Raw genomic sequence first — 72,089 nt, forward strand, 5'->3', positions numbered from 1 at the left:
AATTTATATGAACTGTTATTCGAACAATTTATTCGAGATGTTACTCGAGTAAAATTTTGTTTGAAAAATGTATTCCAATAAAATTTTTATTCCAATAAAATATGCCCATTTATGAGCGCTATAACCGAGCGCTACTACATAGCTGATACTGTATCATTTTTTACACGTTACAGATAAGAATACAATGAATGATTGGTAACTTTCAATACTTGGTGTTATCTGATCGCGGTGCTATAATAAAAAGAGATGCCGTAAGGAACCTACTATTCGTGTTGAACATTGACTGTATACCAAGAAAGTAGACCTCAAGCACCCCGCTTTCACATGTAATTTTCTTCTCTAGTTATAATATTTCTCTTTCGTTCTGTGGTTAAGTCAAGTGTTTTACGCTATGATTTAACAACTATTTTGGTGTAATAAAAAATAGCTAACACAGTTTTATTTGAGATCTTTCAGATATAAATTCGTTTAAATTAAATTAAAATTTATGTTGTCATACAGATTGTTACTGAACTTGTGGTACAAGCGAAATGAGAGTGAATCTACATGAAAAAGTAAGTCGAAAATGTGGAGTGACATTTTTTCGTACGAATCATCTTTTTTGAATAAATCGATGTTAGATGTTCGTTGAATACTTGCATATGATCTCGCTTACGCATACGTCTGAAGATATTAAGGGATAAACATTGAAATGATACTTTTTGATGAAGAGGTTTTTTATTAATTCGAAAATCGTTGGAAACGTTTACCGTTCCTTTGCTAACATAATAGTAGCCTGTATATTAGATTTCTGTGTACGTTCCCAAATATTTTATTCATTGTAAGAAATACTTCAGATAATATTTCAAATAGCATTTTATTTGATAAACAATCAAATAAATGGTAAAATATAATTATTTTGATAATCTAAAACGAACAAAGTATTTTTCCTCTGCATTATCAACGTACATAAAATATGCACTTTGCAAAGATGACAATAAATTTCATTTGCGAACATGATTTCTTATGATCTCTCGTTTTACGTTCCGTTAATTATCTTCACAATTTATTTTCAGTATTCTATCTTATGTTTTATGTTATTAAAATAAAAACTATTTTATTTTGTATTTTAGATTATTAAAATAAAATATTTAATTTCATGCTATAGCCTCAGATACCAAGATAAACTATTTTATTTTACGTTTCACATTATCAAAATGAAATATTTATTTCATGCATTATATCTCTGGATAATCGAAATCAATATATTTTATTTACTGAAATTTTATGTCCTACTTGAAGTACTATTCTATTTAAATTGTGAAGAATGTGTTATTTAAAATAGTATTTCAAATATTTTTTCTCTATAAATATTACCCAGTTCTGTTTATAACATAGTCAAGTTTACGCGTATTCTACGAATAATTAACATCGATTTATTCGAAAATGAAGTTCCGAACGAAAAAATGTCACTCTACATTTTCGAATTATTTTTTCATGTAGATTCGCCACCTTTCCACCTTTGTATCACCAGTTCGATAACACTCTGTATATAACAGAAACTATAATAAAAATATTCATTTCGGCTTGCAGTACTATTTCGAATTTTGCATTCACTCAACATCTTATTTTTCTTATGCACGATCTCTAGATTGAAAAGTTGTGAGTCGAAGTGTTGACGACACTTGTGTAGGATCACAAGTTTTTCGAGCTGATGCAGACAGCCAATAGTGGAAGCACGCGGGGATTCGCAATTGACGTGGCGTGAAGATTTTAAGTAAGTTCGGTTTTATATCAACAATGTGAAAACTTTTATTTTATTTTATTTTAATTAAAATTCCCTTCGCATTAACAAATACTGTCTAATATAAGCAACAGTATTTTTACAGTGAACCGATGCAAAATGATCGCTCGTTTTATATTGCACTGCATTATATAATCATATATAATTTAAAAATCAATTATTATTCAAATATGATACAATTTTGTTTTTGTTGTTTCGAGTTGTTCATCTAACGTTATCTAGTACGAACTTAAAAATTTTGAATAGTTATGAAAAAGTAGAAGAAGTTTTAATAATTAAGGTTATTAGTATTGTATAGCAATAGCAACACCATTGTATACTTTTGTATACTTGGTCCGGTGCGCGATCCATCTCCATGTCGACTATATCGACTGACGTTTCATCGGATATCTCCTTCGCTGTCCTTCAGTCTACTGAATAATTACCGTTATTTTCAATGCTGTTAGTTAAAAATAAAAATAATATCGATCCATTTGAAATAATAACAATTACAAATAATGAATTATTTTGACATTGCTTTGTTTCAAATATGACAAAAGAAATAATGCTTTAAATAACATGCAACGAAAAGATCTCTGATTTGAAAAACTTTTTACATCAATTTGCTTTAAACGAAAGTCTTCCTTAGTAAAGGTATAATCTTCTTAATAATAAGCGATAAAAATATTTTATATTAAAAAATCTGTACAGCAATTTGCTATTAGGAACACTCTTTTCTCAAGAAGTTCATTTTTAAAAGTTTTGTATGAGGCTATTATCTGATATTGTTGGGAAAGGAAATAATCGTTCCACTGATGTGGAAGATGGAAGGGGAATGTTAATCTTCAGGAAATTGTTTTCTCTTATCGAGCCATCATTTTATAAAGTTAAATCGGTACTTTTATCTTGTTGAAATGTCAATGAGGATATCAGTATGATCCAAATTTAGAGAATTACGTAATTATCTCAATTAATTATTTGAAATAATTGTAAGTTAAGGTAACATATTTCAAAAAATATTCCAGAAATAGCATTTCAAATTGCATCACTTCACTTCTATAGTATAGTCTAAGCAAATTCCTTACCAATTGAAGATTGAAGTAAAGCAAATAGCATGTACGTGTACATAGGTGTGTGTGTGCGCGCGCGCGCGTGTATGCGTGTGTAAATTTTGAAAAGATGTATTTTCTATAGTATTTTCTTACACAGAATCGAATTATATAAAAATTAGTTTTACGACTTCATTTGTGAGTAACAAAAAAAGTTTTTTGTGAAAAAATTATTGGATTGCAAAATCCATACACATTTTTCTTCAATATAACGCACACAAATCATAGTAAAAGTTTCAGCTTAAGGACTTCATGTATGTTCGAATTATTTTGATTGTTGCAGTAATTAACTGCACTATAGCTGTATATATGGTGTCCCTTTCATCCTGCATATTCACAAATTTTCGTTAATTTTGTTTATATGAAAAAATGTGTCGTAACAAATCTATTTGGTATTAAGAGACGAATGAAAATGAAAAAATGAAAAAAAGATTGAAATTAAAAACTTCTACTCTTTGTTTTCAACTTATTTTTGCATGTAGAATCATTACCCGGCCGCAACACGATTTTGGATTATTGTGACATATAATTTCTATGTAAAATTGATTTGAGACCCATGGATCCTTTGACACTTATTATCCCTATAATGTGTAGAATAAAATGTAATAGAAAAAAGTTTCATCTTGAAAATCATGCTGAAGGTCACTTTTACGGGAAGTATTTTTAACAGATCTCCATCGATCCGAGGATATAGAGTTCACAATATGTTGGTCACGACAAAACCTTTTTTGACACACTGTAACTAAGTTTTTTTATAATAAATGATATTATATTGTAGAATAAAATAATGTCTCTATCATTATTCGAAAAATGGTATTACAAAATAAAAGATACATAAAGATAAGTATCAAACACACAATATTTGAAACTGTTATTCGTCAAGTTCTAAAAAGAATGCTATCACTATAAAGCCTGTAAATTTATTAACGTTGAAAATACGTGCCAGCAAGAAAAAATGTATAAAAATAATATAACATCCCTAATTATATAGTTATTAGAAGTAATAATTCAACTATTCATACAAATAACTACACTTTATATTATATCTCTCCAGTACATGTTTCATAAATACGATTTCCACCATTTAAATGTTCGCGCCGAATACAAATATTATTGTCTCCATATAATATATTCAGCTTTCGTAGTATAAATGAAATATGTAGGATATTCGATTCATACTAACGTGCCTAAATTCATGAACTATCGGTAATACTGAGCATGGCACCGAAATGGTAAGGGGATCTTAGAACCCTCCAAACCTCAGACAGAAGAGCCAGTATTCGCGAGATTTATTGTAGTAGTACTAGAAATTCTCCATTAATATCTTGAATACTCTCAAGTCCCCGAAACAAAATTTTTATATATCGAATCCTCTTCTCTTATACCTCCTCCTTTCGTCTGGAGCGGTAGTATGTTGCTTTTGGATATTTATCTTTTTTTTGAGCAAGTGAAGCAAACAAGGTTATGACGATTCTCGCATTCAACAATATTAAATATCTCGAAAACATCAAACTCTCCACTTTCTACATGCACAAAAGATACCTTTTTTACAAGTCACCCGTTGTATAGGTCGCTTGCCAGCCGTAAAAAAAGTGCAAATCCCATTCCTCATTATTAGACTGTGGATCTTTATACAAGATAAAAATTTTCGAAGATAATTGTAAGAAACAGAAATTAAATTAAAAATAAATTATTTCTTTTAATTATTTTGATAAGTTGCGAATAGCGTAAATGCATAAAATCCATAGTCTACTATTTATAGTAGTAACAAACATTTTCTCCAAGAGAATGAAATATAAGGATATGAAAATTTGACCATAGAAATCGTGACCAAGGACACTTGTGAGAGAACATTCTTACATAGATGTTTACCGTTCCGAATGTATCGAATACGATACGATAGCCGAGATCAAACATTTCTTAACGAACTGTACACACATTTGTCGCAGGAAGTATATTGACAGCTTTTCAAACGGAAGAACTTTTTTAAGATTAGTCCAAATGACATGAATTTATCTTAGATGACAAAGGAACTAGTTTACTAGAAAATGACTATACTACTTTTTTTGTATTTTGCTATTACTTGGGATGACAAAAAAAGAAAAACTCATGATTTTTTAACTTGTTTATCTGAGCCTATAACGAAAATTTTTAAAATACGTTTTATAGATCCTGGTAACTTATATGCTTACTGAAAATTTCATCGAAATTGCTTAACGCAAAGTTAAGCTGCAAGTGTTCAGAGATTTAAAAAACTGCATATTTCTAACAGTTATTGATCGAAAGTGTCCAAAATTTGGATTCGCTATTCTCGCGATCTTTAATTGTTCACAGCTTATTTCACCGATTTCAATGAAATTTTATAAGTAACAGGGATCTACAAATAAACATGAATTCTTTTCTTTTGTTGTCATTCCAAGTAATAGCAAAATTAAAAAATGTAGTATAGTTATTATCTAGGAAACTGGCTAGTTTCTAGGAAATTGGCCCCTCTATCTAAAAAGTAATTTAAATCATTTGGTATTCAAAGTATTTATTATAAGACATGGAAAAAAAAAATTTAAGGTATTTTTCAAATATTTCTCCTTCCACACTTGATGTTAGACTATTTGATCTTTCAAACCACAGGGTTTATTGAATTATGTTAAAAGGCGTACACACATATAAATTATATGTGTTAGTATCTGTTCTTCTTATCCTTCTTGTACATATTTTGTCATGTTCGTTTTCGAGCCATTCTATAAAAGTCTCTGCTGCGATATTGAAACTTGTACGATATCAATCATCTGTTACTCAAATGACATGCTCTTTCTGTGAAAACCTATCAGTTGACTGATTGTTTGTGAATAATTAGTAAATCTCGTATTTTTCAGTAAATTAATTGAGATAAATTGATTTCATGTAACAGGTTTTTTATTAACATAACGTGCAGTATATATCATAAATATGCCAATCTCCCAGAATTTTAATAATTCCATTTTTTTTAACATAAATTTTATCACAATAAATGTTCGTAATATGAACCGCACCCTTGCCAAATCAAAACTTCCCAAAAAAGAGCAGAGAAGAGTGACAGAATAGTATCTACATGAAATATTGTTTCTTAAATTACCCTTAAGAAGTATAAAGTAAAAAGTATAAACTAAACATTATAGAGTGATAGAGTAGTACTGAAGAAGTATAAAGTCAATTAAACATTATAGAATATTCTATTATAATGTAAGTTTAATGTAATGACACGTATTATATGATAATGTATAAATGTGATCTGTCTAATATATAGTAGTAGGCATGTATATCTGGACATATTCTAAAACAGAATAACATTTATAAAATTGGACTAAACCAGTTGAATCTTTTTGAGATGTTAGAAGGAGCAGCTAGCTGGGCAAAGTGTTACAATTTTTTGCAAAAATGGCAATTGAGAGAAATAACAAGAAAAATTAAAAAGTCACGTTTTCCGTAACTTACACAAATGCTGAAAATTTCATCGAAATCCGTTGATGTAGAGACAACTAATAACTGGAACATGCTAGCATTGTTGGCCGAATGAAAAACTTAGATTTCCACAAACTGTAATTTGTAGGTAATTTGTGATAATTTGTACCACAACTGTATCTCGTGGCAATGTTAATCAATTTCGACGAAATAAAAGAAAATGCATCGGATAGATGTTTGTTATAGGCACACAGAGATGAGAAAAGTTTAAAAACATGATTTTTTAATTTTTGTTATCATTCCACCCAACTGCAGTGTTTGCAAAATTGTTTACGCATTGTCTGGTAAATTAACTCTTTTACTTTCTCGATTGGAAATTTGTTCAACTAAAATTACATGGTTTAAGCAGAATTTTAAGATGATTGTACCAAATTTTTTGTCAACCCTTTCTTTCCGGAGTTGTTAAAATTTTTGTGTAGATAACCTACAACTGTTTTTACATTCGCAAAATACTGTATGTTATGATGCTTGTCGAATTGGTCTTAGCATCCCCTAAAAAATGTGTACAAAAAAATCCTTAAGTATGTTAGTTTAACTAAAAAATTTCTAATCGAACCACTAGCAGCAGAATGAATTAAGCTTATCACGTTCCATGCTCCACCCCCTGTATATTTGTCCACGTTCGTATATATGTACGGGGTGGTCCACCGAAACGTTTCGATATACATAAGTATCTTCTCTAACAGTGATGTCGCTAAAAATTTTCTTACGTGGAATTTCACTGCTATTAGGAGACGAATATCACGCAAAAGTACTTCTTTAATTCAATAATTGACATACTTATCCTTCATATTTTTCGGTGTTCCGAACAGGGAAAAGGATAGCGATTGAGAAAGAAAGAAGGACTACGGGTCTAGGCGTTCGGAAGATATTAAAGAATTCATGTGAGCTCAGCCCTTCAAATTTAAAATTCAATATACCTTATTTTTGGCTTTTCGTCGACGAAACATTTAGCACTGTATTCCTCTCGTTTGCTGATTAAAATATGATTAAACATGAATAATACAAATTACTCTACAGTAACGTAAAAATTGGTATTTTAAAGACCGAACAGTTCTAAATAGAGCTTTTAGGAAACACACAATTGACCATTCTCGAACTATAACACATCACTCAATAAGACTTCGGTCTAGCTAAGAAAAACAAATTTTTTTATAGAAATTCGACTTTATTCGTCAACGTACTCTTCTTCAAAAGTGATACATTCATTCCAACGCTCTTCCAACTTTTCGATGCCTTTTTTGTAGAACGATTTGTCTTTGTTCTCAAAATAGGCCTCCGTTTCGGCAATCACTTCAACATTTCAGCCAAATTATTTTCCCTGGAGCTTCTTTATAATGTTTGCGAAAAGCCAGTAGTCGCAGTAGTCACAGCCAGTAGTTACATTGCGATACTCATGGGTCAAAACGAAATATCTGGAATTCTTACAAGTTCCTTGAAATATGTACATATACATATACATATATTCTTTCCAGGTGTGTGTACTAGGATCCCAGTTGCAATAAGCCTCAATCTTAAGAATGAACTTTCTGAAGAAAGAGTTTCGTCCGAAGCAAATACTTGTAAAGATTTCATAGAATAAAATGTTTTATTACATATTATTTCAAGGATTATATCTTGGTACAGACAGACAGACAGACAGACAGAGAGAGAGAGAGAGAGAGAGAGAGAGAGAGAGAGAGAGAGAGAGAGAGAGAAAGTTTTGCTTAAAGCAAATCGATGTAATGACTTTCGAAAATAAAATATATTTGCTGCATGTTATTTTGGGGATTATTTAATTCGTCACATTCGAAATAAAAGTATAACGAAATAATGAATTATTTGAAATTGCTACTACTTCAAATTGAGCTATGTTACTTTCATTTCCAAATAACAGCACTAAAAGCAGCATTTCAAATAAAATTTTCCCAGGTCTCGCATGGACAAAATTGGAATTATAATTGTTCACGTTATTCTTTGATGATCACTCATCCACTGTTCAAATCGGATGATAGACAGATTGAGACCTTTTAAGCGACTATAGCATATACCTTCTAAAGATTAAAAATAATTTTACAAAAATTTCTAAGTGATAATTGTTAATATCTTCCGGTTTGTTTATACTTGTACACTTTATTCTTCAAATTCTACAAGTTTTCTATACAAAAACGAGTATAAATTAGCTCATTTAACAAATATAAAGATGTGAATCAAAAATGCTTCTAAAATTGTAATGAATTAACACGTATATGCAAATAAATTAAACACATACATTAAAACAAAAAATGTGCCATTAACGTAAGCGTGAAGTGTTGGCCAAATAAAACGTCAAGAAACTAAATAGAAATTAAGTAGAAATATGATGAAATGTTTGTTTATTCCTGAAGCATTCGTAAATATTATTTTTAGGAAGCCTACGATCATGGCTGATTATCTCCAAATACTCAGCGCCATTGCGTTGGTGTTCGTTGCTGTATATTATTACTTAACATCAACCTTCGATTTTTGGAGAAGGAAAGGTGTACCTGGACCTGATCCAATACCTGTATTTGGCACTATTAAAGATGTTCTCTTGAAAAAAGCAACAATTGGCGTTCATATAAGGCAGCTGTATGAAAAATACAAAAATGAGCCCCTTATTGGAATCTTTATAAGCGGAACTCCTAATGCTGTCGTATGTGATATGGATCTCATTAAGGATGTTCTCATCAAAGATTTTTCTGTTTTCGATAATCGTGGAATCGTTTTTAATGAGAAGGTAGGCATAACAAATGTATTTACGCATATTTTCCTTTGATATAAGATCAAAGAATTGTATTAGAAACGTTTAACTTTTTACTAGAAAATATAGAAGAACAGGTTAAATAACTCGCAACCGTTCCATATTTGAAAAAACATTATTAGTCAAAGAGAAGAAAATTGCATTTGGTGTGTAATAGTTGTCAAGATTTTTCATTGCTGGTTAAATTACCTGCAACGTTAAGAGCAGGAGAGAGAGATTCTTATTTTTTTTTAATGTAAGCAATGAAAATAATATACGTCTGAAATTGTTGGATGTCGAATTCCTATGTAAAAATTGTCACTCTGAAATTATCTTTGGCCCATAAATCACCTTGTCGCTTTGCCTTGTAAAAATGCCCGGAACGGTCAATTACTTCAGAAACTAAGAATTTTTGAGAAGTGTGGACGTATGAAACGTAATATTTAATGTTCACAAATGTTATCACTTTGAATGAACGGAGCAAAGTATAAAAATTAAAGTATAATTATTAATATTAAAGTACACTTATATACAATTTAATTATATAAGTAGATTTAAATGATAAGGAGTCCTCTCCAAAACATCAGTTGTTTATGTTTTTTCTTAAGTTGTCTGAATTATGAGCTTCGAAACATGGGATCCCCAAAGTCTTCAAATGGTCGATTGTTTCAGAATACCAAAACGTTTCTGAGGATACTGCTTAAAAGTTAAAACATTCTATTGAATGGATTTCATGTGGGTGGCTCAATGTCACATCAAGCTCGAAGTTACTCTGAGTTGGAGCAACTAAATTTTTACTATGCCAGTTTTATCTATGCCATATACAGCTGACAGTGAGTCCTTTAAGAAATTCTAGTTCACGGCCTTTTTTCTATGAAAACTGTTTATTATGATTTTTGAAAGATATAGATAAGCTTGACGCGACCTTGATTTACTCACTCAAATCCATTTGATCATGGAATAAAACTATTCAAACTTATGTTGACCATTGAATAAAACGATTCAAACATTTTTGTTCAAAGCATTCATTTCAAAAATACTTTTCTTCTGAAATAATCGGCTGTTCCGAGACTTTTAGAGACGCGCTTTTCAAAGGTCATAACTCAGACAATTTTCATAGAAGAAACATAAATCCATTTAAAAGGATCATATTGAATTTGATATGACTTTGACCATTAAATAGAATGCAATTTAATGCATCCACATCCTTGTCTTGTGAATTTTTATATATACATATAATATACATACAGGCTTTCTTCTTAAAATAGCTGATCATTCCGGGAGTTTTGAGGGACCATGTACACTGCCCTACGCGACAAAAAGGCAGCTTTGTGTTTACATGCACCTCTGCCGATAGTGGTCTTCGTCACCGTTATCGGATGGGAACGGTGCGGCAGTAGGACAGCTCGTAAGAGAGGGAATGTAAACAGAAAGTCTTCTTGTCGCGTAAGAACTCTACAGACAACATTTATAAAAAATGAAAAATCTCATTATTGTCATGGCTATAGGTGGAACCATTAACCAACCACATCTTCAATTTAGAAGTAAAGAGATGGCGGCCACTACGAACAAGGCTCACGCCAGTTTTTACATCTGGAAAACTCAAGGAAATGTTTCACTTGATAATGGAATGCTCGGAGCACTTAGAGAAATATTTGGTAAAACTAGAACAAGAAGGGGAGCCGATAGAGTTTCGCGAAGTAGCAGCAAAATTCACGACTGACGTCATCGGCAGTTGTGTTTTTGGGATTAACATGAATGCATTATCCAGTAAAGAAAGTGAATTTCGGCGAATGGGAAAGAAGGTTTTCTCAACTTCGCTATGGGATACCTTAAAGTTTACATTCCGAGAATTTCTGCCGAAATTATACTTCTTTATTATGTCTCTACAACCGTATTCGAATGGTACTAAATTTTTCATACGAGTTGTATCGGACACTATCAAGTATAGAGAAGAAAATAACGTGATTAGGCCAGATTTCATGAACATGCTGAAAGAGTTAAAGAATCACCCAGAGAAGTTACAAGATATCGGTAAGTTTTTATTTTCTTTACAACTGTTATACGGGGTGTCCCAAAATTATCGTATTCCCGGGAAATGGGGCGATTCCTGAGGTCATTTGAAATAACTCTTTCTTTGACGAAAATGCAATCTGCGGTTTTGTTTACCAGTTATTAACGAAAAACACAGTGGCCAATTAGAGGCGAGCGCGTGAACGGCTACGTAGTCGATCGAGTCAGTGTCTCGCGGCTTCGGCCGGGGGCATGAAGGCTTCGAGCTGCGTTCGAAGCAATGGACAAGTCAGGGAGCGTGAACTTTCCGATTTTTTTTTTACTACATTACGGTGACAATTCTATAAAAAACGCAGTTAATCCTTATTTTAGAATGTCTGAAGAATATTTACTAATTTTTCAGAGCAGAAATAATTACTAGTTTAACCGTGATAGCCGTTTTAGATATTAATTAAGCCGATTATTGTGAAGATTAACAATAAAAAATCCCGTCAAACTTACGCAAAAGATATTTTCGTTTCAATAATTCCGTATCCAAACAGAATTCAACGAACGAAAGATATGTTTGTTTAAGAATTGTGAAGAATGTATTTAGCAATAAACTCACCTATTCAGTTGAGGACTCATTTGTTGCTTGTGAATGTGAGTTACGATTCACGATGTCGGTGCACTGACCTCGTTCAAAATTCAGTCGATCTCATTTCGATGGCTATACCGAGGAAGAGATATGGTCGGAGGCACTTTAGGTAGGAACGGTATCATAAACACGGATTTCACTTTCACAGCATTGTCACCAAACACTGACCACTTAATGAATCCTCGATAATGAAGGAAGGTCGGTCGAACTCCTCTCTTTGATTCATTTTGATTAAAGAAGTTCACAGAGTTTACTTTCACATCACTGTTTCCAAATACTGGTCACTCAATTAACCCTCGGCAGTTGGGGAAGGTATGCAGATATCCTTTGGATTCCTCTCGTTGATTTCTGTATTAACTGACCGCGTTTGCAATATTCTGCCGCAACCTCCGCACTGTTTCATTCACATTTCCACGACACCCCACAAATATATATATATATATATATATATATATATATATATATATATATATATATATATATATATTGCGACGTTAGCTCGATGAAGACTCGAGAATGACTAAAAACCGCAGCCATGCCCCTGGAAACCCTGTTAAAGAATTTTACAACTTTCACCTGGAGACACATCTGTTGTGCGTGGAACTATACGTATAAGCCACAATTTTAAAAAAACGCAGTTTAAATCTTGACCGGGAAGGAAAATTATTCATGAGATTAAGATAACCCACAAAGTTGAGGAGTATACAAAGTATTTAGATTTAGTCATCTTAATACCTACCGGTTGTTGTTGTTGTTGCATACGGGTCCAATTTTGAACTAAAATTGTCTGATGTCATCATTCAGTAGACTGCTTAAACAGAATCCTCAGCCCTACAGCCAAGTTTCAAATCGTTTCCAGCACAAAAATAATTACAGGGTTAGATCGAAGTAACAGATTATGCTCTATGTTTTCTATTCTGCAGAACGAAAAGTTATGAAAAAATCAATAGGCCTTCTGTGGGGCACAACACTAAGAATGTTTTCAGAATTTTTCATTTCAAAATTAATTTTCTAAAAGATTGGCAAACTTAAAAATACTGATTTTATTATACATTAAAGTTACCACGGCCCCACATTTGTATTTTTTCAATGGTAATGTCTAATTATAGTTATTAACGTATAGCTTTTTAAACATTTTGAACGAGACGCACTTGATTAAAAACCCCAAATAGTTGCGAGATTGGTTATGGTTAAATGCTTGTGGGTGTTGTGTGAGCTGACCGTGAAACCAGTCCGATTGTGTATACACTGTCGGACAAGAAGATAGCGCACTTTTAAATTAACATAATTTTTATTTATTTAATATTACAATCGAGGTTTTGTTTTCATACAAATTTTCAAAATACCACTATAAACATACAAAAATGAAATAGTATTGAATTTCACCAGTCTGAACAATTTTATTTGAAAGGAAACAAATTTGTATAGGAATACAGTGATACAAAATGATGGCACATTTGTAGCAATAAATCAAGGAATGATATTTGATGCTTAATATTTTGAGACTCCTTTATATTTATTAACAGTCATCGTTATCTTTGACAAAGATTTATAGAGTTTTTTAATAGTTTTTTGCTTCAATTGCTCCCTCCTATCTTGAATACATTTTTTCATTCGGCAATGTTTTAAAATTGTCTGGCATTTGCTTAGGCAGCTCGGTTATGACTTTCACAACAATTTTTAACAATATGACCTTGCTGTCAAAATTACGAATTCGCTCTCACTTATGGACTATATAGTAGAATGTAGAAATGTACTTTCCATTTTACTAACATAATCATGTGTTTGTAGAGAAATAAATTTATTACGTAAATTACCTACAAATTTGTTCACTAATGAAATTATTGAAAATAACACGAACTGATACCCATAAGTGTGATTATTATAAAGTAAATGTCACTGGCTAAATGTAAATTACTAAAATTCTTCTGAGTATATAAATGATATCATTCGGAAGGTTACCCGAGTAGTAAATAATAAATGATTGAATAGTTTCATTCGAATTCAATTAAATAGTCGATAATCAATTTCAGAATTGACGGACAACTTGCTGGCTGCGCAAGCGATGGTCTTCTTCGCAGCTGGCTTCGAAACATCATCGACTACTATCTGTCACGCTCTTTATGAGATGGCGCTGAATCCACAGATGCAAGAAAAATTGCGTGCAGAAATTAAAGAGTTTAGTATAAAAAACAATGGCTCCATCAAGTATGATGATATAAAAGAAATGAAATATTTAGACAAAGTTTTTAAAGGTACGTATACACATATATTCGTTGATAATTGTTGCATAATTTTGGTTGTGTTTTTTGGATGAACTACTAGAACTTTGCAAAACCATTCACTTATTTATGGATAAACTGATTGTTATCTCTAACCATCATTCCCCAAATAGTTTCGAAAGTCCCGCTTGAATTAAATTAACGGCAACTGCGAAACGTAGGGGAATTTGGTACAAAATACGACAGCAATAATGCAGCAATCGGTTAAATTTACAAGACCCAGCTCCAGTCTTCTTAAAAGCCTGGGACTTTTTAATACAGTGAAAAGAAAGGGAAGAGACGTACATCATTTGACTGATACAGTAAATATGCAAAGAAAATTTTTATTTTCAGTCATCTTCGCCTTAATTTTGTAATTATAACACCAAGCTATGGCTGAAATTCTTCTGATTAGAATGAGTCCAAACATGATGTAAATCTAATTACGTTTATCGAAGAAGTCTTTATTATAAATTGCTTATTATTTAATCCAAGAATTAAATTACGTGTTCGGATTCATTTGAATCAGAAGAATCTCGGCTATCCTTTAATGACATAATTATAAAAGAACACAAATTAATGAAAATGAAATTTTCTTTATTGTCCGCTTATTTGTAAAAAAACAATTTATCCATGTATATTATCATGACTTTTAGATGATCTTGAATACTATAAATCGCGTTTAAATAGGAAAATGAAGTGAAACAAGAATAAACGTGTTTTAATGTAGAAGCACTTACCTTTATTGTAGGTAGTGTACGAAATGACGTGTTCATCGTCATCTAATAGTGATGATATTATACACGTATGAATTCGTTTTTTCGTGAGCTATAATATTGCATTAACGAAAATATACTGTTCCATTTAAAAAGTCGACAATGACCTTGAAAACTCGACTTAAAAATTTTTGAAGAAGAATAAGGATTTTACTTTTATATTCGTCCCATGAAATCGTGTCATTTTTCACGTGCACATTTCTTTTTAACATCAGACATAACAGAGATATTACGTACGCTCAAGATAAAATGAACAAATGCTTGTTGAAAAGCTATAATTTAATCGATTTGGAGTTGTTCGGGGTTAAGTCAGGGGAGTGAGAGGATAGGGTTGGCCGTGAGCAGTGTATTCAGGAAAAGTCACTGCACATGAAGTGGGGGTAGGCGACGCATGCGCCTGCCTGTGCGGCAGTCCAGCACAACGACATGGCGCGTCTACTGTGTGAACGTTATAGTTCTTAAACTGCAATCGCGATGCATGATAGAGCCTTTGTCTGATCAGTAGTTCAGAATTATAACGTTCACCCGGTAGATACGCTACGCCGCCGTACGAGACTCCCTGTGTATGCGTCGTGACCTCACTCCTTGCGTAATGACTTTTCTTGAATGCACTTGAAAATGAAAGCACTTGAACTATATCTCCTCTTTGGAAGGGCCCAGCCGATTAACCTTTTAGCGGATGTAATCTTTCAGAACGACACGCCACTATAGTGGCTTTCGCGGATGTCATCTCTCTGGACGACGCGCCACTATAGTGGCTTGCTCTAGTAGCTCACTCGCTCATCGTTTGAACCAAATAATCGTCTTCATATGCATTGTTTCACACTTCTTTTGTCTTCACATCGATTTACAACAGTCTACAGGGTGTCCCAAAAATGTCTCGCAATCCGAAAGTGACGGGTTCCTCGGGCCATTTGAAGCAACTTCTTCCTTTACAAAAATTTTCTCCGAGGCACCGTTAACGAGTTATTAACGAAAAACAGTAACCAATAAGAATCGAGTACGGCTGACGCGAGGCGGCCCAGCCAACCAGCGCACGAAGCCCAGTTCTGCTCATTGGCTCGATCGCCTTGCGCCAGCTGAGCTTGTCTCTCATTGGTCACTGTTTTTCGTTAATAACTCGTTAACGGTGCCTTGGAGAAAAATTTTGTAAAGGAAATAGTTGCTTCAAATGGCCCGAGGAACCCGTCACTTTCAAGATTGCCCTTCGAGGTTTCTTAATGAGTATTACACCGTTCGATAGCTGACTTTTTAATACAGTAAGTTCGCTGTATCGGTTAGAACAATACAATACTGAATAAAATATTATAGAAACTTGTCTATTGTTTTGAAGTAGTTGCCCCTGCACCCATAAAGTTTTCTGAGATTATCTGGGAAACTAAGGTGGAGGTGTATAGGGAACAATTGTTGAAAATGACGTTCTTGACAACATATGCCAATGTTGAGATCATCGGAGCTGGGTTCGTTAAACCAAATATTTACCTTTTATCTTGATAAAAAAAAGTGGAGTTGAATCATTCAAATATTATCAAAATTCAATATAACATCGGCTGTTTAAACAATTACAAGTTTTTAATTTTTTTACATCATTGCCAGCAAATTAACATTTTTAAATAATTGAAAATGTTGTTACCTAGAAGCGTACTATCCTACAACTTGAAGATATTGACGTGTTAATTGTTCCAATGTTTTATTATTTATCGCAAAATACAAAATATCTCATATGAGTAACAGCTCTAATTTATACATATATGTTTTTTATAGACCTAATATTTTAAGTCACATATTCTTTTAATTCACAGAAACACTAAGGAAGTATCCACCAGGAGCTATGGTGAGGAGAAAATGCAACAGCGACTATACCTTCAGTAATACGAAAGTAACAATTCCTAAAGGTACTAGAGTATTGGTTCCGGTATTAGGAATTCATCACGATCCCAGCATTTATCCAAATCCAGAAGTCTTTGACCCAGAAAGATTTAACCAAGAAGCAGTTGCGCTGAGACATCCAATGAGCTACTTACCTTTTGGAGATGGACCACGAAATTGCATTGGTGAATTAATAAAGAAAATTTTATTATACTTTGAATTCGATTTGTGCATGTTTTCACTTTTTTAAGACCGTAGGTATATAGAGTGTTGAAGATTTACTACCCTCGGTGATTACTATAAGTCATTACAGTCTTTGACAGTTCCTTTTCAACACCCTGTATATTTCTACAGCTTCTATAATGTTCAGTGCATAATATTTGACAAATCTTGTGTCACGTTTATTTCAATTTAATTTGTAATTTTCCTTCTAGGTGCACGTTTTGCAGTTTACCAAACGAAAATGGGCATAATAAAAACGCTAACAAATTTTAAAGTCGACGTTTGTGAAAAAACAATGATTCCGTATGAAAGTAATCCACGTGCCATAATATATAGTCCAAAAGGGGGAATATACTTAAAACTAAGTAAGGTAACAAATTGAGCCAAGACGTAAAAGAGATTAAAACAAGGTTCAAAATGTTAAGGATATCGAAGCATCTACAAGAAACAGATATCAAAGGATTATTAAAACTATAAAATTCGTTACATTTCTCATATTTATTGTGTCCGTATGGTAAACATCCGAATGTAATTCGGTAAAATAAAGTAAGAAAGTAGTGTATAAGTCTGTACTTCCGAAATAGACCTGTCGCCGATCAATATGGCGTTTGGAAGGGAGATGGGGGAGGAGAGTAGACGACAAATATAAAATATTGGTTTCGGCCATTTACTTATACTAGTATTATTAATACTAATTTTCAAGATATTAATGAAAAATCTAAGCTAAGTTAACTTAACCGCACACAATAATTTGTATAGATCTCATAAGTTATACAGGGCGATTATCTTGTTAAAGATCTCTAAAACAGTTGTTTACAGTACAATGTTCCGGCCATATTTTCCATCTCAATAATATTCCATCTCATAAGTGGTCCGATTCCTCTTGGCCTAGTACCATCCTGCAGGACTTCAAGTCAGCAGAGCACAATACATTTTCCCGTTGAACGTTTTCCGTAGGCATTTGGTTGTCCTTTCCTAACAAGACAATTCCTTCTAAGGACAGAAATAAACAGTCTTCCTTATTTTACCAAGACGGTTTTTCTCGTGTCTCAAGTCTAACTTCGTATTGTGTACTTTGTAAAGTCTTGTCAGTAAATAAATTTCACATTGTATGTTCAATAGAGTGTGGATTGGGTCATTCAATTAGCTCCTTGCCCTTACGATTTATGTTTCGATAGCGTGTGCCACAAACAACAACAAGGCGAGACATTTCACGTTGTCTTACGGAACATAAATAGATAAAACTGGATAAGATAAAACTGATTTAATTTTGTAAGCTGTTTGATCAATAATTACGAACGAATCATTAATAAACGTAAAAGATTCAAATAAATAATAAATTAATAAGTTCTGATTCTAATTTCTGAATATTTTACATTATTGTCGTTCTAGTAAATTTACAGAAAATTAATAGCCTTCAACGAGCCTCTTAAACAAATTCATTTCAATTGTTGTTTCTTTAACTGAGTCATAATGTAAAGTATGTGCAGTGGGTCAAAAAAGTATTGGCACAACCAGTTTTCTTCGAATATCTTTAAACTATAAAGTAATCTATTAATTATTAATTAGTAATAATAAATTATTAACATTAACTATGTTTATTAACGTCTTTTGACGCACATAAATAGTATGTTTACTGAGAAGTCTCAGTTATTTGTTATAAGGAAATAAAGTCAAGAAAACGAAAAATCCAGAGTCAAAAAAGTATTGGCACACGTACGATTTTGCTATAAGAGCAAGTGTTACCCGCTTTCGTACGCGACAATTTCGGATTCAGGAACGTAAACATAAACAGCATTTACTGTTATGAATCTCTTATCTCATTTAACACAATTAGTACGTGTTTACACTATGAACAAGAATCATGTCTACGAAGAAGAGCGAGTTATCATTGAGCGTGCGAAATGAAATTATTTCATTACACAAAAGTGGTAAATGAAGTATAGTTGTCCTCGTCGACGACTTTCTCAATTGCAAAGGGGAGGAAATTCTCTATCCTTGAAACTGAAGAGAGAATTGTCTCGAAGAAAATAACTAAGGAAAGTTGTCGCCATCTGAAAAGTCGTCTTCTTTCAAGCGACCAGTCCCAGGATCCGGACTTTGTCACTTTTACGAGTCCTTGAGATCCAACCGTCTATGGTATACACTCGGGAAAGCTAGAATTTCTGCGTCTGATAATTCCCACCTTGCAGGTCGGCTATAAAACCTAATTATTCTTATACCGTGCGAACAACAGCAACGCGTTTACTCCAAGGATGCTGCAGAGGGTTCAGGAGAACGTTACGAAACCTGTCAACGCTGTACGTGTTGTTAACGGTGCGAACTTCGAACATATTGTATGTATTCGATATGCAGTGTATCTTGGCTGGGCGCATCCCTCTAGTCCTTCTTGCAGATGAAAGGAGGAAAATCTTTCAAGATTACACCTGCTTCAGTCATACTGGTGGCCGTAAGTGCGATCTGAACAGGGTGAAAAGCTGGGACGGATCGGCCAGTGGACAGTACACCTACAAACTCATTAAGGACATATTTGAGTGGCTGAAGTGGTAACATCAAAACGAGCTTTGTGTAAGATGTGGCCCCCACGACTCACAAGGGCAGGTTCCCTCGGATTACCTTGTAAAGAGCTCGTAAAGCTGAATCCAATGATATTCAGTGTTGGCGGCAGACGGCTTATAGTTCTTGAGATAATTAATTTTAAACTAAAAGGTACTCCCCACTTCCTGCAACGCGGTGCCTAGCTGCATAATCTAGTTCGTCTTCCTGGCCTTTTATTAGCAAGTATAACATTAATTGTCTCAAAAACCATAAGCCGTCTGCCTCCAAAACCGGATATCATTGGATTCAGCTTTACAAGTTCTATCGCTGTACCAAATCTCATCAAAAAGCGAGCATCATCCCTGGGGTCCTTCCCTTGTAAGTAGCTATTCTTCGAGCCTCGCGGCTCGCCTTTATAATTCCTCATGAGAGAGAGAGGGGGAGAGAAAATGAAACTCGGAGCGAACGAAACTACCTGAAAAGGTACCGGCCAGCATGTCGGTGTACGCTATGAATACATAAACGATAAAAACGATAAGATAATTTTTTTATTCCTAATTTTTTATACATGAAATTTTTTTAATATATTGGTCAAATTCTTCCATTTAAAATGAGGCCAAGCACGACATGCTTTAGACCATATTCATTCATTATACGTGGCGAGTAACTTATTCCATTTCATTATACAAATTGCATTATAACAAAAAAAGTATTAGAAAGATATTAAAGTTACACGATAGATATTAAAGTTAAATATACATGTTGTTCAAAAGAAGATATTAGTGGAGTTACACTATTCGGGCCTCGATTCGACTGCAATTCCGAGGGAGCAGCGACGATTCGACTGCAATTCTGAGGGGACATGCCTGGATTTGAGGGCAATTCCGAGGGGACATATCTGAATTCGACGGCAATTCCGAGAAGACGTGGCTGGATTCGACTACAAATCCATGCTATAATTCGATCAATATTCGGTGGTACGAGCCTACGCCTTTGATGGAGAATGTGAAGGAACTGTTTAATGTAATCTTTCCATCAATCCTGGAATTTTAAGAGGTCTTGGAGTAAGCATGGTCGAACATCCTGGACGAACGACACTGTTTAGATACGAGGTCCACGAATTTTCAGTAAATTTAAATATAAATTATTTAAAGTTAATTTTTTTACATTTGTATTTGTTATTAGGAAATAGTGGAAAATCATCGCTGTAGACCACTATACTACACGATTCCAAGGATGATGGGCTACAAAACAATTCAATATAGAATATAATTTCTCACAATAAATATTAAATAAATAAATGTAATCGAAATTATATCGTGTTTGATTTTATTTCAATAGAAAGTATTTGTCCAAGTTACATCATGTTTGGTCTCATTTAAATCAGAAAACTATCAGCAACATGTTTAAAAAAATCAGTTTTCAAAACTTAAAAATATAAAAAGGTATGTCATTGTAGTATAAGTTGTCTTCTGGGAATTCGAATCAAAGGAGGCGCGTTGCGTGTCGCGGCACACATCTTCACTGACGTAGCAATAAATCACAGGGCTGAATACGTATATAGCACAGCCTGAATATGTATATAGCCAGCACACGGAAATTCGGCAAATCTCGGAGAAGTTACTGTATTTTTAACAGATCTTCATCGATTGATCGAAGATGTAGAATTCACCTATGTTAAACACGATAAATCGTTTATTGACATATAATAAATATAATATGACATATAATAAATAATACTATATTGTAGAATAATCTCTCCATTATTATTCGAAAGATGGTATTACAAAATGAAAGATACATAAAGATAAATATCAAACATAAAGTATTTTAAACTGTTATTCGTCAAGTTCTGAAAAGAATGCTATCGCTGTAAAGCCTGTGAATTTATTAACGTTGGAAATGCGAGCCAGCAAAAAGAAATGTATAAACCTAATATACCATTTCTAATTATATAGTTATTAGAAGTAATATCCCAACTATCCATATAAATAACTGCATTTTATATTATATTTCTGCAGTACACGCCGAATACAATTATTATTGTCTTCATATAATATTCAGCTTTCGTAGTAGAAATGAAATATATAGAATATTCGATTCTTATACTAATGTCCCTAAATACGTGAACTATCGGTAATGCTGAGCACGACACCGAAATGGTAAAGAGAGGTCTTAGAACCCTCCAAACCTACTAGAAATTCTCCATTAATATCTTGAATACTCTCAAGTCCTCGAAACAAAATTTTTATATATCGAATCCTCTTCTCTTATATCTCCTCCTTTCGTCTGGAGCGGTAGTATGTTGCTTTTGTATATTTATCTTTTTTTTGAGCAAGTGAAGCAAACAAGGTTATGACGATTCTCGCATTCAACAATATTAAATATCTCGAAAACATCAAACTCTCCACTTTCTACATGCACAAAAGATACCTTTTTTACAAGTCACCCGTTGTATAGGTCGCTTGCCAGCCGTAAAAAAAGTGCAAATCCCATTCCTCATTATTAGACTGTGGATCTTTATACAAGATAAAAATTTTCGAAGATAATTGTAAGAAACAGAAATTAAATTAAAAATAAATTATTTCTTTTAATTATTTTGATAAGTTGCGAATAGCGTAAATGCATAAAATCCATAGTCTACTATTTATAGTAGTAACAGACATTTTCTCCAAGAGAATGAAATATAAGGATATGAAAATTTGACCATAGAAATCGTGACCAAGGACACTTGTGAGAGAACATTCTTACATAGATGTTTACCGTTCCGAATGTATCGAATACGATACGATAGCCGAGATCAAACATTTCTTAACGAACTGTACACACATTTGTCGCAGGAAGTGTATTGACAGCTTTTCAAACGGAAGAACTTTTTTAAAATTAGTCCAAATGACATGAATTTATCTTAGATACTATTTTTTTTGTATTTTGCTATTACTTGGAATAACAAAAAAAGAAAAACTCACGATTTTTTAACTTTTTTATCTGAGCCTACAACGAAAATTTAAAAAATGCGTTTTATGGATCCTGGTAACTTCTATGCTTACTGAACATTTCATCAAAAACGGTTAACGCAAAGTCAAGCTGCAAGTGTTCAGATATTTAAAAAACTGCAGATTTCTAACAGTTATTAGTCGAAAAGGTCCAAAATTTGGATTCGTAATTCTCGCGATCTTTAATCGTTCACATCTTATTTCACGGATTTCGATGAAATTTTATAACTAACCAGGATCTACAAATAACCATGAAATTAAAAATTATAATATAGTCATTATCTAGGAAACTGGCTAGTTTCTAGGAAATTAGCCCCTCTTTCTAAAAAGAAATTTAAGTCATTTGGTATTCAAACTATTTATTATAAGGCATGGGAATTTAAGGTATTTTGCAAATATTTCTCATTCCACTTGATGTTAGATTATTTGATTTTTCAAACCACAAGGATCATTGAATTATGTTAAAAGGTGTACACACATGAATTATACGTATTAGTTTCTGTTTTTATTATACTTTTTGTACATATTTAGACATGTTCGTTTTCACGAGCCATTCTATAACAGTTTCTGCTGCGATTATTGAAACTTGTTCGATTGTCACCTGTTACTCAGATGATTTGCTCTTTTTGTGCAAACCTATCAGTTGACTCATTGCTTGAAAGTCATGAGTAACTCTCGCATTTTTCAGAAAATTAATTGAGATGAATTGATTTCATGTAACAGCTTTTTTATTAACATAACGTGCAGTATGTATCATAAATATGCCAACCTCCCAGAATTTTAATAATTCCATTTTTTTAAATAAATTTTATCACAATAAATGTTCGTAATATGAGCCGCACCCTTGCCAAATCAAAACTTCCCAAAAAAGAGCAGAGAAGAGTGACAGAATAGTATCTACATGAAATATTGTTTTTTAAATTACCCTTAAGAAGTATAAAGTAAAAAGTATAAACTAAATATTATAGAGTGATAGAGTAGTACTGAAGAAGTATAAAGTCAATTAAACATTATAGAATATTCTATTATAATGTAAGTTTAATGTAACGACACGTATTATATAATAATGTATAATTGTAATCTGTCTAATATACAGTAGTAGGCATGTATATCTGGACATATTCTAAAACAGAATAACATTTATAAAATTGGACCAAACCAGTTGTATCTTTTTGAGATGTTAGAAGGAGCAGCTAGCTGGGCAAAGTGTTACAATTTTTTGCAAAAAATGGCAATTAAGAGAAATAACAATTATGATGCTTGTCGAATTCGTCTCAGCATCCCCTAAAAAATGGGTACAAAAAGATCCTTAAGCATGTTATTTTAACTAAAAAAATTTCCAATTGAACCACTAGTAGTGTATGTAAGTGCATTAAAAAATATGCACTTAAATGCAAATTAACATGTCCTTGAATAAAAATACTTTTGCATACTATTCGCCTGTTGATAACAGTTAAATTCCAAATAAGAAAATTTTTCGTCATATCGTCATTGGAAGAAACATTTAGGTGAAAACATTTAAGTGGATAATCCTGCATATTGTATAAAAATTAATTATCAATTATTCTACAACCACTGGAATATTTGTTATTTCTTGGTGTTAAGCTCAATATTAAGGAACTGTATATTAAGTTGTTACATTCTACCCTACTACTCTATTTCTTCTTATTATTATTATAATTACTACTCTTACTGTGATGATCATCATTTATCGTTCTTAACGTTATATTGTATACCAACGTCATTTCATTTTCTTCTTACCAAACATCCCAAAATCTTCTACAAACCCATGTTTTCACGCAGTGACTCATTCTCATGCTTTATCTCATTCTCCACCTCTATTCTTGCTACATAATATTCGAACCTTTGCCTGGTCATCTTCAAAACACTAACTTCGCTATACATACTAGTCCTTAGAACTGATAAACCCCCACCACTCAACTTAGGATATATATGTGTACATCATTTTGCCTCAAATCGTCAGATTCTTTTCGAACGCACACGTAACAAGTCCTCAAGAAATTCTTACCGAACCACAGAACTAAACGTCGTCCACGCTCATAGAATCTAATTAAGCAAGTCTTGTGAAATTCTCCACTCGGGTCAAGAACCTGTTTTATTTTTCGTAAACTCTCCGGTTGTGTAATGTTGACATAAGAGTCGATCAAGGTAAGAGTATAAGGAGTATTTAAACATGAAAGTTTTTAAAATTGTTGAAAGTAGAGTTAAACGATTTGGATTGTAAACGTCACGTATCCAAATATAATAAAAATAAATGCTAATAACATTTGCAATGCAATAACATTAATTACGTTGATATTTTGTAATAACTGTTTGAAAAAATTAAAATGTTGTTTAAGCAGTGCGGTTATATTAATATAACAATTGTTAAGAAAAATAATTTAACCTTATTTAACACACGCAGAAAGAAACATAAAGTAATTAGTATTGTTACCACCACGAATTAAATAGTAAGGGCATGCAAAATATGGTAAAAGTAGAATATTATTTTTCAAAAACTAGTATAAAATATGGACTTATTTATGAAACGGCACGTTAACCTATATCAAAATTCAATGAAATGTTGTCGACTTCTGATTTGTCATTATAATTGCATGTACATTTTCTCTGTGTCTGTACATATACATAGTTGCATTAACAATTAAGAGTCTTGTTTTTTTGTGGACAGATTAAGCTTCATGCCGCTATAGATGTCAGTCTTGGCTTCTCAGTATGTGGTTATCAGAAAATTCATATGACTATAGTATTCATCGATACATTCAATCTGTTTCTTTTTATCGTAATCGATCATTTACTTTTCGATCATTTCGAGGAAACACAGATAATATATGAGAATGCATTTCCCACCGTGAGTACGCATTTTTTAACGTAGTCTACACTTATAGTTTCAAAACGAACCGTTTCTCACATTATCGTCTACAATTTCGACACAGAAAGTCATAATTTTTAATCTGTGAGAACATTTTTTTTTCTTGTGGTATATTTTATAGTAAACTTCAAAAGCAATATGTGAATTGACACTTCTGGATGCCAAATAAAACATGACGAAAAAGTAAATAAATTAGTTTAATTATACATTAAAATTATAAATTATAAATTATTAATATATATAATTAATATATATATTAATATATAATATAATTATAAATTATTAATATAATAATATAAAAATATACAAATAATTTATATATTTAATAATAACATTAAATCCTGATATCTTCCTTGTTTTATAGAAACTAAGATACTAATTTCACTTATATGCTTGAAAGTAATATTTATTCATTTAATCTTTTATTATGCATAATTACTGATTAAATATTCGAACATCTTTTAAAACCGAATAACTTTTTAAAACTTGGAGCATATTATGTTTAAATTGTCGTCCTAGGCTCTGATGAAAAGAAGTTTAAAAACGTGAGTTTTTTATTTCAGCTGTCATTCCAACTAATTGTAATATATGTAAAAAATTGTTTAGACATTGTCTACGAAACTAGTTCCTCTAACGTCTCAAAAAAAAATTAAGTCATTCGGTCCCGTTACGTGTCGAGCGGTTAAGAATTTTACAGCGGTGATTAGGATTTTACAGTAACCCACAAAAGTATTCGTTCACCTTTTAAAATGTAATAACTTTTTTAAAACTCAATTGAATGACTTGAATTTTTTTTAGTTAATAGAGGGACTAGTCTACTAGATGGCTGAAATGACTTTCTTAAATTTTGTATTTACTTGGAATGATAAAAAAAAAACTCTCGTTTTTAACTTTTTTATCTGAGCCTATAACAAAAATTTAAAAAATGCCTTTCGTAGATCTCGGTAACTCATATGCGTGTTAAAAATTTGATCGAAGTCGGTTAACATAGAGTCGAGCTACAGACGTTTAAAGGATTTAAAAAATTGCAGATTTTTTCCAGCTTTTGGTCAACATTTTTTTAAATTTTCCGTTATAGGTTCAGATAAAAAAGTTAAAAAACGAGAATTTTTACTTTCTTTTGTCATTCTAAGCAATAGCAAAATTTAAAAAATGCATTATGTAGTTCTCGGAAAGTTACATGCATGCAGAAAATTTTTTATCGAAATCGGTAGACCTTGATAGAAGCTGTAAAGAATTAAAGATCGCGAGAATCGCAATTTTGTTCTGTTTTTTGACACTTCCGGCTAATAACTCGGAATTCTGCAGTTTTTAAAATCTTTCATTACTTGTAACCTGACTCTGCGTTAACCGACTTTGATGGAATATGCTTGTCATTAGTTCGTGAGGTGTTTAAGCAGGTTACTTGAATTCAATTTTGGGCAAAAAACGTCATCCGAAAGTTAAACTTTTATCACAATACAATTTAATATATTTCAATTCTATTTTATTCTATTTTTAGACTGTGAGAACAAATTTTTTTATTTCATAATTTTACTTATTTACATTCAATTCACGATCCGTAAAGTTATAGGAAAAAGAAGGTAAAACGAATAAGTCAGTGAATTCCATCTTTACTTCTTTTAGGTCACACGCAACAACAACAATCGAAAATCGTATATCTCATTGAAGACATATAGTTATAATCGTAATTCCACTTTTTACACTTGGTTAGTAATTTCTGTTTATTCTCTTCCAATATGAATTTTATGCGCATATTGTGTATTCTCTATGATACGTCACTACGGTAAATTCTCTCCAATTATTCCTCAGCTTGTAAACAAAAATGGACAATTTGAGAAAACACAGACTTATTCGAGACTCACGGCTCATTTTTATAGTTGTTGAATATTTAAATCGGATGATAGACAGATTGAGACCTTTTAAGCGACCATAGCATATACCTTCTAAAGATTAAAAATAATTTTACAAAAATTTCTAAACGATGATTATTAATATCTTCCGGTTTGTTTATACTTGTATACTTTATTCTTCAAATTCTATAAGTTTTCTCTACAAAGACGAGTATCAATTAGCTCATTTAACAAATATAAAGATGTGAATCAAAAATGCTTCTAAAATTGTAATGAACTAACATGTACATGCAAATAAATTAAACACATACATTGAAACAAGAAATGTGCCATTAACGTAAGCGTGAATTGTTGGTCAAATAAAACGTCAAGAAACCATATAGAAATTAAGTAGAAATATGATGAAATGTTTGTTTATTCCTGAAATCATTCGTAAATATTATTTTCAGGAAACCTACTATCATGACTGAATGTCTTCAAATACTCAGCGCCATTGCGTTGGTGTTCGTTGCTGTCTATTATTACTTAACATCATCCTTCGATTTTTGGAAAAGTAAAGATGTACCTGGACCTGATCCGATACCTGTATTTGGGAATACTAAAGATGTTTTCTTCAGAAAAAAACATCTTGGCGTCTATATAAGGCAGCTGTATGAAAAATACAAAAATGAGCCCCTTATTGGAATCTTTATAAACAGAACTCCTAATGCTATCGTATGTGACATGGATCTCATTAAGGATGTTCTCATCAAAGATTTTTCTATTTTCGATCATCGTGGAGTCGTTATTAATGGGAAGGTAGGCATAACAAATGTATTTACGGATATTTTCCTTTGATATAAGATCAAAGAATTGTATTAGAAACGTTTAACTTTTTACTAGAAAATATAGAAGAACAGGTTAAATAGTTCGCAACCGTTCTATATCTGAAAAAACATTATTAGTCAAAGAGAAGGAAATTGCATTTGGTGTGTAATAGTTGTCAAGATATATCATTGCTGGTTAAATTACCTGCAACTTTGAGAGCAGGAGATAGAGATTCTTAGTTTTTTTAATGTTAACAATGAAAATAATATGCGTCTGAATTTGTTGGATGTCGAATTCCTATGCAAAAATTGTCACTCTGAAATTATTTTTGGCCCATAAGTCACCTTGTCGTTTTGCCTTGTAAAAATGGCCGGAACGGTCAATTACTTCAAAAACTAAGAATTTTTGAGAAGTGTGGACGTATTAAACGTAATATTTAATGTTCACAAACGTTATCAGTTTGAAAGGGCGGATCAAAATCACATTAAAGTATACTTATATACAATTTAATTATATAAGTAGATTTAAATGATGAGGAGTCCACTCCAAAACATCAGTTGTTCATTTTCTTAAGTTTTCTGAATTATGAGCTTCGAAACATGGGTACTCCAAAGTCTTGAAATTGTCGACTGTTTCAGAACCAAAACGTTTTTGAGAATACTCCATAAAAGTTAAAACATTTTATTAATTGGCCATACGCCCTTTACTTTATATGGGTGGGTCAACGTTACGCTAAGCTCAACGTTACTCTCTGAGTTGGAACAATTAAATCCATCCATTTAAAAGGATCATGTTGAATTTGATACGACTTTGATCATTAAACAGAATGCAATTTAATGCAGCCATATCTTTGTCTAGAGCATTTATTTACATATATATAAAACGCTTTCTTCTTAAAGTAGCTGATCATTCCGGGAGTTTTGAGGTACCATGTACACTGTAGGTACAGTCCCCACGCGACAAAAAGACAGCTTTGTGTTTACATCCCCCTCTGCCGATAGTGGTCATCGTCACCGTTATCGGACAGCAGTGACGATGGGAACGGTGCGGTAGTAGGACAGCTCGTAAGAGAGGGAATATAAACAGAAAGTCTTCTTGTCGCGTAAGAACTCTACAGACAACATTTATAAAAAGTGAAGAATCTCACTACTGTCATGGCTATAGGTGGAACCATTATCCGAACACATCTTCAATTTAGAAGCAAAGAGATGGCGGCCACTACGGACAAGGCTCTCGCCAGTTTTTACATCTGGAAAACTCAAGGAAATGTTTCACTTGATAATGGAATGCTCGGAGCACTTAGAGAAATATTTGGTGAAACTAGAAAAAGAAGGGGAGCCGATAGAGTGTCGCGAGGTAGCAGCAAGATTCACGACTGACGTTATCGGTAGCTGTGCTTTTGGTATTAACGTGAACGCATTATCGAATGAAGAAAGTGAATTTCGGCGAATGGGAAAGAAGGTTTTCTCAACTTCGCTATGGGATACCTTAAGGTTTACATTCCGAGAATTTCTGCCGAAATTATACTTCTTTATTATGTCTCTACAACCGTATTCGCATCTTACTTCATTTTTCGTACGAGTTGTATCGGACACTATCAAGTATAGAGAAGAAAATAACGTGATTAGGCCAGATTTCGTGAACATGCTGATAGAGTTAAGGAATCACCCAGAGAAGATACAAGATATTGGTAAGTTTTTATTTTCTTTACAACTGTTCTACGGAGTGTCCCAAAATTATCGTATTCCCGGGAAATGGGGCGATTCCTGAGGTCATTTGAAATAACTCTTTCTTTGACGAAGATGCAATCTGCGGTTTTGTTTACCAGTTATTAACGAAAAACACAGTGACCAATTTAGAGGCGAGCGCGTGAACGGCAACGTAGTCGATCGAGTCAGTGTCTCGCGGCTTCGGCCGGGGGCGTGAAGGCTTCGAGCTGCGTTCGAAGCAATGGACAAGTCAGGGAGCGTGAACTTTCCGATTTTATTTTTACTACATTACGGTGAAATTTCTATAAAAAACGCAGTTAATCCTTATTTTATAATGTCTGAAGAATATTTACTAATTTTTCAGAGCAGAAATAGTTACTAGTTTAACCGTGATAGCCGTTTTAGATATTAATTAAGCCGATTATTGTGAAGATTAACAATAAAAAATCCCGTCAAACTTACGCAAAAGATATTTTCGTTTCAATAATTCCGTATCCAAACAGAATTCAACGAACGAAAGATATGTTTGTTTAAGAATTGTGAAGAATGTATTTAGCAATAAACTCACCTATTCAGTTGAGGACTCATTTGTTGCTTGTGAATGTGAGTTACGATTCACGATGTCGGTGCACTGACCTCGCTCAAAATTCAGTCGATCTCATTTCGATGGCTATACCGAGGAAGAGATATGGTCGGAGGCACTTTAAATAGGAACGGTATGATAAACACGGATTTCACTTTCACAGCATTGTCGCCAAACACTGACCACTTAATGAATCCTCGATAATGAAGGAAGGTTCGTCGAACTCCTCTCTTTGATTCATTTTGATTAAAGGAGTTCACAGAGTTTACTTTCACATCACTGTTTCCAAACACTGGTCACTCAATTAACCCTCGGCAGTTGGGGAAGGTATGCAGATATCCTTTGGATTCCTCTCGTTAATTCCTGTATTAACTGACCGCGTTTGCAATATCCTGCCGCAACCTCCGCACTGTTTCATTCACATTTCCATGACACTCCACAAATATACTCAAAACATTCGGTATTGTTCTTGCGAGGAATACATTGCGACGTTAGCTCGACGAAGACTGGAGAACGGCTAAAAACCGCAGCCATGCCCCTGGAAACCCTGTTAAACAGTTTTACAATTTAAAAAAATTTAGTTTGCATCTTGACCGCGAAGGAAAATTATCCATGAGATTACCATATCACAAGCATTAAAATAACCCACAAAGTTGAGGAGTATACAAAGCGCTTTTATAGAAAGTATTTAGATTTCGTCATCTTAACACCTAACTGTTGTTGTTTTTGCATAAGGGTCCTACTTTGGACTAAAATTGTGTGATGTCAAGCCATGTGATCAATGTGAATTAATGTAATTCAGTCAAGTTTCAAGTCGCTACTTCTAGCACAAGAATAATTACAGGGTTAGATCGAAGTAACCGATTGTGCTCTATGTTTTCTATTCTGCAGACCGAAAAGTTATGAAACAATCAATGGGTCTTCTAAGGGGCACAACACTAAGAATATTTTCAGAATTTTTCGTTTGAAAGTTAATTTTCTAAAAAATTGGGAAACTTAAAAATACCGATTTTATTATACATTAAAGCTACCACGGCCCCACATTTGTATTTTTACAATAGTAATGTCTAATTATAGTTATTAACGTATAGCTTTTTAAACATTTTGAACGAGACGCACTTGATTACCCCAAATACCACCGAAAATACGAAACAAAGCATAATCGCACATATGCAGTTGCGAGGTTGGTTGTGGTTAAATGCATGAGGATGTGGTGTGAGCTGACCGTGAAACCAGTCCGATTGTGCATACACTATCGGACAAGAAGATAGCGCACTTTTAAATTAACATAATTTTTATTTATTTAATATTACAATCGAGGTTTTGTTTTCATACAAATTTTCAAAATACCACTATAAACATACAAAAATGAAATAGTATTGAATTTCACCAGTCTGAACAATTTTATTTGAAAGGAAACAAATTTTTATAGGAATACAGTGATACAAAATGATGGCACATTTGTAGCAATAAATGATGGAATGATATTTGATGCTTAATACAGGGTTCCCCGGAAAGAATCATCCGATTTCAAAAATTTATATTTTAAAAAATTACACACAGAAAATTATAATTCAAACACGAATATAACGGGAAAATGTACGAGTTTTACTTTTTACCCCATTGGCACTTGGAGGTTCGGAATTTTCTTAACACGGAACTACCAAACCGTTAGATTGGTCGCAGTTCATCCGATAATATGGTTCTACACAGTTGGCCTCCGAGATCACCCGACCTAACCCCATGCGACTTCTTCCTTTGGGGATTTGTGAAGGATCTTGTCTTTGTACCACCTTTACCTACAAGTGTAAATGAACTGAAAAAACGCATTTGTGATGCTGTACAAACAATTACCAGAGATACATTACACCGTGTTTGGCAAGAACTTTCATATCGCAATGATATCATACGTGTAACGAAAGGAAGTCATATTGAACACTTGTAAACAAAAACTTACACATTTTCCCGTTATATTCGTGTTTGAATTATAATTTTCTGTGTGTAATTTTTTAAAATATAAATTTTTGAAATCGGATGATTCTTTCCGGGGAACCCTGTATTTTGAGATTCCTCCTTTATATTTATTAACAGCCATCGTTATCTTCGGCACCGATTTATAGAGTTTTTTAATAGTTTTTTGCTTTAATTGCTCCCTTCTATCTTGAATACATTTTTTTTCATTCGGCAATGCTTTAAAATTGTCTGCCATTTGCATAGGCAGCTCGGTTATGACTTTCACAACAATTTTTAACAATGTGACCTTTCTGGCCAATCCGGAACGGTTTGAACAATACAGTTATAGTCCTCTGAAAAATCTGTCAAAATTACGAATACACTCTCACTTATGGACTATATAGTAGAATGTAGAAATGTACTTTTCATTTTACTAATATAATCATGTGTTTGTAAAGAAATAAATTTGTTACGTAAATTATCTAAAAATTCGTTCACTAATGAAATTATTGAAAGTAACACGAACTGTTACCCACAAGTGTGATTATTATAAAACAAATGTCATTGGCCAAGTGTAAATTACTAAAATTCTTCCGAGAGTATAAATGACGTCATTCAGCTGTTTTGAAAACCTGTCAATTATGTTTTACAACTTCATTCAAATAATATAAGGTATCGTTAGCCAACCGCCCTATTGGAGCACTCGGTTGGTTTTCCTAAGTCGGGGCACGCCACAACCTTCTCCGCCCTACCTTAATTACACTTTCAAAATATCCACGAATTAAAAAATTAGAATGGAAATAGGAGAGCTTCCAGAAGACGAACACATTCTTTTTAATTTTTTCTGCACATGATCGAGGTTCAAATTTACAAATCAAAGGTATATTTACTTTTTGTATGTTAAAGAAATATTTTTTTAAATACATACAAATTTTTTTCAGTTAGTTAGTTAGTTAGTTTTTTCAGTATCCTTCAAGATTACCAGGAAAAATCACAATTTTGTATCTTTAATCGTTTCGGAAATATAAATTCAAATAAGAAGTTCGAAGTTTCATAAAAATGGGCAAAACTGGAGATATTGAGGGCTTGCAACTCTTAAACAATTTCGAAATTAATATTATCTAGGCTCTAATATATTTGAATATCGTAAAAATTTCTGACATCCCTGGCATCTATAAAAAGTGTCATCGATGACCTTGAAAACTACGAAATAAATAAACTTAAAAAAATTACTTTTGTATCATATTCGATTCTCAATGCAAGTCAAATTCCATATAAGAACATTTTTTGAAACGTCTCTGTTGGAGAGGATATTTAGGTAGAAACGTATAGGAGAACCAACCTGTATGATCACATTTTGTCATCGCTGATCCTTTTTAATTGTATTTATTATTTATTTTACTGTTAATAACTATGATATTCTAATAATTTAATTACATTACATATTGCTAATAATGTGAACAAAGTGTCATACAATTATATGTGGGTACACACTGGATTCATTCTAGTAGTAGTAAACATTTTTCATTAAAATCTTGGAAGCTACTATATTTCTGAAATTAAATTTTTATATTTTGGATCCTCTTCCCCCTCTCTACATCTCCTCCAAGTATTTGTTTTAACGACAGCAGAGTCCCTCCTCATTCGAATTCAATTAAATAGTCGATAATCTATTTCAGAATTGACAGACAACTTGCTGGCTGCGCAAGCGATGGTCTTCTTCGCAGCTGGCTTCGAAACATCATCGACTACTATCTGTCACGCTCTTTATGAGATGGCGCTGAATCCGCAGGTGCAAGAAAAATTGCGTGCAGAAATTAAAGAGTTTAGTATAAAAAACAATGGCTCCATCAAGTATGATGATATAAAAGAAATGAAATATTTAGACAAAGTTTTTAAAGGTACGTATACACATACATTCATTGATAATTGTTGCATCATTTTGGTTGTATTTTTGGATAAACTACTAGAACTTTGCGAAACCATTCGCTTATTTATTGATATACTGATTGTTATCTCTAACCATCATTCTCCAAATAGTTTCGAAAGTCCCGCTTGAATTAAATTAACGGCAACTGCGAAACGTAGGGGAATTTGGTACAAAATACGACAGCAATAATGCAATAATCTAATATAATGGTTATATACAGACGATATTTCATTACAGTGGTGCAGGGTTAAATTTACAAGACCCAGCTCCAGTCTTCTTAGAAGCCTGAGATATTTTATAAGGTTAGAAGGAAGGAGAGAAAATAATTGTTGAAAATGACGTTCTTGACAACATATGTCAATGTTAAGATCATCGGAGCTGGGTTCGTTAAACCAAATATTTACCTTCTTTTTTAAAAAAAAAGTCGAGTTGAATCATTCAAATATCATCAAAATCCAATATAACATCAGCTGCTCAAATAATTTTTAAATTGAGAAGATGTTGACGTGTTACAATTAATTGTTCCAATGTTCTATTATTTATCGCAAAATACAAAATATCTCATATGAATAACAGCTCTAATTTATATATGTTTTTTTATAGACCTAATATTTTAAGTCACATAATCTTTCAATTCACAGAAACACTGAGGAAGTATCCTCCAGGAGCTTTGTTGAGGAGAAAATGCAACAGCGACTATACCTTCAGTAATACGAAAGTAACAATTCCTAAAGGTACTAGAGTATTTGTTCCGGTATTAGGACTTCATCATGATCCCAGCATTTATCCAAATCCAGAAGTCTTTGACCCAGAAAGATTTAATCATGATGCAGTTGCACTGAGACATCCAATGAGCTACTTACCTTTTGGAGATGGACCACGAAATTGCATTGGTAATTTAATAAAGAAAATTTTATTATACTTTGAATTCGATTTGTGCATGTTTTCACTTTTTTAAGACCGTAGGTATATATAGTAGAGCGCTGAAAATGTTTTACTACTCTCATTGATAACTATAAAACATTAAAGTCTTTGATACTTCCTTTTCAACATCCTGTATATTTCGACAGCTTCTCCAATGACCAATGCATAATATTTGATAAATTTGGTATCACGGATACTTTAATTTAATTTTGAATTTTTCTTGTAGGTGCACGTTTTGCAGTTTACCAAACGAAAGTGGGCATAATAAAAACACTAGAAAATTTTAAAGTCGACGTTTGTGGAAAAACAATGATTCCGTATGAAAATAATCCACGTTCCTTAGTATACGGTCCAAAAGAGGAAATATACTTAAAACTAAGTGAAGTAACAAATTGAGCTAAGACGTAAAGAGATTAAAACAAGGTTCAAAATGTTAACAAACAGATATCAAAGTATTATTAAAACTACAAAATTCGTTACATTTCTCATAATTATTGTGTCCATGTGATAAACAGCCGAAGGTAATTCGGTAAAATAAAGTAAGAAAGTAGTGTATAAGTCTGTACTTCCGAAATAGATCTGTCGCCGATCAATATGGCGTTTGGAGGGGAGATGGGGGAGCAGAGTTAGACGACAAATATAAAATATTGGTTTCGGCCATTTACTAGTTTTCAAGATATTAATGAAAAATCTAAACTAAGCTACTGTTGTTTACAGTACAAAGTTCGGGCCACATTTTCCATTTTAGAACTTACTCTGGCACAGAGTGGCCAGGGATTCCTATAATTGCCACGTGACTCCATTCGTGACGTCAGGGATAAGCAGCTGCGCAGAGTGGTTGAAGCGTCCGTTGAAGGGCAGCGCAGTAGACTTATGTGAGTCACGTGACAACGTGCTTCAGCACGGTACAACAATGCAAGGAAATTGATTTTGTATGTCGAGCAGCGACGGTCTGTTTTTATACATTACCTTTATAATTGTAGCATGGAGAGATTCTTTTAATAAAAATGAATGATGGAATCGGATTTATTAATAAGCAATCTACATATAACAATAGGTATGTCGATAAATTTATTCCGATTCACAGCCTGTTTGAACCCATTTTAATAAGTCAGAAGAATCTCAGCTATTCATTGCAGCTACAATTATAAAGATATCCTTACTGATATAAGCCTGTCCTGACACTGTATTATAAAATGTAAAATATAAAACGTAAAACGTAAAACGTAACACGTAACACACGTAACAGATGAAAAATGTAAAATTTAAATTTCGATTTTTAACCGTACAGGACTGTGTCATTACCATTAATACCATAAACACTAATTTAAGGTGCAACTTTCTTAAAATGTCTGGTATGAGATCGTGCTAATGTGAAACAAATTGTGTGTAAGAAGAAATAAAACCAAAATGACATTTTAAAATTTTAATAATTATATTAAACGACTAGGGTATTCGCGAACATTAAGATGCATACTTAACCGCTTCGCTCTCGCTGACGTATCATGTCGCGACGCCGATACAGTTCGTATAAGATCACAGACGAGATACCTCGCGACATAATTCCGCTTATGCGATGCCATGCACGTATTATTCCGCGACGCAATACCGTTCGTGCGGTGTTGCAGACGAGTAAACACGTGTGCTTCATTATTATATCGAGAGCTTTAACCCTTAGCACTCCGAACCATTCTGGACGTTGGCTACCAGCTACTCAGCGCCACTTTTCGGCAGAAACGGGCATTTACAAACCCTCGTATTATTTAGTATGGTTTTGGAACTAACTAACATATTATAATAATATTATATGACTTATATAAATTGGCTGAAATCGAGAAATTTGCAAAAAAATCAATATTTTATTTTTTATAATTTTGTTATTGTTTGTTCTATAATTTTGTTTTGTTGTTGTAATCGCTATCTATGCGAACTCTTTCTCTCGTCGCCTTGTTGCTTGGACGATATCACTATCACTGCTATCAAAATGATAGACTAACTGTAGAAGAAAACCTTCTACAGTTAGTCTTTCTAACATATCTGTATAAACGTCTATCTGGAGCTCATCTTCACTACTACTTGTGTCATGAGACTCATTCGTGTTTGAACGTTTTGCAATTGTTCTAATAAAAAATATGAATAAATACATAGGATGAAAATTTCTAATTGTTATTACTAACTCACAAGATGATATTTACCAAAACAACTTTTACCAAACAATTTATTTACCAAGAGAAGAATCACTTTTCCGATTGTCTCACTCGTTAGATCTATCTATACCGCTCGACGCTTCAAACCAGACTGAGTTCAGCTTTGAAAATCTTTTCCTCCAGATTTTATGATTATAAATCTCACTATACGGTGCGTGCTATGTTCGCATACCGACATTTCTTCTACAAACTTGCCTTATCGCTCTTTTCAAATGGTGCCTTTGAAGTGCTCGGACCGTCGTGTGCACGCTTCTCACGTTCTCGTCAAAACCCGCTGACATTTCTTGTATATATCTTAGTAATTTTACTATATTTTGATTTGATTTCTTGTGCCATTTCAAGAGAAAACTTCAGGGAAACATGCACGTCTCAAAAAGTTGCGCTGGAATAACTCAATTCCCCGTAATCACTAATAAACTTTAATGTCCCATGAGAGAGGACATCCGAGTGATATGCTAGAATTACGATGTCCCACGAGAGGGGACAGCGGAGTGCAAAGGGTTAATTCGGAAAGATTTGGTTTCACTGGAACAACATAAATGCAAGCTAAGTGGCAAAAACAGAAGATGGTGTCCACTCGTTTGCGGCACCGTACGAACAGTATTGCGTTGCGGGATAACACGTCCGTAGCACCGCACAAGCGGCGTCACGTCGCAAAATATCTCGTCCGTAACCTTATACGTATAGTAAACCAACTAAAAAAAAATAAAACATAAAAAAAATCTTTGATCGATGTCAATCACGTATTGTCAACAACGGTTATTAATACATTTCGAAATGTATTAATAAACACAGCTTACATAAACACATGGCATGTGCTGATCTATTCATGCCAATGCTCGCAGTAATAGCAAGTTGATTACTATTCCTATTCTGAATTTTTGTTATAACTTCTTAATAAAGCTTAATAAAGACCTATGTTTACATAACTTTTTTTTCTTTGTGCCATAGAATACACTAACAAAGTTTGAACATTAAAACCTGGGACACCCTGTATATATATAAATTTTCATTAACGCCTAAATGATATACACGTGTCAATTTTATGCCAGAAGTGTCCGTATAGTTCCAGATTTTTAATTGATTATTAGTGTGGCCAAAATTGCCGAAATTTAATAACCGCTTTTTGTTCCGTAATACAATTTCAGTATCGATTAAAGACTTCGTCAAGGAGAACTGTCATAACTTTGTCATTTATCATACGATTGGCACAAACTTCCGTAAGTTAGACAGACAAATGATTGACCTTTCTAAGAATGCTTACGCTCAACAAATGAGAGCATTAACTGCTCGACTGTGACAGGTCAGGACTTCTAACTGACTTCTGAGGGCGAAATAAGAGAGTACGTAAGCCAGATCATGAGTCGGCAAAAATCTCGTGACGCCCGCACGTTTCAATGTGGGAAGACCATATTGCTCTGTTACGCTGATAGGAGCCACTCTGGGAGTTGAAGTCGTGCATTCGGGCGCAGGTATGAAGGATTACGTGGTCGATATCTCCTCATAATCACAACACGTCTAACTTAGGGGGCAATGGTAAGGCAATGGTAGAGGACTCATTCAGATGATAGGGTGCAGCCAAGCAACTGGGGTGACGTTAAACCTTTAGCATCTTTATACTGCCAATCTTTATTATGCCCTCATTGAGGGGAAGGAGGACACCATGATGGCATAACCGCTATGGACGAAATCTACCAAGCACGTATAACGTTCATTTTCACTGCACTATCACTAAACACTGATCACTTATTCGATAATAGTTAGGGATGAACTTTCCTGGATTAGTATGTGTGGCCCAGAAAAGTGCCAATTTTTTTGTCAGGCGCGTTCAAAATTCGCACTGTTAGCAACACGTGCCGTCTTTGACATGTTTTGTCGTTAAACCGTTCAACGCTTTCTCTCTATCTGGTAAATGAAGTACAGTTGTCCTCGTCGACGACTTTCCCAATTGCCAAGGGGAGGAAATTCCCTATCCTTAAAACTGAAGAGAGAATTGTCTCGAAGAAAAAACTAAGGAAAGTTGTCGCCATCTGAAAAGTCGTCTTCTTTCAAGCGACCAGTCCCTGGATCCGGACTTTGTCACTTTTACGACTAGTCCTTGAGATCCAACCGTCTATGGTACACACTCGGAAAAGCTAGAATTTCCGCGTCCGATAATTTCTTTCTTCCTACGTTGCGAGTCGGCTACAAGATGTAATTTTTCTTATACCGTGCGAACAACAGCAACGCGTTTACTCCAAGGACACTGCAGAGGGTTCAGGAGAACGTTACGAAACCTGTCAACGCTGTGCGTGTTGTTAACGGTGCGAACTTCGAACATGTCTCATAGAAAAATCAGCATTTTCAGAATTACACATATTAAGCCAGGAGAGTTCATCTGGTCATAATGTGTGAAAGTGAACATTAGAATAGTCTGCTCGGAAACACTTTACTGTTCGTCAAGGTCGTGTAAATATCAGCTGTGCGGTTCATCGTACATTGTACGAGATCAATGCACTATCCTCCTGCACATATTTCCGAGCATGAAGTGCGTTTATAACTAAATGGATGAGTTTCTTATTAATAATATTTTCCCATTTCACAAACAAATAAATTCTTTATGTCTTTTAACACGATTATTTACTATTAAATTAGCTTTGCGAATCGTTAATTGAATTCTTCTCAGACTCGAAATTATTTAAACTAAAATATCATTTAAGATATTTTAATAACCTCATTTTAAACTATTAACCCGAGAAAGATAACCTACGTCGCAGAGGCGCCTGCGAAGACTGTTGATTTTTGTTAATTTTTCATAGAGGTCTAGTGATTTAAGTTTAAAATTACTTAAAATATAAAAAAATATAATATAAATGCATTTTATTTTTACAATAATGCCAAACCTTTAAAATGACTAGATTAAATTAAATAAATATCCATTGTTAGTATAAAATTGACGCCTTAGAAAAGCATGCGCCTCTGAAGCGTATGGTTATCTTTTATGTACGTTGTCATATGGTTATCTTTCTAGGTTTAAATAACCTCTATTCTACTTAATAACTCTTAATAACCTCACTTCGACGAGGTTATTTATTATTAATCTTCACTGTACACATCGCATAAAAATTTCATATGATACACATGAGGTTATCTTAAAAAATTAAAACGATTACGGTTAAATTACATTTTGGGTCCGAAAAATTAGTAAATATTCTTCAGACATTCTGAAATAAGGATGAACAGTGTTTTCGTAATATTATCGCTGTTACCTAGTAAGAAAAATTCGGAAGTTCACGCTCCGTGACTTGTTCATTGCTTCGAACGCAGCCCTCCTTCCGTCGCGTCACGCCCCGGAGCGAACGTAGGTTCTGCTCGCTGGCTCGACTACCTTGCAGTTCTCTCTTTACTTTTCGTTAATAACTCGTAATCGAAGCCGCAGATTGCATTTTCGCTAAGGAAAAAGTTACTTCAAATAATCAGGAATCACCGCTTTCCTGGTATTAACATAATTATGGAGACACCCTACATAATAGCGTGGTAGAATCAGTATTCCTATATGGAACACCAGTCGAATATAGTGAATCAACCACCATCAAGAGTAAAACGAAAATCAACCTCGTGCAAAGGCTGATCGCAAATAGAATAGTTAGGGCTTATCGGATTGTGTCCATCGATACGCAGTGTATCTTGGCTGGGCATATCCCTCTAGTCCTTCTTGCAGATGAAAGGAGAAAAATCTTTCAACATTGCACCTGCGTTAGCCATACTGGTAGCGGTAAGTGCGATCTGAACAGGGTGAAAAGCTGGGACGGATCGCCCAGTGGACAGTACACTTACAAACTCATTAAGGACATATCTGAGTGGCTGAAGTGATGACATCAAAACGACCTTTGTATAAGATGTGGCCCCCACGATTCACAAAGGCAGGTCCCCTCGGATTAGCTTGTAAAGAACTTTTAAATCTTAATCCAATGATACCTAGTGTTGGGAGCAGACGGCTTATAGTTTTTGAGATAATTAATTTTAAACTTGCTAATAGAGACCAGAAAGGAGCACTGGATTATGCAGCGAGGTATTCCCCACTTATGCCTAGCTGTATAATCTGGTAAGTATTAGCAAGTTTAACAAGTTACAAGTTCTATCGCTGTACCAAATCTCATCAAAAAGCGAGCATCATCCCTGGGGTCCTTCCCTTGTAAGTAGCTATTCTTCGAGCCTCGCGGCTCGCCTTTATAATTCCTCATGAGAGAGAGACGGAGAGAGAAAATGAAACTCGGAGCGAACGAAACTACCTGAAAAGGTACCGGCCAGCATGTCGGTGTACGCTATGAATACATTGTATGCTTGATTAAAAACGATAAGATAACTTTTTTATTTCTAATTTTTTATACATGAAATTTTTTTAATATATTGGTCACATTCTTCTAATTACAATGAGGCCAAGCACGACATACTTTAAACCATATTTATTCATTATACGTGGCAAGTAATTTATTTCATTTCATTACACAAATTGTAATTATAACAAAAAAAGCATTAGAAAAATATTAAAGGTAACGGCAAAAAAGATATAAACGACGTTCAAAAGAAAATATTAGTGGAGTTACACTATTCAAGCCTCGATTCGACTGAAATTCCAAGGGAGCAGCGACGATTCGACTGCAATTCTGACGGGACATGCCAGGATTTGACGGCAATTCCGACGGGGACATATCTGAATTCGACGGCAATTCCGAGAAGACGTGGCTGGATTCGACTACAATTCCATGCCATAATTCGATCGAGATTCGGTGGAACGAGCCTACGTGTTTGATGGAGAATGTGAAGGAACTGTTTACTGTACTCTTTCCATCAATCCTGGAATTTTAAGAGGTCTTGGAGTAAGCATGGTCGAACATCCTGGACGAACGACACTGTTTAGATACGAGGTCCACGAATTTTCAGTAAATTTAAATATAAATTATTTAAAGTTAATTTTTTTACATTTGTATTTGTTATTAGGAAATAGTGGAAAATCATCGCTGTAGACCACTATACTACACGATTCCAAGGATGATGGGCTACAAAACAATTCAATATAGAATATAATTTCTCACAATAAATATTAAATAAATAAATGTAATCGAAATTATATCGTGTTTGATTTTATTTCAATAGAAAGTATTTGTCCAAGTTACATCATGTTTGGTCTCATTTAAATCAGAAAACTATCAGCAACATATTTAAAAAAATCAGTTTTAAAAACTTAAAAATATAAAAAGGTATGTCATTGTAGTATAAGTTGTCTTCTGGGAATTCGAATCAAAGGAGGCGCGTTGCGTGTCGCGGCACACATCTTCACTGACGTAGCAATAAATCACAGGGCTGAATATGTATATAGCACAGCCTGAATATGTATATAGCCAGCACACGGAAATTCGGCAAATCTCGGAGAAGTTACTGTATTTTTAACAGATCTTCATCGATTGATCGAAGATGTAGAATTCACCTACGTTAAATACGATAAATCGTTTATTGACATATAATAAATATAATATGACATATAATAAATAATACTATATTGTAGAATAATCTCTCTATTATTATTCGAAAGATGGTATTACAAAATTAAAGATACATAAAAATAAATACCAAACATGAAGTATTTTAAACTGTTATTCGTCAAGTCCTAAAAAGAATGCTATCAATGTGAAGCCTGTGAATTTATTAACGTTGGAAATACGGGTCAGCAAGAAGAAATGTATAATACTAATATACCATTTTTAATTATATAGCTATTAAAAGTAATAGCTCTCAATTATCCATGTAAATAACTACATTTTATATTATATTTCTGCAGTACACATATTTCATAAATACTATTTTCACCATTTAAATGTTCGCGTCGAAAATGGTAAGGGAGTCTTAAAACCCTCCAAATCTGAAACCGAAAAGCCCACAAGATCCAATGTTTGGATGCAAGATTGATGTATTGATATATGCAAGATTTATTGTAATAGTAGTAGAAGTTCCCTATTAATATGTTGAAAGCTCTCAAGTCCCCGCAACTAAAGTTTTACATATCGAATTCTCTTCCCTTATACCTCCTCCTTTCGTCTGGAGCGGCAGCAGATTCCTTTTGGATATTCTTTTTTTTCGAGCATATGAAGTGACCAACTCTGACAATTCTCACATTCGTCAGTATTAAATATCTCGAAAACATCAAGCTCTCTATTTTCTATATACACAGAAGGTGCCTTCTTCAAAGCAGAGTCAAGCTGTAAGAGTTGAAAGATTTAAAAAACTTCAGATTTTTGATAGTTATTGGTTGAAAGACAACTGCGATTCTCACGATCTTTAATTATTAACAGCTTCTTTCACCGACTTCGATGATATTTTCAGTACGCATATAAATCACCAGGATCTACAAAACACATTTTTGAAATTTTCATTATTGGTTCAAATAAAAAATTTAAAAGAAATACCAATTTTTTATTTTTTTTTGTCATTTCAAGTAATAACAAAATTAAATAAAAGTAGCACAGCCATTATCTAGTTCCTCTGTTGTCTAAAAAAATTCGAGTCATTTGGATTAATATTAAAAAAGTTATTCCGTTTGAAAAGAAGACAGCATACTTTCCGCGGCGAGTGTACATTGTTATGACGATGCTGAGCTCGGCTCTTCCAGCATCCCCTCCAGCCACTCTATGCTTGATCTTCTGTCTACTTACGTACGTGTAAACTTTATGAGATCGTTTATTACTTGTTTATCTCTACTCGATAAGGAAGCTGACGATCTGGGAGAATTACATCTCGTATATCAACATTTCAATGCCAACAGTTATTTAGCTATTCATGTATTAAAGATTAACACAACAACCTTCGGTTGTGCTATTGTGTTAGTTGGAGCAACTTATTTCGTTACAAATGAAAATTATTGAACAATTCATTAAGGAATCCTTTATTGTTGATCTTGGAAATCTAATACAGCAGCACTAGTGGGAAAAGTGTTCAAGTGCGAACTATTAATTTTCGTTCTGAGATTCTGCAGCAAAATTGATTACCTGAACCTACCATCGGAATTTAAGGCCTTTTTCAAATATTTCTTTTTCGACTTGATGTTAGAGTACAGTTTTAGTATTTGATCTTTCAAATCCTAGAGCTCATTGAGTTATGCTAAAGGGTGTATACATATATGAATTATACAGATTATGTTTATATTATTCTTTTTGCACACATTTATATGTACACAACATAATGTACAGTATGTATCATAAATATGCCAACCTATTAAAATTTTAATAATTTAATTTAATTGAAATAAACTGTGTGCTATAATAAATGTTCGTAATATATAAGCGGCTCCGTTGATAAACCCGCAAAAAGAGCAGGGTAGAGTGATGGAATAGTAATTACATGAAATATTGTTTTTTAAATATGCCTTAAAAAGTATTATATATAATAATAATATCATATATAACATAAATAATATATATAAAATAAATAGTATTATATATAACATCATAGAATATACTATTATAATGTAAATTTAATATAATGACACGTATTATATAATGTTTACGTATAATTGTAAACTGCTTAAAATACAGTCGTGGACAAATCATCTGGAGACCTTCTAAAACGAAATAATGTTTTTTAAAACTGGATCAGACGAGTTAAATTTTTTGAGATGTCAGTAGAACTAGTTTGCTAGGCAATGTGTAACAAATTTTTACAAAAACAGCAATTGGGTAAAATGACAAAGAAAATAAAAAATATCGTTTTTCAACTTTTTTATTTGAGCACACAACGAAAATTCAAATAAAGCATTTTTTTATATCTCGTAGCATATATTCATCCATCGTAGCAAATTCATTTATATAAAAATAACTAATAACTGGAACATGATAGAATCGCTAGATTTCTTATAGTTTTTGATCGAAAGTCATGAAAAACTTCGATTTCGACAAACTGTAATTGTTTGTAGCTCACGGCAATGTTAATCAATTTCAACGAAATAAAAGACAATGTTTTATGTGCTTCAAATGTTTGTTATGGGCTCACAGAGATAAGAAAAGTTTAAAAACATGATTTTAATTTTTGTTATCATTCCACCCAGTTGCAGTGTTTGTAAAATTGTTTACGCAATGTTTGGTAAACTAACCCCCTTACTTTCATAAAAAGAAATCATATCGTTCGGTCCAATTTTAGAAAAGTTATTTTGCTTTAAAACGTGATCAGCATAATTTATTCTGCTGCGAGTTGTTCGATTGAAAATTTGTTCAACTAAAATTACATGGTTTAAGGAGAATTTTAAGATGATTGTACCAAATTTTTTATCAACCCTTTCTTTCCAGAGTTGTTAAAATTTTGGTGTAGATAACCTACAACTGTTTTTACATTCGCTTTTGCGAATACTTGTCGAATTCGTCTTAGCATTCCCTAAAAAATGTGTACAAAAAATTCCTTAAGTATGTTATTTTAGCTAAAAAAACTTCTAATCGAACCACTAGCAGCAGAATAAATTAAGCTTATCACGTTCCATGCTCCACCCTGTATATTTGTTCACGTTCGTATATATGTACAGGGTGGTCCACCGAAACGTTTCAATATACATAAGTATCTTCTCTAACAGTGATGTCACTAAAAATTTTCTTACGTGGAATTTCACTGCTATTAGGAGACGAAATCACGCAAAAGTAGTTCTTTAATTTGTATACAGGTGCGTATTTTTTTATTAGATCGTTTAGCTGACGTTAAAACCATTCAGATATGTATGATGATTTGATCTTGAAACGATGCAATAAAAAAATATGCACTTACATGCAAATCAACATGTCCTTGAATAAAAATACTTTTGCATGCTACTCGCCTGTTTATAACAGTTATTAGGTAAATTAACAGATATTTAGGTGAAAACATTTAAGTGGACCACCATGTATATTGTATAAAAATTAATTATCAATATTCTACAACTAATGAAATATTTGTTATTTCTTGATGTTAAGCTCAACATTAAAGATCTGTATATTGAGTTGTTACATTCTACCCCACTACTCTATGGCTTCTTCTTATTATTATAATTACTACTCTTACTGCGATAATCATCATTTATCATTGGTAATATTATATTGTATACCAACATCATCTCATCATCTTCTTACCAAATATCTCAAAATGTTCTACAAACCTATGATTTCCTTTGTATGACCACGTTATCTTCAGAACACTGACTTTTTACTATACTAACCCTTACAATTCCTAATCCCTCACCACTACAGTTAAAATCTATATGTATACATCATTTCCCTCAAATCATCAGATTCCTTCTGAATGCACACCTAACAAGTTCTATTGCATCCTTAATACACTTAAGAGATCCTTACTGAACCACAGAACTATTAACGTCAACCACACTCGTGGGATCTATTTAAGCAAGTCTTATGAAAGTCTCCACTAGGAACAAAAACACATTTTTGAGAAACTCTCCCGTTGTATTGTGGTGACATAAGAATCGATCAAAGTAAGAGTCAATTAAGTGTTTAGACAAGAACATTTTTCAAGATTCTCTAAAGTAGAGTTAATCGAACGTCTCCTATATAAATATAATAAAAATAAATGGTAGTAACAATATCGTTGATATGTTTTAATAACTGTTTAAAAAAATGAAAATATTGTTTAAGCAGTGCAGTTATATTAATATATCAGATGTTAAGAAAAATAATTTTACGTTATTTGACATACGCAGAAAGAAACGTAAAATAATTTATTATATTGTCATCACCACGAATTGAATAGTAAATTCGTGCAAAATATGGTAAAACTAGAATATTATTTTTCAAAAATCAGTATAAAATATGGACTGACTTATGTCGAAACGGCAGAGTAACCTATGTCAAAATTAAATATAATGTTTTCAAATACCGATCTGACTTATATGCATATACATTTTCTCTGTATCTGTACATATATACATATACATATAGTTGCATTAGCAAGTCTTGTTTTCTTATCAGTGGATTAGTCTTAATGGCATTATAGATGTTAGTTTTGGGTTCACAGAAATGTGGTTATCAGAAAATCCATCTGTCATTACTACTTATTGATGCATTTAATCTATGGTCCATTTTATGATAATTGAGGTAACAAAGAGAATTCATTTCTCACCGTGAGTATGCATTTTGATAACATAGTTTACACTTGCGTTTTCAAAAAAGAACAATTTCACACATTATCGTCTCCAATTATGACACAGAAAGTCATTGTTTTTAATCTGTGAGAAAATTCTTTTTGAAACATGACAATAAAGTAAATGAATAATTATTCCCAATGCTGGTAATAACATTAAAACCTGGTGTTTTCCTTGTTTTATAGAAACTAAAATACTAATTTCATTTATATGCTTGGAAGTATTTTTATTATGTACAGTTACTCATTAAATATTTGAACACCCTTTAAAACCAAATAAATTTCTAGAAATTAGTCCATATTATGTTTAAATTGTCGTTCTAGGTTCTGAAAAAAATGTGTAAAAGTATGAGTTTTTTATTTTATGTGTTATTTCAACTAATTGTAATATTTGTAAAAAAGTTTTTAGACATTGTTTACTAGACTAGTTCCTCTCACGTCTCAAAAATAATTCAAGTCACTTGGTCCTGTTATATGTCGAACTGTGAAGAATTTTACAGTGGAGGTTAGGATTTATGTATTCACTGGTTTTGCTTCTACGGTGTTATTACAGACCAGGGACGTACGTGTTTACTTTACTAAATCCTTTTCTAGACTCTATTACGCGCTACTCGTACACGCAAGCACGCAATATCGTAGGTAAATCCTGATATCAGTTCTATCTATAGTATCTCCATATTTATCTACTAGATGCTATATACACTCTCCTCCGAAAGTATTAGCATACTCTTTAAAATCTTTCAACTCTTGTAATTTGACTCTGTATTAACTGATTTCGATGAAAATTTCACTATGCATATAAATTACCGAGATCTACAAAATGCATTTTTTAAATTTTCGTTATGGGCTTACATCAAAAAGTTGAAAAAACAGCATTTTCGTCATTCCTTTATTATGCCAACAAATTGCACATTTTTTTAAAATAATGTTTTACCCATTGTTTAGTAAACTAATCACTCTAACATCTCCCAAAAAGTTTAGATCGCTTGGCCTAATTCTTAAAAAGTTATTCCGTTTTAAAAGTTGTACGAATACTTTCTACACCCACTGTATCTCATTACACTCTCAAAGCTAAAAATTTTCTTTCGTTTCTATCGGCTAGAAACGGAGTCAGTTGTAAGTGATATAATTGATGGAATTATAATTTTCTATTTTGACACCAGGAAAAAATGATTAAATATAACACATTCTTTTGGTGGAATCAACGTAATATCTACGGGTATATAGTAAGGAACAAAACTGAACACACATACAACATTTTAACAAAATAATTTTTTGTTCAATATTTACGTGTAGAATACAAAAGAAACAATATACTTAGTATTATCTACTGTCTTCTGGCTTATCAAAACAAATTTAACATTTGTGATATCATTATTATTTCGCTTGTACAATTCTTTTTCGTGTAATCTTGAGTAAACTTGAGTAAGCTTGAGTAAACATTTCAGTTTTTGGCACACTTAATATTTCATCCATAAACCATTAACCTTGATAATTGTTTGAATAGACATGCTTAATACTATACATATGTATTTCCACAATACTCTGGTGCAATAGAATACCACTGTTCCTGCACTCTTTGCCACAAATCAGTTGTCGTTGTTGGGGGAGCATTATATTTATTTTATAACTTCATTTTTAAGTATGGCCAGACATTTTCAATCGGGTTTATATCTGGGTTTTGAGCAGGCCATTCCATGATTTGAGATGGTTGAGTTTGTAGCCAATTCTTCACGCTCTTCGCACAATGACCAGGAACGTTGTCATGTTGGAACACAACATCACGCTCTGGTAGCGAGATATTTTCAATTGTATCTAGTCAATTTTTGTCTAAAATATCTTTATACGCATACTGGCTCACCGTACTTTCTATTCGATGTAATGAACCCACACCGTACGTCGTAATGCACTCCCACACCATAAGTGAACCACCACCAAATTTCATTGTTTGCTTCACACGATACCAAGAACGTCCATCTGATGAAATTTGAATATTTTTAGATTTGTCGGAAAAAATTACTTTCTTCCATTGCTCCATATACCAACCTAAATATTTTCTTGCAGAATTCACACGGGCCTTGACATCTTTTTTTCCATAGAGTAGATTATTTTTCTTTTCAATTGTTGTAAAATTGGCTTCTTCTAATGTTTTTCGAGCTGTCCAGTTACTAATTTTCTTTCCATCATCGCTTTCTAATAGCTTTGCAGTCATTGATGCAGTCGTTGTAATTTCTGAAGTAATGTATCTTGTCGATCTTCTCTTATTCTGAAAAGATAATAATTTTGTACGGCCTCGAAAAGATACAAGGATTTCATTACAATATTTTTTTCGTATTTTATGTATAATTTCCTGACTAACAGCAAATTTTCTAGCAATTACTCGTGTTGATAAACCTAATCTTAGTTGGAATGGTTTCATGACGTTGTGTTGATGTATGTTACTCCGCGAACAACAATAAACTAATAACTACTACATTCCTAGCCATGGCATTGACCGTTTACAAAATTTACGTTTACAGTTCCTAATCTCGAGAATCTTAATGCGGTGCTAAATCGATTACGAAAACAATTTTACCAAGTGAAATAATGATATCACAGATGTTAAATTTGTTTTGAAAAGGCAGAAGATTGTAGTTAATAGTAAATATATTTCGCTTGTTTTGCATTCTACATGCAAATATTGATTAAAAAATTATTTTATTAAAATGTCATATGTATGTTCAGTTATGCTCCTTACTGTAGATTATACGCCAATAAGTTCGAAAACGAAGGCAGTGACGATAGCCTAAATTAGGGGTTCGTTATGGTGGCTCCATCCCTTACTCACATTTTTCGCTGAGCCACTGAAGTATGGCCCCTTCCATACCTCCTCCATTCCGCCAAACTAGTATTTCAGCTCTCAAGTTAAGCTTTAGTTTCTACTCTTTCCAACTGAAGCAAATAATTTTTATTTTGCATAAAAATCAGCAGTCTAGTCATCATTTATGTACCTCTTATCTAATTACTTACTGATTTCGTTATCTGCTGACGGAAATGAAGAAATAATGATTAATTAAAGTATATAAATCGCGGTCATAATATAATTGCACTACCTGAAATAAACTATCTATTTATATGTCGCAGAGATGATAGAAACGATACGTTGCAAAGGGTCGCGTTCCTAGCTTTTTTTCTCGTTACGACGCGACGCGGTGCAGCTTTTTGCGGAGAAGTTCGTCACTCTTTTTCTAAATATTCGGCGCAGAGGACACCGCGAGTTCTCACAAGAGAAGGTTATAGTTGACGCTCATTTTTTATGAGATTTGGTACAGTGATAGAGCTTGTAAAGCAGAATCCAATGATACCCGGTTTTAGGGGCAGACGCCTTATAGTTTTTGAAATAACTAATGTTAAAGTTGCTAATAAAAGGCTAAAAAGACGCATCGAATTACGTAGCGAGGCACCGCGTAGGTTGTGATAAAGCGGGCTGTACCAAATCTCATCAAAAAGTGATCGTCTACCCTAGGGATCCCCGCCCTTGCCAGAAAAAGAAAGAAATAGAGATTCGCTCACGCCTACTGACCACCATATTGACAAATTACGACTCTGTAGGCACTAAACTTTCTACTCAATTTGCTGGCAATTGCGATGCAGTGTCGCAACAATCGCGAGGTGCGTGTCTTTCGCTCGCAAGGTGTTCAAGCATAATTTGTCGAGATAATTGAAAGTTAAAGTGTTCAATTTCAGGCAAAAGACGCCATCCGCACATTAAACTTATTTCACGCTTCAATTTAATTTATTTCAATTCTATTTTATTGTATTTTTAAACTGTGAGAACAAATTTTTTAAGTTCATAATTTTATCCGTAAAGTTATCATTTAATTTAATTTAATTCTATTCTGTTTTATTCTATTTTTAAATTGTAAGAACATTATTTTTTATTTCATAATTTTACTTATCTAAATTCAATTCATGATCCATTCGGTTATAGGAAAATGAAGGTAAAACGAATAAGTGAGTGAATCCCATCTTTACTTCTTCTCGGTTACACGTAACAACAGCAATAAACAATCGTATAATCTGATTGAAGACATATAGACATAATCGTAATTCCACTTTTTACACTTGGTAAGTAATTTCTGTTCATTCTCTTCCAATGCGAATTGTATTCATACATTAGTTTCCAATAATTGTGTATTCCTCGCCATACGTCATGTACAATAAATTCTCTCCAATTGTACCTCAGCTTATAAACAAAAATGGACAAAAAAGATGGACTGTAAAAACGAGCCAACACCTGCACCCTAACACTATCCATTGTTTAAGTCGAGGCACTTTACCAGCTTTACTGCCTGCTACGAATAATTCTCGAGACACGCTGATTCCCCGCATGCGTCATTGGAAGGTACGAAGATACGAGTCAGAGTTTCAAAAAAATTTTTGTCGTGACCAACATAGGTGAATTCTACATCCTTGGATCGATGGAAATCTGTTAAAAATACTCCCCGAAAGAGTGTCCTTGAACATGATTTTCAAGGTGAAACTTCTTTTTTATTGCATCGTATTCTACACGTTACAGGGATACAAAGTATCAAAGGAGTCATGGATTTCAAATCAACCCTTTACATAACGAACGATCTTAAAAACAATATAAGAATTATATGTCACGACCATTACATCCAAAATCGTGGTACAGACGGGTGGTTAAGATTGTACATGCAAACATAAGTCGAAAAAAAACAGTAAAATTTTTTTGTAGAGGTGCGTCGTGTGAGCACCTGATATCGTTATTCCGCGATATTAACTATCTATCGGGTTGTAAGGCCGACTACGCTGCGCGACGGAATAGGACGATATCGTTGTCCGTTTACTTAAAAATGAACAACTGTTTTACTTGATAGATCGTGAATTTATAGACTGAACGAAACGTAGACTAGAGTGACGAGCGACGTTGAAGGATATGAACGAGGTTACGCAGGAGTAAAAAATGACTGACGGAGGTGGTCAAGAGTTCTCGTTTTTATATGTTTCTCGCCGAGAGAAAACTTGAAGATCATTGGTTGATCGCGAGGTGGAAAGGGACCTTAGGAGTCCCGGTCGTACCCAGTATCGCAGGTAGCAAGAAATCCCGGAAAGGGCGACCGAAGGGATGCGTGCTGGCGACCCTGTCATAAATGAAGGAAATGTTGCCGATGAAGTGTGCGTTATCCGAAATTGCAGAAATGACTTTATTGCCGGAAAGGAGACGGCTCGAAGGAATTAGAAATTTAGAAACTGCAGGCGAAGGCTCTACGAAATTGAAGGCCTAACGAACGTGACTTTTGTCAATTGCACGTCGTTTGTCGAAGGACCGTCAATTTGCCACGCTGCACCGAAGGTTCCCCGTAAATAAACTGTTTTTTAGGGTCCGTCCCGGAGAAAGTCGGGCGGACACAGCCGGAAAATTCCGTTGCAAGACGGAACATTTTTCATTTGAGGCTTTGTTTTGAATAAGCATATAAGTCACCAGGATCAACAAAACGCATTTTTTCAATTATCGTTATAGGCTCGAATAAATATTAAAAACAAAAACAAGAATTTTTTATTCCTTTTTTGTCATTCCAAGTAATAACAAAATTTTAAAAAAAGTAGTGTAGACATTATCTAGGAAACTAGCCCCTATGTCGACTAAAAAAAGTTCAAGTCATTTGGATCAATTTTAAAAAAGTTATTCCGTTTGAAAAGCAGTCAATATACTTCTCGCGGCGAGTGTACACTATTGTTATGATGATGTTGGGCTTGGCTCTTTCAGCATCCCCTCCAGAGACGACATGCTCGTTCTTCTATGTATGCACTTATGTACGTATATACTGTATGAGAACGTTTGCAACTTGTTTATCTCTACTCATTAAGGAAGCTGACGATCCGGGAGAATTGCACCTCGTATCCATATGAACACTTCACATATCAACTGTTATTTAGTTGTCCTACATGTATTGAAGATTAACAATTGCGAACTTTATAGTAAATTGTTTAGTAGCAGGAGCTGTGCTATTTAATATTAATGCCGAATAATTTAAATTGCGTTAGTTGGAGTAACTTGTTGCGTGGAGTAACTTCAAGCGCGAGCTATTAATTTTCGTTTTGAGATTTTGCAGCAAGATTGATTGTCTGAACCTACCATCAGAGTTTAAGGTATTTTTCAAATATTCAAATATTTTTCAAGTATTTTTTTATATTTGATCTTTCAAATCCTAGGGTTCATTGGGTTATGTTAAAAGGTGTATACACATATGAATTATACGTGTTAGTTTCTATTCTTATATTATCCTTCTTGTACACATTTAGACATGTTCCTTTTCACGAACCGATTACTGAATCTTGTACAATAACTTGTTCTTTCTGTGCAAACCTATCAGTCGAGTCATTGCTTATGATACATTAGTAACTCTCGCATTTTTCAGAACATTAATTGAGATAAATTGATTTTATCTATTAGCTTTTTTGTTTACATAACGCGTAGTATGTATCATAAATATGCCAACCTCCTAAAATTATAATAATTTAATTTTTTTGAAATAAATTGTACCATAAAAAATGTTCGTAATATGAGCCGCTTCCTTACTGTTGAAAAAGAAACTTTAGCCTCGGACAAAAATTAATCTATAGTTTACTTTGGACTGAGATTCGAAAATATCAGATTACGTTTTCACCGGTTCCTACAGCGCGCACCGACGGTGATGTAAACTGTATATCTAAGATACCGCGATATATCATCGCCGGTGTCTTTAGAACACACCGCGCTCTGACTGTTAGTGATCCCAGTACCGCGTATACAATGTAAGATGTGATGAATGACCGTCTATGATTGGTGGAGAAGACGACACCAAAAAGGGTATATAAGCAGGCGATTTTCTGTTGCCGGTCTCTAAGTTGAATTTGGTCACTCATTCATTTCGTACATATATACCTTCTCTCAAATAAGAGTAAAAATAAAACTTTTAAGAAAAAGAATTAATATCATATTCATTTAAGAAATAATCCAAGCCATAATCCCAATATCAACCAATTTCAACGAAATAAAAAGAAAATGTATTGGTTAAATTTTTGTTATATGTTCACACAGATAAAAAACTTTAGGAACATGATTCTTTAATTTTTGTTATCATTCCGCTTTATTTCGCTTGACGAGATGTCTGCATGCAGGTGGACAACGGAACGTGATCAGCATAATTTATTCTGTTGCGTGTGGTTCGATTGGAAATTTGTTGAGCTAAAATAACATGGTTGTAAGAAAGTTTTAAGATGATTGTACCAAATTTTCGTCAACTCTTTCCTTTCGGAGTTTTAATGTTATTTATTGGTAATGTACAATGTCTTTTTAGATTCGGAAAAACTATATCGTATAATAAAAGATGGGTACAAAAAAAACCTTAAGCATGTTATGTTAGCTAAAAAAATTTCCAATCGAACCACTAGCAGCAGAATAAATTAAGCTGATCACGTTTCGTGCTCCACCCTGTACATTTTTTTATGGTTATATATACAGAGTGGTCCACTTAAACGTTTATAAAAGACGTCATCCACACGTTAAACTTTTATTATTATTCAATTTACCTTAATTCTATTCTGTTTTATTCTATTTTTAAATTATAAGAACAATTTTCCTTTTATTCCATAATTTTACTTATTTAAATTCAGTTCATGATCCGTTAAGTTATAGGAAAATTAAGATAAAATAAATAAGTGAGCGAATTCCACCTTTATTTCTTCTGGGTAACATGTAACTACACAAACGAAAATCATACATCTCATTGAAGAAAAGTTCCAGCTTTTACACTTGGTAAGTAATTTCTGTCTTTTCTCATCCAACGTGAATTTTATGTGTACAACAGTTTCCAACAATTGTGTATTCCCGTGATGCGTCATGTATACGTTATTTGTTGATACAATTAAACCTATTCTACTTCTTTCATATTTTAATATGGAATGTATAATACGTTAGCGGTAACTTAGTTTTGAAAAAAAATCGAAGGCAGATAACCTGGTGCTACTCCACTTTCAGTTAATTTACACAGTGCGACAAATAAGTTTCGAGACTCGGACTATTTCTCAGTAATTAATAGTGCCATCTATGTTTTTAGACCGGCGTTTGGAAGCTGCGACATTCCTCTTTCCGGTAGTATCAATTTTGGCTCAATCGGTTAATAAATAGCAAAGTTATAACAGTTCTACCTAAACAACTTTCTTGTCGATGTTGAAATATGATTAAAAATTGTTGCGTGTCAATCATTCCAAAGAAGTCGTTGCAGTCGCCAAAAATGTTCCAAACTTCCTAAAATCAATTGTTACGGGTGACAAAACATGTTGCTTTCAGTACGACCCAGAAACCAAGCGTTAAAGTGCGGAATGGAAGTCGATAGATTCACTGCAAGCCAAAAAGCACGGAAGTTCCATCAAAAACCAAGGCAATGCTCATTACATTCTTCGATAGCAAAGGAATTATCCACATGGAATTCGTTCCAACTGGCCAAATAATTACTGGATATATTTAAATTGTACATCATGTATAAACACCTTGCATAACGCGAAACACAGCATAGATCGTCTGTCCGCTGTAATGGTTGCCAGTTACACGTCCCCGTAAAAATACAAGATATATGGAGAGATACAAATTAATATCAACTCGTGTTGAAAGTTCCGAAAGTTCCGAATGTTCCAAAAGTTTTAAGATTGTCGCAACAGAACACAATCAGAATAAGACTTCCCGAATGTTTTACACCAGACGTCTTTGAGACGTCTTAAAGACATCTATGTGCCATCTTGGTTGGTGTCCGCTCGTACATACTTTTCATGGACACCCTGTCTGTAGGTATGAAATGCGTATAGTACTATAGCTGTACTTTACTCGCATTGACTGCAAAGATCGTAAAATATAATGTATTATTCTATTAAGTTATTTTTAGTTACATCATATTAAAACTAATTAGAGAAAAACTTGTTATTATTAAAGAAACTGGTCAAGATACAAATTATTAGTTCTACTACGTTAAAACTAAGAAAAAATTGCTACTATTAAAGAAGCTGGTCAAGATACATAAAAAAATTAAAAATTATATTACACTTACTTAACTAAAACATAATAATAATTATTTGCTGGAAGAAGCACGTCAGGTTAAATGATTTATTAATTAAAACAAAACATTACATTCTAATGGATTTGCCACGCGTCGAATTTCTTGAACCTGGTCGAGTTTGTACATGAGGTGCAACTACTCTCACCTGTGCAGGAATTGGAACTGCCCTCCGTACCTTCGTCCTTGGTTCTTCAACAGCTGCCGCAGGAAAACGTTCTCTTCGTCTCTGCATTACGCGCTGTTTATAGTGTCTCGCGGTTCGTCTCAGGATAGGATCATCCTTGCAGATATTCAGCCACTTACCTGACACTCTAGCAGCGCAAAGCAGAGACCGAGGATCCAACATGCGTAGGATTAACTGCGACACCTCCGGCGGAAGTTCAGAAATAAAATCCGCCTTGGTAGGGTCGAGCACTCCGATCACATCAAGGAAAGTCTTGAAGTTCTCCATAATTGCTATTGTAGATACAAGCCGTCGAATGAACCGTTTGTCAAAATTTGTGGTTTATATATTCGTGGTCACGCTTCACGCTTCGGTGATCGTTCCGCAAGAGTGACTCGACCAATCAGGAACGGTTACGATTGGACATATAATTTCCTCATAATTCTATTGAGTTGTACTTAATTTAAAAGAAACTTGCATTCAGGCATACTGTGAAATAAGAATGCAATTGTCGTAGGGTTGATGTCACCATAGGCAAAAAGTATTCGATTCGATAGAACGGACAGCTCTCTTTATAATTATTATAATTATATAGTGTTTAATAACTATATATATATAAAGACAATATTAATATAAAATTTAATATTTTTTCATAAGATACGAGATAAGGAAATTGCATGATATAATTTCTGATGTATGAACAAAACAGCACCCAATATTTCGTACCGTTTGCTTTATTCTTCAATAATTCTCCCAATTCTTTTCCCATTCGTCGATCAACGTAACAAACTTTAATAGTGACAGCAATAATTTCGATGTTCAAATTAAAAATGTCACCCTGTACAGGCAATAGTATTCTTCGCTTTTAATAATAAGTAATTTCAACAATCGCGTTTAGGATTCTGCTCGAATATTTTCTCCGAAGAGTAGTCCAACATTGTGATGCATTTTCTACGTATTACTATTAAGGGGCTTATGCTATCCTAATTCCGTTTTGACAGATTTCGAGGAATTGTCGGAAACACTGCCTTGGCTTCGAATCTCATATGTAGTACAATTTCTCACACCTGCGCGAAATTCAACATTTTCCACTACACTCCGGACAGTGATAACTACTCTCCGTAAGTTATGTTCTACGAATGGAGTTTCGGAAGTTTTTATATCACGGTTATATACGAACGGGAGACGTGTACTGGGACTGTGATATGTAGCTATACAAATTTATTATTATATTTGGGTGTATAATTATAGAAATTATTTCAACACTGTAGGATATACATATAGAACTGACACGAAATTATTTCTTCAAGCTTGATAAGCCATTTTTGGTTAAGTAGATTGTTAATATAAAGTAAATGCTTCGTAGCGTATTACAGAATGAAGGTTTTGCATTTTATACAACCTTATACTAAATTAAACTTTTCCGTAACATTATTTTCTAAAGTATAATTGGTATTTTGGAATGCGTGTCCTAATTTTATACAAGATTCTACAATAAGCTTGAAATATTCTTCTTTTTATACATTAAATTGAAGATAGTAGAAAAAGCTGTCTCCAGCAAATCAAAATAAAATTGGTTAAAGTACCACTCCACGTTACGGAATAGCAAATTCCGATGTTCTACTACTACTGGACTGATCTTCACGCATTTATGATATATGCACGTTTAGAAAATGCAAGTAAAAGTGTATAACAAAAATTGATTCATTATCTTTCTGTAATAATTCAAAGATTAATTCATAATATTTTTGTATTATATTGTCTTACGTTGACCAGAAAGCATTTTGTAGTTGACATCAGAAATTTTGTCTCACACACACACACACCACGCACACGCACACGCACGCACGCACACACACACACACACACGCACACGCACACACGCACACACACACACACACACTTCCGATTTTTATATAAAAATTCATGAAAGTTCACATAAAGATTCGCAGGTGACGGAGAATATATTTGCGGTTAACTATTTAATAAATAGAGAGATAGCATGGTGGGGTGTTTTGTAGATTTTAAAGCGGCATTCGACAGGGTAGATAGAGATACAAGATATGGGCAGCGATAAAGGAAAAAGGGGTGAGTGAAAGGTTAGTGGAAAGTGTCAAAGAAGTTTACACGGAGATATATTTTAAAAATGATGCGAAGAGAAGAGTATGGTTATTCGTTACCTTAATATGACCTGTGACAGCATATGGAGTAGAAGTGTGAGGATGGACAGAGAGAAAAAGGATAGAATCGATGCAGGAAATGTATTTAAGATAAGTAATGGGGAAGATTTAGAGAACAATTGGGAAGAGAGAAAATGATGAAAACAAGCGCAAGGAGGTCCTGGAAGTTTGAAGAAAGGTTGCGAGAAGGGGGAGAATGCGGAATAGTAAAAGAATGTTTGAAAGAGATAGAAGCAAGAACGAGAAGAGGAATGAAAAAATGGAAAAGGGGAAGAAGAAAGGAAGAAGTACATAGAGAGTAGAGGAAACAGAAAGGTGCTAGAGGATGAGAGAAAGGAAACAAGAGAAATGGAATGGAAAAAGATTGAGAAGAGGCAGGCGGAAATACAGGAAAATGAGAATTGGAGAAAAGCAAAAGAAGTGAAATACAATAAGTGATAAAAATAAAAGGAGAGGAAGTACGGGAATATCTGAGGAAATGGTGGAAGGAAGAAAGATGGAAAAGATTGCAAAATTCACATTAGGAAACAAAACGAAGGGAGGAAGGTATTGGGAAACAGAAGAGAATAGGAAATGCAGGGTACGTGGAGTAGGAATGGAGGAGTGGGGACTATACTAGGGTATTGTAGGGAATGGAAAGAAGAGAAAGGGAGTTTTTATAAAGTGGTTAAAAAATTTTGGCAGGTGATGGCAACGTGGAGGAGAGGATTAAGAGTCTAGAGGAAGAAAGAAATTGGAGAAGGGACGGTGGAGCCATAGGAAGGGAAAGAGAGAAGAAGGAGCCAAAGATGTAAATGATGACCACAGGAGAAAAAGAAGAAAATATAGAATAAACAGGAACAGAGATCCGGTAATGATTGAGAGAATCTGAATGAAAGAAGAATGGAGAACGAAATGGGGAGCAAAAGAAAAATAAAGAGAAATGGGATGGAAGGGAATAGATGTAAAAATAAATGAGGTGAAGGAATATTGTAAGCGAAGAGTGGGAAGATGGGAAAAAAGGTACAGTGTGAAAAGGAGAAGGGGAATGGCAGGAGAGAAAGAGAGAGAAAAAAGGCGAAGCGCAGCAGTAGTTTTAATACTAATTTTAAGATAATTCTAATTTATAATAGAATAAGATAAACAGTAAGCAAAATTAGAAAACAAAAGTATTGGTAGAAGAAGGACGGAGGTGACATGTAACCATATCTTCTTGTACCATATATTGGTAAAGAAACAATGGGAGTTTTGCTTAAAGCAAATTCATGTAGCGTCGATTTAATTTGTCACATTTGAGATAAACATATAACGAAATAATTAATTATTTGAAATTGTTATTATTTCAAATGGATCGATGTTTTTATCATTTCCAAATAACAACAATGAGTGGATCAGTCCGAAATGCATGCAAATAAATTCAAGACATACATTGAAACAAAGAAATGTGCCATTAATTTAAGCGTGAATTGTTAGTCAAATGAATCGTCAAAAAACTAATTAGAAATTGAGTAGAAATATGATGAAATATTTTGTTTATTCCTGGAAGCATTTCTAAATGCTATAAGTAATTTTCAATAAGTTTTAGTATATTTAAATATTATTTTCAGGAAGCTACTATCATGGCTGATTGTCTCCAAATACTCAGCGCCATTACGTTGGTGTTCATTGCTGTCTATTATTACTTAACATCATCCTTCGATTTTTGGAAAAGTAGAGATGTACCTGGACCTGAGCCAATACCTGTATTTGGCAATATTAAAGATATTTTTTTTCAGAAAAAAACATCTTGGCATCTATATAAGACAGCTGTGTATGAAAAATACAAAAATGAGCCCCTTATTGGAATCTTTCTAAGAGGAAGTTCTAATGTTGTCGTATGTGACATGGATCTCATTAAGGATGTTCTCATCAAAGATTTTTCTGTTTTCGATGATCGTGGAATCGTTATTAATGGGAAGGTAGGCATAACAAATGTATTTACGGATATTTTTCTTCGATGATTGGGGGACTAGTATATACTCGTATAACAATGATTAAAATGCTTTTTTAGAAGTTTATTATTTTCCGCTTCTGATGTATATAGGGTGTTATATGATTACTCTAACAGCCGAAAATGGAGAGGGTATCTGAGGTCATTTGAAGTAATTTTTTTCCTAGCGAAAATTAAGTGATGAGCTGGGCGGATGCAAGGGGTCTAGCGAGATTTTTATTAATTTAAATAATTCCGTGTCCGAACAGAATTCAACGAATAATTTGCAAAGCTGTTTTATTTATAAATAACTCCGTTAAGGAGTTGTTTGGGGATTCGTTGTTTGAGAAATGTGAAAAATTTCATTAATAAGATACTTACACATTTAGTTGTAAATCCACTTCATGATCGTAAACATGTGTCAGGAGAGTAGTGCACTCACCTCGTAAAATGTATAATGAGCTGCACCGTCGATCTGTATCAAACATTGATCAGTTATTTAATAATAATTAGGGAAGGATTTTCCTATCTTAGTATGTGTGGCCCTGAGAAATGCCGATAACCTTGACATAAATGCTCAATGGGTTAAAGTCGCCGTCCAACTTGAGCGACATCAGATCAGCAGTGACATATTTTTGGATTATTCAGGGAAGTGAAAAGGAAAGAGAGGAATATTAAACACGAAAATTCGAAAATATAATTTTAATTGTGAAAAATGATTTGTGGGCAAGACTGTGTAATCGTAATATTTATACAAATGAATCCATCGCATTTAATACGTTTTTGTGTAGTGGACAGTGCACAAGATCCTTCAAAATATCTGAAACTATCAATTACCTCGGGAATTAAGAATTTTTGAGAACTGTGGAAGTATTAAACATAACACAGTTAATGCTCACAACCGTTATCACCTTCAATGGGAGGGTTAAGGTCACATTAAAGTATACATGATTTTTTTAAATGGAACACTGTATTTATTACTATGCACTATTCAAGATGATAGCGATATGCTTCCTAAAGCATCAGTTGTTTATGTTTTTCTCTTAAGCTGTCTGAATCATGAGCTTCGAAACATGAGTTCCCCAAAGTCTCCAAATGATCGATTGTTTCAGAACCAAAACGTTTCTCAGGTTACGGCTTAAAATGTTAAAATATTCTATTGAATGGCCATATGCCTTTTATCTCATGTGGGTGGGTCAAAGTTATGTCAATCCCAGCGTGCCTGTCTGAGATTGCATAGCTAAATTTTTATTATGGGTTATTACAGGTTTTATTATGGTTATTACAGGTGACATCGAGTCCTTTCAAAAATTCTAACTCACAATCTTTTTTCGACGAAAATTGTTATGATTTTAGAAAGATATAGCTAAGTTTGACTGAGAGAAGGCCAAATAGATTTGGCTATCGAATAAAAGTATTCAAAAATTTTTGTTCAAAACATTCATTTCAAAAATACTTTTCTGCTGAGATTATAACACGAACAATTTTCATAGAAGAAACGAATCCATTAAAAAAGATCATGTTGACTTTGATATGACTTTGATCATTAAACAGAATGCACTTTAATACATCCACATCTTTGCCTAGAACATTCATTTATACAAAATGCTTTCTTCCTTAAGTAATTGACCGTTCCGGAAGTTTTGAGGGACCATGTACATTACATATAGCTATAGTTCTCACGCTTGGTGTTTACATATCCCTATACAGTTGTCTCCCTGCTGCAGCTAGTAAGAGGGGGAATGTAAACACAAAGGTGTACGGAGGTATACTCACAGTGTATGTATATTAAAAATGAAAAATCTCAATATTATCATGCTTATAGGTGGAACCATTATCCCAACACATTTTCAGTTTAGAAACAAAGAGATGGCGGCCACTGCGAGCAAGACTCTCACCAGTTTTTACATGTGGAAAATTCAAGGCAATGTTTCACTTAATAATGGAATGCTCCGAGCAATTAGAGAAATATTTAGAGAAACTAGAAGAGGAAGGGGAGCCAATAGACTGTCGCGAAGTAGCAGCAAAATTCACGACTGACGTCATTGGCAGTTGTGTTTTTGGGATTAACATGAACTCATTATCCAATGAAGAAAGTGAATTTCGACGAATGGGAAAGATGGTTTTCTCAATATCGCTATTGAATATCTTAAAGGTGACATTCCGAGAAAGTCTGCCGAAATTATACTTCTTTATTATGTCTCTACAACCGTATCCGAAATTTACTTCATTTTTCATTCGAGTTATGTCGGACACTATCAAGTACAGAGAAGAAAATAACGTGATTAGGCCAGATTTCGTGAACATGCTGATAGAATTAAAGAACCACCCAGAGAAGTTACAAGATATTGGTAAGTTTTTATTTTCATTACAACTGTTATATGTATGTATTTATGCTTGCATGGAACTATGTGTATACGCCATGTTTTTTTAAAAACTGAGTTTACGTCTTGACCAGCAAGAAAAATTATCCACATGAGATTACCATGTCAAAGGATTTAAGATAACCTACAAAACTGAGGAATATATGCAAAGTGAATAATTTAATCATCTAAACACCGAACTGTTATTATTACATAAGAGACGCATTTTGGACTAACATTGTCTGGTGTCAAGCCATGTGTACAATGTAATGATCAGCTTCTTAATATTTCGTTTCTTATTGAGAAACGAGGTTTCTGTAACGTAGGGTGTATCATGAGGTGTGATATTTGAACTTGCGATTGGAAAGCGTACAGAATACTGACCGCATATAATACTGTTAACGTATACAAAATGTTAGTTTTTGCAATAACTGAGCTGTAGAATACAGGATGTTTTATATTTTGGTTAGATCATTCAGTAGACCACTTAAACAGAACTCTCAGTCCTACAGCCATGTTTCAAGTTGCTATCTCTTGGTCAAGGATAATTATAATGAAAAGTTATGAAAATATTAATGACTTTTCTATGGGGCACAACACTTACAATATTTTCAGAAATTTTCATTACAAAATTAATTTTTTTTAAAATCGGGAAAATGAAAAATGCTGTTTTTATTATACAAAGAAGCTATCATTGCATCACATTTATATCTTTACAATAGTAATGTTTTATTATAGTTATAAACGTGTAATTTTTTAGAATTTTTGAAGGGCGCACACTTGGTCAAGAAACTCAAAAACCATCGAAAATATGAAACAAAGCATTATTTAAATTGAAGTTTGTAAGATACAGGTTTTATATTATTTTGTAAGTAAGCCGTTGTTACGTATGAAGAGGTACGTACATTTGCGGAGATTTTTTCTCATATCCCGTTCGGGACCACTAACCTTTCGACGAGTCATGTGCGAACATATAATTTCGTGTACAGAATACAACAGTTCAGCGAATGAATATATGAATATATGCATATATGATTATATGAATATATAAATATACAATATATATTAAAATATCAATTTAATTTCTCTTTTTGTCAATGAAGTATCTCCCTTTGTACCGCATTTTCATTCGGTATTTGTTTGGTTAGTTTATTTCTCTTTCCTTTTTCTTCTTCAATTTTAATGGTTCCCACATTTGGCAAGATCAGATATCTCGAAAATTACAAGCTCTCTACTTTTTGGTGAGAAAGTACTTTTCTCACAAGTATACCTATTACTGTGGCTACCTAGAAAATTGGAGGAGGTCATGCTAACACACATTCCATCACGTATTTTACTTACAGTATTTTACTAATAGTAGTAAAAGTTTTTCATTAAACCTTGGAAACTATAAAGTTCCATGAAATTAAAATTTTATATTTTGTGCCCTTCTCCGCTCCCCTACATCTCCTCTAAATATTTGTCTTTGACGACTGCAGAACAACCCCTGCGAAAGTTTATGCGAGTAGTAAATAACAAATAATTGAATAGTTTCATTTGAATTCAATTAAATAGCCGATGATCTATTTCAGAATTGACGGACAACTTGCTGACTGCGCAAGCGATGGCCTTCTGTGCAGCTGGCTTCGAAACATCGTCGACCACTATCTGTCACGCTGTTTATGAAATTGCGCTGAATCCGCCGATACAAGATAAATTGCGTGCAGAAATTAAAGAGTTTAGTATAAAAAACGATAGCTCTTTCAAGTATGACGATATAAAAGAAATGAAATATTTAAACAAAGTTTTTAAAGGTACGTATACACATAAGTACGTGCGTATTTATACACATAGTTTCGGATAAACTACCAGAATATTAAGAAGACATTTACTCATTTAGTGATATACTGATTATTGTCTCTAACAATCATTCTTCATATAGTTTCAAAAGTCCTACTTGAATTAATTTAACGGCAACTGCGAAAAGTGGGGGAATATTAGTAAAAAATACGACAGCAATTATGCAGCAATTTAATATAATGGTTATATACGGACGATATTTTATTACAGCGGTGCACGGTTAAATTTACAAGACCCAACTCCACTCTTCTCACAAGTCTGGTATTTCACTAGACAGGTATTGGATATAAAATAAAAATGTTATAAGATATAATGTTATAAATATATGAAAAACTTTGCTGGTTTCTCTGGTAGTTGTTTTCTCTGGTAGTGACACTGAAAGACTGACTCGACAAACTGAAATTCGTTCTGAACCTACGGTTAGATTAATAAACTTATATTAATAATTAATAAATTAATATCAAAAAACGGTAAAAAGACTTGGGCGGCTATTCGCCGACACTCGTTCGCAAAAGGTTAATACAGTGAAAAGACGTACATCATTATATAATACAGTAAATATGCAAGGAAGAAAACATTTATTTTCAATGATTTTCGTCTTAGTTTTGTAATTGTAGCACCAAGTTATAACTGAAATTCTTGTGATTAAAATAAATCCAAACATAATGCAAATCTAATTACGTTGTTCGAAGAAGTCTTTATTACAAACTGCTTATTAATTAATCCGAGAATAGTTTAAATTAATACGATTTACAACGTGTTCGGATTCATTTTCATCGGAAGAATCAGAGCTATCCTTTGATGATATAATTATAAAAGAATACAAATTAATGAAAATGAAATATTCTTTATTGTCCGCTTATTTGTAAGAAACTAATTCATGCATGTATATCATTATGACATTTAGGTGACCTTGAATACAATAAATCACGTTTTAATGGGAAAATGAAGTGAAACAAATATGAACGTGTTTTAATGGAGAAAAACGTACTTCTGTTTTAAGTGATGATCGAAATGACGTGTCCAACGTCGACTAAAAGTCATGATATTATACATAGATGAAATCGTTTTTTTGTGAGCTACAATATTGCATTCGCGAAAATATACCGTACCATTTAAAAAATCGACAATGACCTTGAAAATTTGACTTAAAAATCCTAGAAAAAAAATATTGATTTCACTTTTATATTCGTCACATGAAATCATGTAATTTTTCACGTGCTCATTTCTATCTAACATCAGACATAACAGAGTCATTACGTGCGTTCAAGATAAAGTAAACATCATATATACGAGATCATGATTACGTTATGTATTATATCAAAGACACTCCGAAATTGTTTTGATGAAAGATTTACCGCTTTATTCACAAAGTTTTTTGAGATTATCCCGGAAACCAAAGCCGAGTGATAGCGACATATATTAGGAACAGATGTTATAAATAACGTTCTTGACAACATATGTCAATATCAAGCTTATCGGAGTTGGGTCTGTTAAAGCAAATATTTACTAATTTGATAAAAAAAGTCGAGTTAATTATTTACAAGTCATCAATACCCAAGATTACATCAACTGTTTAAATAATTATCAAAGTATTTACTTTTTTTTACAACAATGTCAGCTAATTCACATTTTTAGATAATTGAAAATATTGTTAGCTACAAGCGTATCAGCCTACTACTTGAAGATGTTATAATTAATTGTTCCAATGTTTTATTATTTATGGGAAAATACAAAATATCTCATATGCGTAACAGCTCCAATTTCTATATGTTTTTTATAGATCTAATATTTCTAGTCATATATTCTTCTTATCGACAGAAACACTGAGGAAGTATCCACCAGGAACTTTGTTAAGGAGAAAATGTAACAGGGAGTACACCTTTACTAATATGAAAGTAACCATTCCTAAAGATACTGGAATATTTGTTCCGGTATACGCGCTTCACCACGACTCCAACATTTATCCAAATCCAGAAGTTTTTGATCCAGAAAGATTTAACGATGTCGCAGTTGCAGCGAGACACCCAATGAGCTTCTTACCTTTTGGAGATGGACCACGAAATTGCATTGGTAATTTAACAAAGAAAATTTAATTATACTTTGAATTCGATTTGTGCATGTTTTCACTTTTTTAAGACCGTAGAAGATGTTTCACTACCCTCGTTGATTACTATAAGCCATTAAACACCCTGTATATTTTTACAGCTTCTACAATGTTCAATGCAGAATATTTGACAAATTTTTGTATCTCGTTTATTTCAATTTAATTTGTAATTTTTATTTGTAGGTGCACGGTTTGCAGTTTACCAAACAAAAGTGGGTTTGATAAAAACGCTAGAAAATTTTTAAGTCGACGTTTGTGAGAAAACAATGATTCCGCATGAAAGTGATCCACGTTCCTTAGTACACGGTCCAAAAGGGGGAATATACTTAAAATTAAGCAAGGTAACAAATTTAGCTGAGACTTAAAAGAGATTAAAACATGGTTCAAAATGTTAAGGATATTGAAGCATCTACAAGAAACTGATATCAAAGGATTACTAAAACTATAAAATTCGTTACATTTCTCATAATTATTGTGTCCGTGTGGTAAACAGCCGAAGGTAATTCAGTAAAATAAAGTAAGAAAGTAGTGCCATTGAATAGTTCTCAATATATTAATTAAGCTAACCTAAGCTAACCGAACCTAGTATGGCCTAACCTAACCTAATCTAATGTAATGTATATTTACTGTTAACTACACGCGTGTATATATGTGCACACTTTTCAGACATCGCCTGCAGTTCGCTGTTCCTCCTATGACCATAGGCAGTGATCGTTAATGGCCGAGGAGGCTAAGGCATAATCAGCATTCGTTGAGCATTCTGCTGCTCTGCTGCAGAAGTGGAGATATAAATACGCTGTGCCTTCTTCTCGCGGAAGCACGGTACATTCCGGATAGGCGGCCTCTCGCGACCATTAACTGCCCGTAGAACATTTTCCGCAGGCATTTGATTGCCGTTGCTTAACAGGACAGAAATAAATAGCCTTCCTTATTTTATCACAATGGCATTGTATATTTTGTAAAGTCTTGCTACTAATATATATATATTTCGTGTTGTACAACAAAATGTGAATATTGTCATTCAATTAATTATCCTCCTATACCACCTCAAAAGTCTCTAGCATATACAGGGTGTCCCAAAAATGTCTCGCAATCCGAAAGTAGGGGATTCCTGAGGTCATTTGAAGCAACTTTTTCTTAGCGAAAATACGATCCGCGGCTTCGTTTACGAGTTATTCACGAAAAACAGTGACCAATCGGAGATGAGATAATTTGGCGCGAGATGGCCGAGCCAATGAGCAGAACCGGGCTCCGTGCACTCGTTGGCTGGGCCGCTGTGCGCCAGCCGAGCTCGCCTGGTCAGTGTCTTTCGTTAATAACTCGTAAACGAAGCCACGGACAAAATTTTCGCAAAGGAAAAAGTTGCTTCAAGTGACCTCAGGAACCTCCCATTTCCGGATTGCGAGACATTTTCGGGACACCCTGTATATCTAGCATATCCTGAGCATGCCTTGCTCAGGCATAATTCCACTTCTAAGGACGCCTTGTCAACAGTGTGTCTACTGTCTTTGTGTGTTGCGCACTCAAGTGTTCTAGGATCTTTCTGGAAGGGAAAGAGCTATCATATTGCCAAAAATGCAGATGACCAACTATTGACATTTTACCCTCTTAATTTTCTCACATTAACAAAGGAATGTACCGAAGTGGTACACGCTGATTTCGATGACACTTTGGAAAGAGATAGTACTAAAAAAAATATTTCACTCTTTTTCATCGGAAAAAGCTCCTCAATTCATTTGTGATACATTCTATGAAAGTATATTGAAAAATGTAGAAGTTTCAATTTTCATTTATGCCATATTTTCATTTATTTCAATAATTTTTTTCAATAATTTTAATTTATTTCATTTATTATGATTTTCCATCTGTTTAAATTGCATGCCTTTGGTCATTCGTTGAATCTTTGGCGTTCGGCAACACCATTTACGCTGGCAAAAGTTATTCGAAGTACTATTTGTGTGTGTGATGCCTTCGAATAAAAATACAAATAAAAGATTAAAATTTTATTCGACGCTAGGAATAAATGAGCTTCGAATAAAAAAGTATTTTCATTTGTCGGTAGATAAAATTATTTATTCGATACTTGTTAAATAAAGATACTTTTTTATACGAACCTCCGAACTTCGAATAACGAATGCAAATCCTTTTATCTTCGGTGAAACTGTAGAACAGCTTCTTCCTCTCCGACTTTGACGGGCGTTGGATTTGTTATAACGTTTGCTCAACGTTTTGAGCAACTTTTTCTTACATATTGTGACGTTGCAATTCGTGCGACGTCAATTCGCCGTTTGTATAGCGGAGGAAACCGCAAGGAAACCTTCTGCGGGCCCGCGGGAATTTTTACTCCTCGTAATAATACAAAAATATTGCGGAGAAACTGCGTGCGTCGACACTTTTTTAAACGTTGGCATTAATTTATAGTTATTTAGGACCGAAAACAATTAATAAATTGTATGCCATTATATTCGGAAAACTTTTCTATACCTTTTCAGACCAATTAGAACTTTCTAACGTTTGTACTTTTCATGCAATACCACATTTTTGTCGAAAATTTTGAGTTTTTACAAAAGCTCGGTTTTTTCGAAAACTGATGGTGTTGGAGCAATTCGGTGAAATTTCGCATTCTTGTTCGGGGAGTGAAGCTCTACAAAAATTTCATAGTGGCTATAGGAAACCAGAAATAAAATTTGATTTTGTCGGACAGTGTTATTAACGAAAAACAGTGACCAATGAGAGACAAGCTCGCGAACTGCAAGGCACGCGGCTTTAGCCATGGAGCGCGAAGGCTTCGGGCTGCGTTCGAAGCAATGGACAAGTCGCGGAGCCTGAACTTATTTATAAAAAAACGCTCTTCACCCTTATCTTAGAATGTTTGAAGAATATCTACTAATTTTTTGGAGTTGAAATAGTAAGTAGTTTGACCGTGATAGCCATTTTAATTATTAATTGAGTCGATTACTGTGGAGATTAACAATAAGAAATCCCGCCAAACTCACGAAAAAAGATATTTTTGTTTCAATAATTCGTACCCAAATTCAACGAACGATTCGTAAAGCTAATTCAATAATAAATTGCATTAAAAAACATGGAGGATATGTTTGTTTAAGAATTTTGAAGACCATTATTAATAGTAAACTTACCCATTTAGTTGAGGATACATTTGCTACTTAAAAATGTGAATTACGATTCACGATATCGGTGCACTGACCTCGCATAATGTTCAATTGATCCCAGTTCGATGGCGACCTCACATAGGATCGATATGATAAACACGGAGTTCATTTTCATAGCTACTTAATGAATCCTCGACAGTCAGGGAAAGTCTGTTGGATTCCTCTCGTTGATTCATTTTGGTCGAAGGAATTCACAGAGTTCACTTTCACATCACTGACACCAGACACTGGCCACTTAATTAATCCTCGGCAGTCGGGAATAGTGTACAGATGTCCTTGGGATTCCTTTCGCTGATTTCTGCATTAACTGTCGTCGTTTGCATATTCGAAAATTTATTTCCAGGAGCAATTCGGGGGCGTAAAATCCTTACCCTGGACGCCGTAACGAGCGAAATGCGCAGCAGCATTTAGGCTAATCAGTCGATTTCAAGTTACCAGTTTAGACGCGATTTTTTGTACAGTAAATTCAAAGCATCACGTTCCAGCAGTTCAACATTTTACCCTCGGTTTTCATAACTTTGTCTCAAGACCCTCGTCTTTTACCTAAAACTGTGCTAATTCTCTTGTGAACTAGCAGCTTCATCCTACCGAGTAGAGGCGAGGAACATATTCTTCGATTGGGTCAACGGCCGCTCTGACCATTAACCCAGAATGACAAATAAGTTCCATAACCGATGGAGTTCGATCGCTCGGCGTTTATTGTCACGAGAAACACTGTATGATCGGTATTATGCTCGCGCGAGTAATTCTTTGGAGCGGATTTATGAGGCCAGGCCAGTGCTCCAATATCGACTTTCGGCTTCTGCGATATGATCTGTAAAAAGGGGTTCCAACAACAAAATTCCGAGCGAATCTTTACTAATTCGCGGTCAATCTTTTTGGCAAGATTAGCCGATTTCCGTGTAACTTTCTCGACCTCGCTCCGCACGCGACTCTCGGAATCATTGTATACTTCGCTCTCATTTCTGAACATACCACATTCTATCTGTTAGATCACAGTCGTCATTTGACGCATTCATTCTTGTTCTTATAATAAACTCTCGGACAACTTTGTCCAATTCGTTCGACCGGATTTCTTCGCGAATTAATTAATCTACTCTCCCGGTAGGGCAACAACATCTGCACCCTAACAGTATCCATTGTTTAAGTCGAGGCACTTATCCGGCTTTTTCTGCATGCTACGATTAATTCTCGAGACACGCTGATTCTCCGCATACATCACTGGAAGGTACGAAGATACGAGTCACAGCTGTAAATTGTTCAAGGCTTCAAGAAAAGCTTCGTCGTGACCAACATACAGTGGCCCGCAAAAGTGTACGTACACCTTTTAAAACACAATAACTTTTTCAAATGAATGAACTAAATGACGTGAATTTGTTTTAGATGATAGAGGGTCTAGTCTATTAGACGATGACTGAAAAGCTTTTTTTTAATTCTGCTATTACTTGGAATGAAAAAGAAAATTAGAAAGCCTCGTCTTTTATCTTTTTTATTTGAGCCCATAACGAAAATTTAAAAAATGCCTTTTGTAGATCTCGGTAAGTTATATGTGTGCTGAAAATTTGATCAAAATCGGTTAACCCAAAGTTGAACTACAGGCGTTGAAGCATTTTAAAAACTGCAGATCTCAGTTTTCGGTCAAAATCGTGATAAAACTGCCATTTTTGCGATCTCTAATTTGTTGTAACTCGTAATAACGTGAACCGATTTCGATAAAATTTTCAACATGCATATAAGTTACCGAGATCTACGAAATACATTTTTTAAATTTTCATTATAGGCTCGGATAAAATAGTTA

General features: G+C 33.7%; 2 protein-coding genes and 1 pseudogene across 6 annotated transcripts; all 3 read left to right on the top strand.

Moving 5' to 3' along the window:
* The first annotated feature begins 203 nt into the window (after nucleotides 1-203).
* On the top strand, nucleotides 204-18,006 carry LOC117221846 (cytochrome P450 6A1). 2 transcript variants are annotated; one of them, XM_033473131.2, is made up of 7 exons: nucleotides 204-326; nucleotides 1,631-1,756; nucleotides 8,758-9,106; nucleotides 10,618-11,143; nucleotides 13,793-14,014; nucleotides 16,599-16,850; nucleotides 17,100-18,006. In XM_033473131.2, exons 3-7 carry the CDS (start codon nucleotides 8,771-8,773, stop codon nucleotides 17,267-17,269), a joined length of 1,506 nt encoding a protein of 501 aa, XP_033329022.2. In that variant the 5' UTR covers nucleotides 204-326; nucleotides 1,631-1,756; nucleotides 8,758-8,770; the 3' UTR covers nucleotides 17,270-18,006. The 2 variants fall into 2 exon arrangements, with proteins under 2 accessions (XP_033329022.2, XP_076383632.1); XM_076527517.1 differs by having other exon boundaries at nucleotides 282-326; nucleotides 1,573-1,756.
* Nucleotides 18,007-24,413: 6,407 nt separating this feature from the next.
* On the top strand, nucleotides 24,414-36,494 carry LOC117221841 (cytochrome P450 6A1). 3 transcript variants are annotated; one of them, XM_076527580.1, is made up of 7 exons: nucleotides 24,414-24,590; nucleotides 25,111-25,290; nucleotides 27,614-27,962; nucleotides 29,136-29,661; nucleotides 33,896-34,117; nucleotides 34,788-35,039; nucleotides 35,297-36,494. In XM_076527580.1, exons 2-7 carry the CDS (start codon nucleotides 25,271-25,273, stop codon nucleotides 35,464-35,466), a joined length of 1,539 nt encoding a protein of 512 aa, XP_076383695.1. In that variant the 5' UTR covers nucleotides 24,414-24,590; nucleotides 25,111-25,270; the 3' UTR covers nucleotides 35,467-36,494. The 3 variants fall into 3 exon arrangements, with proteins under 3 accessions (XP_076383695.1, XP_033329019.2, XP_076383696.1); XM_033473128.2 differs by lacking the exon at nucleotides 25,111-25,290; XM_076527581.1 differs by lacking the exons at nucleotides 24,414-24,590; nucleotides 25,111-25,290 and adding an exon at nucleotides 26,968-27,020.
* A 23,754-nt stretch (nucleotides 36,495-60,248) lies between these two features.
* LOC117221842 (cytochrome P450 6a2-like) lies at nucleotides 60,249-67,616 on the top strand (annotated as a pseudogene). The gene is made up of 5 exons (XR_013035216.1): nucleotides 60,249-60,798; nucleotides 62,635-63,160; nucleotides 64,744-64,965; nucleotides 66,833-67,084; nucleotides 67,302-67,616. The product of XR_013035216.1 is annotated as a cytochrome P450 6a2-like (transcript).
* The last annotated feature ends 4,473 nt before the right edge of the window (nucleotides 67,617-72,089 follow it).

The sequence above is a fragment of the Megalopta genalis genome, unplaced genomic scaffold (assembly GCF_051020955.1).
Source record: "Megalopta genalis isolate 19385.01 unplaced genomic scaffold, iyMegGena1_principal scaffold0026, whole genome shotgun sequence".
In the NCBI taxonomy this organism is placed as follows: domain Eukaryota; kingdom Metazoa; phylum Arthropoda; class Insecta; order Hymenoptera; family Halictidae; genus Megalopta; species Megalopta genalis.

Coding starts and splice junctions, on each gene's coding strand:
- LOC117221846 (XM_033473131.2), top strand. CDS start 8,771: ATGGCTGATTATCTCCAAATACTCAGCGCCATTGCGTTGGTGTTCGTT. Junction 11,144..13,792: donor AGAGAAGTTACAAGATATCG/GTAAGTTTTTAT, acceptor AATCAATTTCAG/AATTGACGGACAACTTGCTG. Junction 14,015..16,598: donor TTTAGACAAAGTTTTTAAAG/GTACGTATACAC, acceptor TTTAATTCACAG/AAACACTAAGGAAGTATCCA.
- LOC117221841 (XM_076527580.1), top strand. CDS start 25,271: ATGAGAATGCATTTCCCACC. Junction 25,291..27,613: donor ATGAGAATGCATTTCCCACC/GTGAGTACGCAT, acceptor TATTATTTTCAG/GAAACCTACTATCATGACTG. Junction 34,118..34,787: donor TTTAGACAAAGTTTTTAAAG/GTACGTATACAC, acceptor TTCAATTCACAG/AAACACTGAGGAAGTATCCT.